General features: G+C 49.8%; 2 protein-coding genes across 2 annotated transcripts; both read right to left on the bottom strand.

The window, feature by feature from the left end:
• Positions 1–20,843: 20,843 nt before the first annotated feature.
• Positions 20,844–36,393, bottom strand: LOC138065801 (uromodulin-like 1). Its single transcript, XM_068931213.1, has 12 exons — positions 35,784–36,393; positions 34,993–35,175; positions 33,928–34,182; positions 32,698–32,810; positions 32,155–32,374; positions 31,818–31,976; positions 31,417–31,515; positions 30,476–30,718; positions 27,692–27,775; positions 27,019–27,131; positions 24,620–24,818; positions 20,844–23,290 (listed from the first exon to the last, which is right to left on the bottom strand). The coding sequence occupies exons 2-12, from the start codon at positions 35,117–35,119 to the stop codon at positions 23,094–23,096; spliced, it is 1,809 nt and encodes a 602-aa protein (XP_068787314.1). The 5' UTR covers positions 35,120–35,175; positions 35,784–36,393; the 3' UTR covers positions 20,844–23,093.
• LOC138060930 (mucin-19-like) lies at positions 35,810–51,492 on the bottom strand. The gene is made up of 2 exons (XM_068907133.1): positions 35,998–51,492; positions 35,810–35,914 (listed from the first exon to the last, which is right to left on the bottom strand). Exons 1-2 carry the CDS (start codon positions 51,490–51,492, stop codon positions 35,810–35,812), a joined length of 15,600 nt encoding a protein of 5,199 aa, XP_068763234.1.
• Between the last annotated feature and the right edge of the window lie 4,319 nt (positions 51,493–55,811).

Here is a 55,811-nt window from a genome sequence, read left to right as displayed (position 1 = left end):
TGAGAGAAAGAGCATAAGATACCCCGATACCGGTGCATGTGCAACACAGACCCAGCACAATGCTTGTTTTCCTCCATATCAACTTCTTTAAGGCTCAGGGAGAAGCAAGCGAAAAAATAAAGGCTGTAACAAAACTGAAATTTACAGTACTGAAATCTGCTGCACAAACAAAAGTTTTAACTCAGTCTATAAGCAGCTTATGGTACTAAGGGCTGAAGTGCACCTTTGATGAAATAGTCCTGCATGGAAAGGTATGCATAGCCTGTCACCTTCAGGGCCCCCGTGTGCTGCCCATCTGGGCTAGCACAGCGTAGCCATGTGGCTCATCTTTGTGCCTCCTCGTTCACAGACCAACAGTATATAACCAGTAGCATTGCACCATGTTTGTGTGATATTATATGCCCTTGATCAAAAAAGCGGTATCTTTCTTACCAGTATCATGGCTAAAGTAAAAGAGAGTGGGCTCAGATCGTGTATTTGCTGCCTTACCTTTAACCGTGTACATGAAAACTACCATTCACTGTTAGAGGTGACACAAGGACACAAACCCTCTTCAGGTTAGGCATAATATGAGGACAGCTGATGGCTTGATCCTGCAGTCTTTCCTCAGGCAGTACTCATGTTAACTTTCACAGGAATTTTGCCTGCGCGTGTTTAGACCCTGAGGATTTGTTTTTTCACTGTGGCTGCAGTATCAGTATCTCACAGAACTTCTTGTAAAAACCACTGAGACATGAAACAGGCTGTGTGAAATCAAATTCTGTTTGGTATCTATTTTGATATCGCACAGGGAAAAAAAATGATTACATAAGATGAAGCATGCTAAAAATAGCAGTCTCCTGCATTTCTACGTTCCCTCATTAACTCTTCCATTAACTTTACAGGTGATCCCCTGGTACCTGCAGACACAAAAGATCAAGAACACAACTCTGGGAAAAAAAAAAAAGAGAGAGAGAAAGAGAGGGGGAGAGAGAGAAAAGCACATTAAAAAAAAATCCAGGCCAAAACAGGGAAGCTACAAATGAAGGTGAAGACAAGCAGGCAGGGACAAAACTCTGATTCCTAAAATAGATGAGGAAATAGTAGTAGCTTCCAGTCTTTACAGCAGGGTAAACATTACAGACAGTAGCTTGGTGCAACCCACAGGACAGAAAAAGGACATCACAAGAAGAAATGAAGAGGGAAGGGCAGGGCAAAGTAGAAATTTACGGAAGGCAGGAGAGGGTAGATTTACAGCACAGTCATGGGAGTAATTTTAGTTTTGCATGGAGACACCAGAGCTATCAATACAAGAACTAGTTCACACATAGGAGCAGTCTAACATAGAGAAGTACAGACCCAACATGAACGTATTTAACTGCTGAGATATAACATGCAGGAAAAGTTCCACTAAGAAGTCTGGAAGAGGCAGATGAGAAAAAGAAAGTATTAAATACAAAAAGCAAAATATTTCAGATGGAATTTCCATTTTAAAAAAAAGCCTTAACTGAAACTATCTGTAACTTGCTGTTAATTTTAACTGGTCTGGGCAGAGTTTAAGGAATTCTGAGATAATGTTTTAAGGAGTCTGAGAAAAATGTCCAGTATTTCTTTTTAACATTTAGCAAAGAAAAATATCTGGGATTTTCATTTCAGAACTATGTCTCTAAATCTACCTAAAAAGTCAAAGAATCTGAGAGCATAAAGAAACATATCCCTCTATGAGATGCTCATGTGATTACTGACCTAAATTAAAACCCAACAGCAACAGTTTTTCTGAAATAAATATCATTTTGCCATTTGAAAATATACATTGTTTTGTATGGTTTCTAAAGTATGTTTTGTCCTTTCCTATCCCCTGTCCCAATTATACTCATAGATCTCGTGAAGTAGGAGAGGGGAGAGTATTGGTAGGTTTGAACAGCCTAAAGGTGAAGTTGAGAGAAAACTTACAGTCTGATCCTGTGAAAGGGTTAAGAGCCTTGATTTGCAGCAACTATTAGCCAACAGGTTTTTTTAAAATAAAAGAGCTTTAATAAAAAAAGCACAGAAGAGGAAAGCAGAATGAAAAAGAATTCAAAGTCTTACTGAAAGAAAGATATGTTAAAAAGATGCTGTTTTCTATTTAAGTGCACATGTGAAAGGACTTGAAAAAACATCAACATACATATTGCTTTCAGGTGCTACATCATCCATCAGTGAACTTTATTTTACTACCAGGAAGTTATTAGGACCTTTGCACCTAGAACTGAACTAAAAAAACCTGTTCCAGTATTTTTTGGCAACAGGCTGGAAATCTGAAGCGGGATCTTACTAAAATACAGTGAAGCCCTGATTTAGAGCAGCATTTTCTTCTCCCACCCTGTTGTTTACCTTTCCTATTTATTGGAACAACAATAAAATTCCCTCTCATTTTTTTGTCATGTCTTTTTGTACGTGACATTAATACTTCCCTACCTATACCGGAAATACCCGCATAATGCCATTTGAGAAGAATGCAATCAGTCAGTTTAAACAGATCCATTTAATATTGAAGAACTTACTCAGTCATTCCTTTCATGTTAGGTATACTCTGTATAATGGGTGGGATTCATCTCTCTAATTTTAGCTGCCTGGAAAATTGGTATCTAAGCTAGTCATGCAGGTTCTCTTACAGTTAGTGGAGAAACATGAGCACACCTAAAGGAAAATTCAGCCTTCGCTTCTTAAACATTTACCCTGAATTGTAGTGAGTTGGCTGCCGGAAGCATCTTGGCTTCCCTATTGACTCTGGAGGGCTCTGGACTCCTAACCTGGAATAGCCATCCGGCTCATAAATGGCCAGTGTCAGAAATGGATACTACCCAAGATGTATTCTTTCTCCACTTTTGTCTTCCAACTAATATTTTCAGGAATAGCATAAGAGGTTTTTTGTATTTATTTTATTTGCTATTTTGTCCCTGTTTTTTCACCTGGTACTCAACAGCCCTCTTCTGAAATTCAACGGCAAGAAATTCAAGAGCAAAACAGCCACTACTTTCTTACCAGTTTTGGTTGCAATTCACTTCTGTGGCTACTGCCTAATGTACTGATGGGAATCAGTAGGGCTTACAGCACTCACTTTGATACAAAGAGGTTATTTGTGTGAGTATTTTGGCTCCAGTAAGCTGACTGAGAGTGATAACTCTGAAACAAAGTAGGTGCAATGTATTGGCTCAGCTCTGCAGAAGATGTTGGTCCATTAGTCCGTGTCTAAGTCTTATTAGTCTGTACCTGAGTAGCCCGCAGTTACCATAGCCAGCTGATCCCAAGGCATGTCAGGAGAAAGAAAACGCATCATCATTCTTCTTGCTCAAAAAAATAGAGTTATTTTGCCACAGACTGAGCATAATTTATATGAACCCACTACTTTCAGTTGGCGGCAACATGGCATACTTGCAGCGAATTTACTTTCCCTGAGTTATCATGAGAGAAGAAATAGCAAAGTTTTCTGTCTCCCATACATCATGCCGGAAGCAGATGAGGGCTGACTATCTCGAGGGAAAAAGTCTCCAGCAGAGGTTATTTCAGACATATCTCGACAGGGCTACAGCATTGCCCGATATGGCCACCCCGCTAAATGGGAGTGGGATAAGAAGGGGGTTATCCAAGCAGCCAGTGTGCTCTTGGTGAGGGCATGAGCTCCAAACTCATACAAAGGAGCAGCTGTAGCCCCTCACATTGCTGGCAACCATCATCTTCCTTTTGGCAAGTTTGGTGCAGTGGACTGTGTCCTGGATCACATTCTCTAAAAAGACCTTCAGGACCCTACATGTTTCCTTGGAAGCTGGACCAAGACAGGTTTCATGCCCTTGTGCTCAGCCAGGAGGCAAAGCAACCTGCCTCCCTGTGGCCTGGATGTTGTCTCAAGAAACCCTCCATGATGCTTAGCACCCCGTTCTCCGAGGCGCATACCCACCCTCATCTTAACAAGACATGCCAACACAGTGCTCAGACCAATAGCCAGAAATCACAACTAAGAATAGGTGGATTTTAGGCATCATGTCTCCTCAGACTGCACCCTCCAAGGTGGGCACCACAGACTGTAGCCTCAGGGTTTGGGCATGAGGGAGTAAGTGATAGTGCTCACACAGTAATGGCCAAGGGCAAAAACGTTAGTAACCCTGTCATGAGCAGATTAGATGAAGAAAATACCCTCACAGTCTGTTGAAAAGGCTGTAGGGTCAATTCACGGGGCAACTTGAGAGGTAGACGTAGTGCCAAGGCTCTCCTGAAACTCTCTTCACCAACTTAAGCCCCCTGCACAATGCCTAAGGAGAGCATTAGGGACTTGGGAAAAGGTTGCACAAAAAGTTAGGCAGAAGGGAATACTGAGGAAAGACTCATGCCTCAGGACTTGGGCTTAGTCTCTGAAAGCTGTTCAGCTGTTTCCAAAGGAGATTCTCAGCAATGACCCAACTCATGTTTTTCTCACAGAAAGCTGCAAAGAGCACTTATCCCATTACTGCTACTGAGCACTCATCTTGGAGCTGAAAAGCAAATTTCAAATTCAATTCCTGCTCAGTTTCAAGAAAGGTCTTGGACATGCCAGTTGGGGCAGAACAGGGTTTGAGTCATGGAAATTAAGTATTCTACAGAACAGGCATTTGGCATCTCTCCCCTTGCAGTTCTACCTTGAAAATGTAATCAGACATTAACTAGGGAAGGGACCTGAACTTGGCCCTGAGACATTGCACCGTGATTTCTGTGTAAAATGGAACAACTCAAGAAGTCAGGAAATTCATCCCAAAATAATACTGCCTTTCTACAAGGGACAGGACACTTGGATTCACAGTCCCTGCTCCAGATTAAGGGCAGCAGCTATTCTACTTGGCAGAAAAGCACTCTAACCATCCACACCCTAAGGAAAAATAGTCCGTTTCCCAGCTCTGTCTGCCTCAGATGGTTTTGTACATGACCGGCAGTAGAAGTTCAGCTGATCTGGGATTTTAGAATCTTTCTGATAGATATGAGACTTTGCAAAAATACTTTGATTATTCCACATGGCCATGCCATCTGGCACATCTTCCAAGATCATTTTAGAAGTGACATAAAGCTCCCTCCATGCTCCATACAGATATATAAATTTATTTCCTGCAGTACTGAAAACCCTGAGAGATAATGAGTGTAACTCCCAGGCAACAAAACTGTCTGCTGGCATCTCAGTCTTATAGAAGAAATTTCACGTTCTGCTTTAACTCGGAAAAAAGCTACTAAAACCCTCAAAAGTGTATAGTTACCAACTATGTGTAGGAAGTTGTCTCACTTGCTCCTTCCATTAACCCACACGAGATTGACAGGGAAACAAAGAACCAACACACTTATATCACCCAGCTAACAGGACCCCAGGCAGAAAGCAGCATAGCAGGAGCTGGTAAACTTAATATATGCTTATTTGCTTGTTACATATGTTTGAGAACACTTTTGTTCAAAATCACATCCAGGAACAAGACGTAAGTGTGACACACTCTGTAAAAGGTGCCTGGTCAGAGGGTAGCCTCACAAAGCAGCAGAACTGTCATTACCTGCAGGGGACCCAAACTGCAGACCCTGAACTACACTTACAGTTGTTATGGTTATCAGAGTGAGCCATACCCTGGAAAGATGAGCTCATCGGAGTCTGCCCTGGCACAGCTAATAGAGGCTTGAGGGAGGTGCACTTGAGACCCACAAATAATCTGGAACTATCACTAACCTCATCTCCATAACATTCAGTAGTGCCTGATTTCCTTGGTCAGTCCAGCTTCCTAGGTATCACTGGCTGATATGAAAGCCTTTCATAATGGGCCTTTCCTAATTCACACTTACTGGCCACAAATAGACTGATAAATGTCAGATTAAGAGGGCAGATCTGCTAGTCTGATACACTGTATATCACAAGTCCTTCAGTCATTCTCAGTTACGCTATGTAGGAGTCAGTACTGTTTGACTCTCTTCTTGACAGGTATTTTGGCTTGATTTGACAATATCACAGGAGAGGGAATGTTGTCTTTGATAGCTTATACCACTGGTTTATCATTCACTGTAAAACACTTTGTAGAGTAATTCGTTGTCTACCTCAGATGCCAACTATTTGTTCACCTATATAATTAATTTAAAAAGCCCTTTACAACTTGGTATGCCTCCCTCCTCCAGTCCCGAAAAGACACTTAGGTAGAATAATCAAATGACATCCCATCTTGTTTTTGGTAAGCTAAGCAGACTGAACTCTTTAGGTCTCTCTGTAAGGCAGTTTCTGCAGCCATCTAATCATTTGTGGCTCTTTCTATACCTGTTCAGCCTCTCCTTAAAGCAGTTGATGCAAAAACTTGATGCAGCATTCCAGCATCAATCCCACTAATGCCATATACAGAGTTAACATCACCTTACTTCTGCCCTGCTTATGCACTGTTAATCCAAGTATCCCATTAACTGTTTTTGGCCACAGCATAACTGTGGGAGCTCATGCTGACTTGCTTATCCTTCTATTGCCAAACCCTTTTCTGAGTCCATTCCTTCCAGGATACAATGTCCTATTCTGTAGGTTTGACCTTCATTCCTTATTCCTAAAAGTGTATCTGTGCAGTCGACTACTTAAATAAACTTCACTTAAGTGGGTCGAGCTTATCAAGAAGTCAGATTTGTTGTGTGCAACAGTTCTAACTTCTTTATTTACCATTCTGCATAAGTCACACATCTTAATCAGTCAAAGAGTTATATTTACTTCCGAATCACTGATGCAAATATTTAATCACTTCATGGCTAAGACTATCACCAGTGGAATCTTAATCAAAACATGCTCATTAGGAGTCTCCCTAGTGCTGACTGTTTTGAAGTAAGTTAGTTAATCAGTTCCTAAACTCTTTAGCTTATGCTATGATATTGCACAGTATTGTACAGAGTCTCATAGGATACTAAGTTAATCCTCACAAGAATGTAACGGTATCACATATAAGCAGGCATATAGTTTAATAAATCAGGTTGGTACCTGCTCACAGAAAGGGGAGCCATGATCTGGAAAAGACAGACTGAGAAAAGGACAATCTTCTCAAAGCATGGTATCACATACCATGTTTGATTACATAATTCATTATTAAAGTCATTTATTATATTGTCTTGGGCTGGCATCAGGCTCCCCAGCCTAATCCAGCCATTGCTGTGGCCTTTTCTGAGTTCTGGTGCAACATTTGCATTAAATTCCCCGAGGTCCCAGCTTTGTTCAAAGTGGTCAGCATTCTCTGTAGAGATCTTTCTAGGAATATGAATGTAAATTATCCGGGCTAGCGACTTAAAAGTTTAGTCCCAGCAAATGCTATGCAGAATCCTCCTCAGTCCTAAGGGCTTGGAAAGTACTTCTTCGTCTTTACTGATCCACTCATGCCATGCAATTCTTTTCCAAATATTGAGTAGAAATATTTATTAACTTAATCTGCTCTTTTCTTTAGTGCTGTCAGCCATTTTGGGTTGGTAGTGGGTCTGTACCATATAAAGAGCGCTGCTGGAACCCTTCTCTTGTTGTCCAGCTTGGATATATCCATATATGGTATATATGATGGCAGACCGTCATCAATGACCCCTCACCAACCACCAGCTTCCACTCCAATGAGACCCAAAATATCAAGTTACCCTATGCTGGGTGCAGTATTTTGCAGTGTTACCAAAAGGATATTTTGTAAAACTCCAGCTATTGTTCACCACTGACTATCACGGAATCCTGCACATCTCCCACATTAAAATCTTTCTACTTTTTTTTCCACCAATGTGCACTCTGTGTATTGTGGAAAAGTAAGCCTCCTTTAAAAAAAAGAAATCAGATCTACTTTGCACATCATCTGTGTGTGCACTGGTGACATCTGGAGTTTCCAGATGTAAAGCAGCCCTTGGTGAGAAGCTCCATGCAACCATGTACGCATACACTCATGGTATCACATACGCACAGTGAAGGCAGCAGGATGTGCCATTAAGAACAGCAAGACCACACACCTGGGCATCTTGAACAAACATAGTAATTCCCTCAAACCCTGCTCAGACAACTTTTCGGAGTAGAAGAGGATGTGCCTGAGGCATGTAATATAAGGTAACCGCACAGCAAGTGGAACTGTTTCAGTGTCTTTTTATTCAAAATATCCTTCTGGTTTTGTAGCACCCGACTAGCTTTTTGATTGGAAAGGGACATGAAGAGGAGTAGAGAGTTGGGGCGAGAAGGCTAAAAAAGAGCCTAGTTCTGTGAAAAACCTTCAGGTAGGTCACAGATGGAAGTTTTCATTTCCTGGCTCCCCACCAGCCTATCTGGCCCAGTGTGCTGCAGGCTAGCCCCTGTAGCCTCCCGAACCAGGGCCTGAACACGTTCACAGCAAAATAAGCAGGTTCCTGCAGACTCATTTGACGTTGGCAATTTTCTCCTGCAGTGGTTTTGGTCTGAAAAGTGACGACCAATTCTACACTTTGAGTCTGTGTCAGAGTAGTTCTAAAACCGAATAGCCATTTCTCTCTCTTTTAAGCCCCTCACCTCCCCCAGCTCTTTTAAGACCTGAGTAGTCAACTGAAAAAAAAAACAAAACTAAAAATGGCATGTGTAATCTTAATGAAAGAATGACTAATTAAAGTCATTATGAAATAATTACAAACTGCATGGTACAATGTAGAGAATGAAAAAGGAGAATGTTCCCAGCTACCATGGAGAAATCATTTAATAAAAGAGAATGAGACAATTGTGATACAAGCTGTAAGACAAAGCAGGAAACCTTCCTCAGATTTAAGATATCAATCATTTCTGACATCGTACAAGCAGAATGAAGTCAGATTACTCTTTACAGTGACCTGAGAGCCTCCTTGGTTAGGCTTTTTGGGCTGTGATAGTCTAGACCATATTTTCCTGTAAGCGAACTGTAAGTATGCCTCGCACACATTCTCACTATCATGTTACAAAAGCCATTAAGGACAACCCAGCAAATATCAAGTTATTTTAGTGCATCAGGTTCCAGTTCCTAGGGTGAGACCAAACAATGCAAAGCAAACGGAGTTTTCAAGCATAGCACAAGCTGGAAATTCTCTCTCACTTCTAACTAAGATTTTCAGCACTTTTTGCTAGAATTAAGGAGATTGCATGTAGACCACACTCATTATAAGCAACAGGCCAACTCCAAGGCCCCATGCCATGCAAAATATAAAAGAAGAGGAGGAGGGTTTTATTCACTTTTCATTACATTGTCAGAGGAGACATCCACTGCTGCCAGCTTGCTTGCCTGAGACAGGCAGGTTGCTAGCAGAGAGAAGCAGAACAGGCATCTGCTGCCAGGCTTGCACAGCAATAACATGTCGCTGCTCCCTCGCTGCTCCGAGAGTCCATGCAGTAGGCACAATGACTTTGCAAGGCTGGGTGGTGATGGGTCCTGAGGGACTGAAGCAGTCACTATTCTCCTTCACTTGCTGCCTTAGCTCCAGCAACATGCATTGACAAATCCTCAAGAGTTAGCATAAAAGGAGTTTTCAGCTTATCCTTGCTTTAATCCTTTCTTTCTCTCCTCCCCGCCCCTGCTACATAATCCTCACACACACGCACCTTTTTTAGGTTCTGCCCAGTCTTGCTGACACATATAATCTGCCTGCAGCTCTGCATGCAGGCTGCACTGGACGGGAAGCAGCAGCACTGTGCTGGAGACAAGCACACTTGCAACAGCACACTGGTGCGGCAGCGCATCCCCTCTGACACATGTGAGATGGGGTGAAGATGCATGCCTGTCCTGACGCGCAAGGTGAGAGGTGTACGGGATGGAAAGATGCAAGGGCTGTGTATCCTACCCTCCACCCCTGTTAGTAAGTCCACCTTCCCAGTTATACTTGAAACCAAGAGGAAAGAAAAGATGCTGGTCATGAACACTACAGTGGTAAGCAAGCCCTGTGAGCCATTAGTGGCCAAGTCCTAGAGAAGAAGAGTAAAATCTTCTTGTACCAGCCATGCCCCTGCAGAACCACAGGCTTTGCAATCAGGTGTTATGGCTGCTGAATGCCCCACGCTTGCATAAATTGCTGCTTTTTCTCCATAATCCACTACAATATCCTGCTTAGGCTTGTAATGCCCCCGACCTGCTGACCCACCATGCCAGGCCTTGCTGTGAGGGACGAGCTGGTACCTTCTCTTGAGGTATGATAGCTGGCAGGATGAGGGGGTCTTCTGATCACATACAGCCATCTTATAATGCAGATGTCTATGAGTTACTGTTGCTCTAGGTTTCCTTCATAGATAAGGGAGAGAAACAGGCATTTCTGGGTGATTTTGTCTCATCTGAAGTAGACATCTAGATAGAGGAGATGAATCATGGCCTGAAGGTGCCGGTTCCTCTCCGCTGACAGCAGAGAACAACTCAAGGCAAGATGAATGCCCTCATGCCTGAACAACTTCATGCAGTAGAAACCGCCGTGTTTCTGGAGCAAGTGAAGCTGTAGTCCCTCAGGAAAGGTGCCCTCCTCCACCACAGCCCTGTTCCTGAGCCCCCCTGGCCCGGGGTCAGCTGCTCCCTGTGAGCTCACTTGCCCTTGCCACCTCCCCCTACACCCTAGCCCCAGTGAGCCCCTCACAGCTTTCCTGTGCCTCCTGCCCGCCAGCATATCACAGGAGACATCACCTCGCTTCATTGTTTTCACCAAACGAGGCAACCCATCCAGCCCACCCCAATGAAACCAGTTGCACCCAGGCGAGAGTGGGGTGGGAGCAAGACAGCGGGGCAGCTTTCATCCCTGTTAAACAAAAGCAAAAGCATACGTGTGGAAAGGCAGAAAAGAGAGCAGAGAGATTATACCATCCATCCCTTTGGCCCTGTGGAACTGTTTCTAGTGCAAGGCTATAGGGTTACAGCATATTACTGTGCTTCCTGGTCATTGGTCTCCCTTTGCCCTATAGGCTCAGCAACACCCCATCGACAAGCCTGAGGCAAACAACCTCATGCCTCATGATGTCTCATATTACCAATTACACATCATTACCTCCCTTGCTTTTTTTGTTCCATGGGTGACTTCAGTGAAACCACCCAAGGATTTAGTTTCTGTTCAGCAGAAGTGAAGGAAGCTAGGTCTTTTCCTCAAATGCTAATTAAGATTTAAAAACTAATGAGCAACATTCTGACTATGCTATTTGTTACTCAAAGAGCAAACTAGCTTGCTGATAGCCTGGCACTCTGCAGCTATCCATTTCCTTAGATAGGAGGAATGATTAAATATATGAAATGACCTTAATGATAGTTAAGTGACACTTGGAATATCAGACTTCTTAATTAGGTGAGAGCTAATACGTAATTACATTTTTGATTTATAGAGTGCTTTTTACACAGATAGCTTGGCCATGCTCTTAAAATTGTATCTTTTTAACAGTAATTTACTTAAAGTTGCTGTTGCAGCGAACCCAGCATAAAAATCACCATGAGAAACAGCAGTAATGATGAAGAGCCCACACAGTTGCACAAGGCTTCTGAGTGTGAGAATGGAAATCAAATTAAGATTTTGAACGTGCACTTGATGTGCAATTAATCTTTTAATCAGAAGAGTAGGATGTTTATTACTGTAATGAGCTGCTATCAATACCAGACCACAGTGACAATGGGTTAGCGATTCTCACTGCCAAAACAGCAGTGGCCAAATCCAACAAGCACATCAGTCCCCTACCTCAGCTGCCAGTGACTGCTCCTTGCTTCCTGACTATTGCACGAGGTTCACATGTTGCAGAAGTGCAGTCCGCTGCTCTCCTCTCACCTTGTGCCAACCCAGAACAAACGAAAGAAAGCAGAAAAAGGAGTGGAAGAAGTAAGTCCAACCCTTTTTCTTTTAATGTTTTCATAGATTTCAGGGCCAAGTTTTAAAATAGTACTTAGGCACTTAAGGAGACAGGTAAGATCACAGTGAGATACCCACGGACACCTTTGTCCATTTCTTCTTCTGACTAATTCCACCAAGGGCTTAGCCACATACATGCGTAACTAGAGAGCTACATGGGTCTCTGTGTCTAGAGTAGACAGACCACAGAGTCTGCTTGCATTGCATGGCCAAGGTGACCTATTGGCAGCAGAGGTACCTACAGCCTTGCCAGCACCTCTTTGCTCTATGTCACCTCTTCAGAGGTGCTGGACCTTACTCGTTTCTCCTGTCTCTCTGGCTCTTGGGGGGAATATCTGAGATAAGGGCAACTGGGTTGCAAAGAGGGACTTTGAGTCACCAGATTGTTCTAACCCCTCTCTCTAATTTAGCTTGTACAGGCAGCTTTACCAGCAATACGCATATCATTTAGAAAAAGGATTTATTGAGATTGCAGGTGGCATCTCTCACTTTGCAGGGAGCAACCAGAGCCTTGCATGCTTTCTCATATGCTGCACTTCCAGCAAGTCTGTGTCTCCTGGGTTTGTGGAGCTCAGCAAAGACAGCCTCCCTCCTCCCCTTTGAGTCACCTGCCTGCCACATCTACGTGTGACTGGCATATGGGAGCAGAGAAAAGACAAGTGCCTGTGTGCACACAAGTGGGCTTAGGGCTTCTGATTCCATCTGCAGGCCATCACCATAGGCAGGCCACCCCTATCCTGTCTTCACACACTGAAAAAGAACACACTTGGATGGCATTAAGACAGGACTCAACCTTGCTTAAGCATTGGAAAGGCCACTTAAAGGGGAGTAAGCTTCCAGCCTGCCCTGTCCCTGAGACTGAAGCAGTAATTCAGGAATTAAAGATTTTAGTACCAACAGGTCCAGGAGCAGCTGATACAGGTACAGTGAGCACCATCTGGTGGACAATAGTGCACAATGCTGTATTTCTTGGTTTGACACTTTCATAAACCTGATGGTTTTCTGTCTGTGTCCAATCAAGGTATTTTTAAGATTTTCAAAAGTGTCAAACTAATCCCGTGTGACCCTAAAAACAAAACCTTTCCTTGCAAAGGAAGTAGTTGAGAATAGGGAATAATTGTTACTGCAATAGCTTTGAAGTTGCCTCCCCCCTTTTTAATTAGCATTGCAGGTTTTTTTACATTGATTGCCTGACAGTGCCTGACTGTGGGATCGTACAGCCGCACTGACTCAGTGCAAGAACATAAATCAAATGGGAAGAGCACAAAATACAGAAAAGTAAGACTGAACTGAGACTGAGTGATCTGAGTGGTCACCCAGCCAATGCCTGGATCCTGTGGCAGCACCAAGTCCACCTGAAAGCACCTTGACTTGCCTAGGATCCTATCTATCTATCTAACCTGTATTAATGTTGCTATCAGCACAGGATCATGGAGTGCTTAGAACAAGGCATTTAAAATACCAGTAATTGAAGCTTTCTTTGAATAAAAACATCCATTTTTGCTATGTTACCTAGCGTGATTTTAAGTATATCTAAAAATGCTAAGATCAGGTCTCCCCAAGACAGCAAGAGGCACTAGGGAAAGATGTGACCCAGGCCATACCCTAGAGAAGAACTTTGGCAGCTCTGGGCAGACTTTTTAACCAGGACCATGAGAAAGCCAGCTGGGTACAAACACAAAATCCTAGTTTCTCTGTGAGCTTGCTACCTACAAACTGAGCACAGCCCTGCAGAAACTGAGCACAACCCTGTACTTCTTGACTGTTTGAAGACAGAGTCCTTAATGAACCAATTAACACTGGAGACAATTGACAGATGGGCATGTTTGTATAGCAAAGGTGTTTTCAGAAGCAGTGCTACTCTGCTCTGCTTCTAGAGTGGAAAGTGAGTTTCTGGTAGGCAGATGCACCAGCTTGATCCAGTCAGTGACAGGTAAACAGATATGTTATTGATTCACGACCCCAGAACGCCATGTCCTGGGATAACTCAGCTCTCGTAAAAATGATGCAAGTTTGGTTGGTTTACCAGTACTAATATTTCTGTTGCTTGATTATTCCATGTTACAAAATCAGCTTGCACTTATTTTTTCAGGGCAAAGGAGCAAATAGCTGTGTGATGACCCTGATATCCAGTGCATGCTTTCTCGCACCAGCTGCCAAGGTCATACCCAGACCCAAATCCTGCAGCTCATGCCATTTTTCCAGGCCATGCTGAGTGCACGCACTAAGGCTCTGCTCTCCTAGGGCCTTAAGCCACTATATACTTAGAGTATCCAGAAGTCCCATAGCATTTTCATGCAGTTTCAGAAGCAAGAAGAAGTAAGCTTTGGTAAGTCAGTAAGGACCACTGAAATCACTGAAGCTAAGCTATTGACTTATACCAGCTGCAGATTTGACCCTTCTAGCCCTGTCTTGTCTAACTTTAAACTGAATACACATCTACTTCATCACATGGCAGAGCCAGCTCTCTGCAGAGGGAAGTGCTGGCCCTGTGGCTTCCCAGTGCTCATCAGCCAGTTCCTTCTGTTCCTCCAGCACCTGGCTCACATGCTGGACAAGAGCAGGAGGGAGATCACATTTCTAGCATTTCCCGACACCCTCTTGTTCAGTATGAGGACGTGTCCTGTTCCCTCATTCCCCTCCCTTAAAGGATGTATAGTCCCCCCTCTCCCTCACCAGTCTACAATGACAAGTGCACTGTGGGAGCTTCTTAACACAGCCCACATATGCCCAGTTCAGCAAAAGATGGTGACAGCACAACCTGTTTATCCACAGCATGGCTACATCCAGCCCTGAGCTGCCGATGCCCATGGGAATGTAATGCAACGTGTGAGATAGACCTTGATTTCTTATCTCTGTCATTGTCATCTCTGTCATCGCACTATCCGAAAATTTATCCATGAAGCTGGGACAGAGTTTTTAAGTTATTAATAGCAACTGAAATAATAAATTATGGAGAAAAGAAATTATTTTAAAACAATTGAAGGCTGGGTCTCATCTCATCAGTTCCAAGGACATCACATGGCATGGCAAAGGCCAGAAGCTGGACACACATTCAATTCTGGAGCAATGAATCTGGCTGGGTCTTGATGTTGCTCCAGGAAGTTAATTGGCAGATTGCTATTAATTTCAATAAGAACAGGAACAGACCCTGTAAATTTGATGCTGAATTTGAAGTAACACAAAAACTGAGGGCCATTCAATAGTGCAAACAGCAATCTCAAAACTCATCAAAGAAAGTTTTTTCACATAGTTCAGCATTAGATGGAAGGACTCATGCCACAGAATTTCATAAGACCTTGGCCTTAGTCACAATATACAAAAAGGGAGAAGAAGTTTAGGTGATGAGCGCTTAGAAGGTATTTAAAAATGTGAACAATCGAGACTAACATCACCCACCATAGGATGAGACCCGCAAAAGAGGCAGATTGGCTTTTATCTACAAGCTGTGGTGTAGGGTAACAGTCCCTCTCAGAGCTGGAATACTGGGTTTGGTGGGCCTCATTTTCTAAGCCAGCATAGCAATTCTTGCATAGCAAACTGAAATATTTTTCTAGATACCAATACTACTGAGACTCGGGGGGAAATATGTCAGGAGCCTTCTTGGAAGCCAGAAGGCTAATGCTGCCATAAAAGGGAACATCTAAAACTCTTAATTGTTGCAAAATGATGTAGAAGTCTGGCAGATGTGATGAACGTTATCAGATACTCTCACGTGAATGTCTGTTCAAGGGTGTCAAGAGGGCAGGTCTTGCAGAGGCTCACATGATTAAAACGTATTATCATTTTCAGAATAATGTATTCCTCTTATATTACAAATACATGCTATATTAAATTATGGTTGGCATGTGCTGGTCAGTGTTCTCCTTTCAGACTAACACACATTTCTTGTTGTCCTACAATATATGCTTTTTAACATTTTTTTAAATTTTCACATAGTACTTAGTTTATCATCTTCCAGGTGTATGCACTGAAACACTTTTTACCTCTAATTTTACTGTTTTGTAGAGAACCCTATTGGCTGGAAATCCTGCCATTCCCACGGAGGAGTTACAGGCGCTACACTTGCCCCAGAACTGCCCTCCCTTCTGCACCCACTATCTGCACCATTTCTTCTGTTTGAAAACACTCTTTTCTCCTCCTTTGTAACAGACCATACAACTAGTGAGAGACTGACCAACTATATTGGAGGGGGCAAACTTTGCTATGCTGAAATGATAAAACAGTTAATAGAGAGGGCTGAGAAATTACGCCAGACTTCAATGAAATGAGAGACAGGAGAGCTCCAGGAGGGCCACTGATTGGGAAACAACAACAGCACCCAAGGGCCTAGCAGCCTGCAATGTCCCAGGAGATGCTGGCCCCAGTAGTCCTTGGTGACTCAATTCCTCCCACAGTCAGGTTGCCCAGCAGGCTGCACAACAGCAGAGCTGCCAGTCGTGTGGGAGACCCCCAGCATGGGAGTTTGGGGGTATTACCTAACTCCAGAATGGATGCTTAGCAGATATTGTTTAGATTTCTAAAGAGATGAAGCTTAAATAACTGGGCTGGCTATCAGTCTTCCAGCCCATGTGACTATTCAGCTGCCTCTGCCTCCCCTCCAAAAAACCTTGCAACTAATGTTGAAACCAAGCAGATGCCACCAAAGGCTCAGAAGTCTCTACTGTAGGGAGGTCCTTGAAGTGTGGAGAAAATCAGAGGCTTATAATACTGCCTGTACAAAAGGAAAGCTCAAGCATTACCGAGGCTACACCACTTCTCACGCAGCCAAGGAGGTCTAGAGGAAGAGAGGGAGGAGGTAAGGCTGGAGGCACCGTAGGGGGGAGGCTGGCACCGTGGAATGACCTATAGGCTGGGGGCAGGGAAGGTCACAGACAACAAGATGGGCAGTTGGGTTATTGCAGTAATGGGGTAGAGAGAATGCAGGAGGCCAGTCCCTAGGAAACCAGACTTGTGTAGTTCTGCTGTTCGCACAAACCAGCTCATCCTTAACTCTTGAACCCAGAGCAGTTCAGGCTGTTCTGGGAAATAACATCAGTCAGTTCTGAGGGAAAAGTGTGAGTCTGAAATCAGCAACGTGCCTTCTCTCACACTTACGGGCCCAGACCCACAAAGGAATGTGGGTTTTTAAATCCTACCAATACCAACAGGAGCCAGATACCTAGATACAGTAACAGTAAGATACTCAAAGGTATCAGCCTGTCAGCCTCACCTCCATCCTGGGAAAGGTGATGGAACAGCTCCTCCTGAAGGTCATCACTAAGCATCTGGAGGACAAGAAGGTGATCAGGAGTAGTCAGCATGGATTCACCAAAGGGAAATCATGCTTGACCAATCTGATAGCCTTCTATGACGGAATGACTGGCTGGGTAGATGAGGGCAGAGCAGTGGATGTTGTCTCCCTGGGCTTCAGCAAGGCTTTGGACACTGTCTCCCATCACATCCTCATAGGTAAACTCAGGAAGTGTGGGCTAGATGAGTGGACAGTGAGGTGGATTGAGAACTGGCTGGATGGCAGAGCTCAGAGGGTTGTGGTGAATGGCGCAGAGTCAAGTTGGAGGCCTGTAGCTAGTGGTGTCCCCCAGGAGTCAGTCCTGGGTCCAGTCTTGTTCAACGTATTCATCAATGACCTGGAGGAAGGGACAGAGTGCACCCTCAGCAAGTTTGCTGATGATACTACAGTGTGGGGGGAGAGGGGGGGGAGTGGCTGACACACCAGAAGGCTGTGCTGCCATTCGGAGGGACCTGGACAGGCTGGAGAGGTGGGCGGAGAGGAACCTCCTGAAGTTCAACAAAGGCAAGTGCAAGGTCCTGCACCTAGGCAGGAATAATCCCATGCACCAGGACAGGATGGGGGTTGACCTGTTGGAAAGCAGCTCTGCAGAGAAGGACCTGGGAGTCCTGGTGGATAACAAGTTAAACATGAGCCAGCAACGTGGCCTTGTGGCCAGAAGGGCCAATGGTATCCTGGGGTGCATTAGGCAGAGTGTTGCCAGCAGGTGGAGGGAGGTGATCCTGCCCCTCTCCTCAGCCCTGGGGAGGCCTCACCTGGAGTTCTGTGTCCAGTTCTGGGCTCCCCAGTACAAGAGAGACATGGCACTCCTGGAGAGAGTCCAGCGGAGGGCTACCAAGATGATTAGAGGGCTGGAGCACCTCTCCTATGAAGAAAGACTGCAAGAGCTGGGCCTGTTCAGCCTGGAGAAGAGGAGATTGAGAGGGGATCTCATCAACGTGTACAAGTATCTGAAGGGGGAGTGTCAAGAAGATGAGGCCAGTCTCTTCTCCGTGGTGCCCAGTGAGAGGACAAGAGGCAATGGGCAGAAACTGAACGACAGGAAGTTCCATCTGAACCTGAGAAAAAACTTCTTCACTGTGAGGGTGACAGAGCATTGGAACAGGTTGCCCAGAGAGATGGTGGAGTCTCCTTCGCTGGAGATATTCAAAACCCGCCTGGATGTGATCCTGGGAAATATGCTCTAGGTGACCCTGCTTGAACAGGGAGGTTGGACTAGATGATCTCCAGAGGTCCCTTCCAACCTAAACGATTCTGTGATTCTGTGATCAGCCATTTCTTTGTCTCACCTGTTGGGCACACATCTCTCCAAGTGGGGTATCACAGAATTACAGAATGGCCAAGTTTGGAAGGGACCTCTGGAGAGCATCTAGTCCAACCTCCCTGCTCAAGCAGGGTCATCTAGAGCACGTTGCACAGGATTGCATCCAGGCAAGTTTTGAATATCTCCAGCAAAGGACACTCCACAACCTCTCTGGGCAACCTGCGCCAGGGCTCACTGTGCTTGACCCTCACAGTCAAGAAGTTTCTCTTCATGTTTAGGTGGAACTTCCTGTGTTTCAGTTGGTGCCCTTTGCCTCTTATCCTGTCACTAGGCACCACTGAGAAGTCTGGCCCCATCCTCTTGACACCCTCCCTTCAGATACTTGTATGCATTTATCCAGTCTCCTCTCAACTTTCTCTTCTGCAGGCTGAACAGGCCCAGCTCTCGCAGCCTTTCCTCACAGGAGAGATGCTCCACTCCCCTCATCATCTTTGCAGCCCTCTGCTGGCCTCTCTCCAGTAGTGCCATGTCTCTCTTGTCCTGGGGAGCCCAGAACTGGACACAGAACTCCAGAGGTGGCCTCCCCAGGGCTGAGGAGAGGGGCAGGATCACCTCCCTCCACCTGCTGGCAACACTCTGCCTAATGCACCCCAGGATACCATTGGCCTTCTTGGCCACAAGGCCACGTTGCTGGCTCATGCTTTACTTGTTATCCACCAGGACTCCCAGGTCCTTCTCTGCAAAGCTTGTCTTCAGCAGGTCAGCCCCCAGCATGCAGTGGTCCGTGGGGTTATTCCTCCCTAGGTGCAGGACCCTGCACTTGCCTTGGTTGAACCTCATGAGGTTCCTCTCTGCCCACCTCTCCAGCCTCTCCAGGTCCCTCTGAATGGCAGCACAGTCTTCTGGTGTGTCAGCCACTCCCCCCAGTTTAGTATCATCAGCAAACTTGCTGAGGGTGCACTCTGTCCCTTCCTCCAGGTCATTGATGAATATATTGAACAAGACTGGACCCAGGACTGACCCCTGGGGGACACCACTAGCTACAGGCCTCCAACTAGACTTTGTGCCACTGACCACAACCCTCTGAGCTCTGCCATCCAGCCAGTTCTCAATCCACCTCACTGTCCACTCGTCTAGCCCACACTTCCTGAATTTACCTATGAGGATGTGATGGGAGACAGTGTCCAAAGCCTTGCTGAAGCCCAGGGAGACAACATCCACTGCTCTGCCCTCATCTACCCAGCCAGTCATTCCGTCATAGAAGGCTATCAGATTGGTCAAGCATGATTTCCCTCTGGTGAATCTGTGCTGACCACTCCTGATCACCTTCTTGTCCTCCACATGCTTGGTGAGGATCTCCAGGAGGAGCTGTTCCATCACCTTTCCAGGGATGGAGGGGAGGCTGACAGGCCTGTAGTGTCCTGGCTCCTCCTCCTTGCTCTTTTTGAAGACTGGCGTGACATTGGCTTTCTTCCAGTCCTCAGGCACCTCTCCTGATCTCCAGGACCTTTCCAAGATGGTGGAGAGTGGCCTAGCTCCCTCAGCACTCGTGGGTGCATCCCATCGGGGCCCATGGATTATGTGGATGTCAAGTTTGGACAAAAGATCTCTAACTCGATCCTCCTCGACCAAGGGGGAGTCTTCCTTTCTCCAGACTTCCTCTCTTGTCTCCAAGGTCTGGAATTCCTGAGGCCTGGCCTTAGCAGTGAAGACTGAAGCAAAGAAGGCATTCAATAACTCTGCCTTCTCTGTATCCTCTGTCACCAGGGCACCCACCCCATTCAGCAGCGGGCCCACATTTTCCCTGGTCTTCCTTTTGGTCTTGATGTCTTGGAAGAAGCCCTTCTTGTTGTCCTTGACATCCCTTGCCAGATTTAATTCCAGATGGGCCTTAGCCTTCCTTGTTGCATTCCTGCACACTCTGACAACGTCCCTGTATTCCTCCCAAGTGGCCTGTCCCCTTTTCCATGTTCTGTGTACTTCCTTCTTCTGTTGGAGTTTTGCCAGGAGTTCCTTGCTCAGCCATGCAGGTCTCCCACCCACTTTGCTGGACTTCTTGCTCAGAGGGATGCACCACTCTTGAGCCTGGAGGAACTGATGCTTGAATATTAACCTGATGCTTGAATATTATGTACCTACTGAAGCCTGACTGAATGGCACTTCGAACTGAGGAAGCAACCCGCTGTGAAAAGGAAAATCGTGGCTATTCCTCGTCCCATTTTCAAAGAGTTCCCAGAGTCTAGACACCACACTATGGCTGTAGAGGGATTTTTTTTTATTGCAATAAGGCAAATAGTAAGGCCATATCTATTAGATCTAGTTTTTCTTGTTTAATCTAGCTCAGAGAGATTGTGCCTCTCTTGAATCACATACTAGACCAAGATTAGCTCTGTCTTTGGTAGCATTGGCCCCCTCCCCTTCCTGCAACTAGAACAGGCTCCAAATTTCATGGTAAAATAAAAACAGTAGATGGCTTAGGAATGTAAAATTGTAAAAATAGAGATTTTATTTGTAAACCTTTTTTGAAAAATCATTGAACTTTTACAGTTTTCTTCAGAGAGTTTAAAGATATCTTGTATAAACAAATCCCAGAATTCTGTAGTACAGCTCTGCTGTACCTGATCTTTAGTTCAACGTTATTTCTAAGGACATCAGAAAAGTTTAATAACAAGGAATTTGCTATTTAAAGCAAACCCCTAAAAAGAAAGTAAGCAACATTAACACGAGCAAGAGCACTCATTCGTATTTTCAACACACAGCTCACCAGAGAACTTATATTTACTGACAGAAGGCATCATCAAATGACTGCTTGCAGAGAATACAGCTCCAAAGCACATTATGTTTAAAACCCAGATAAAACAGTTGTAACAAATATTAATCACACTGAATTTCCTTCAGTGAAGTAGGCCATGACTCCAAACCCCAGACCTGTGCAGAGTGACAGCCAAGCAGATACTGTGCTGAAGGAAAGACAGAGTGAATTGTGCAACAGCCTCCTTTCATTAGTCCCTACAAAAAAATATTCCAGCCAGAGGCATAAATCATCAGCACAACTGTTTGTGCAGAGACGATATAAACATTCACGCAGCCCTCCCTTCTGAACTGGTGTAGCCCTTCAGCCCTGCATGGTAATATCGCTGCTAAGCTGAGGACAGAGGAGCAAGGCTTTGTGCAACCTCCCTCATTATGGTGGTGATACAGCCTGCATCAAATGAGCCTCTGTCCAGTGAGGGGCAACAACTGGACAGATTCACCTTTCAGCTTAACCAGGGTCCTCAGCAGGTTTCCTCCAGAAACTGCACTGTAGTGCAGGAGAGGAGGTATAAAAAAAAAAAATAGCACTGGCCACACCCAGAGGACAGCAGAGCAGTTTGTGCTCCACCACTGCGCTGAGGTCCTTTATCTGCTGATGCCCCACAACATGCCATAGTTCTGGACGCCTCCTTGCTCTAACCCATGCCGACTAAACATAACGTAATCTACAAAGACGAAGGACCCAGGCAGTTCAAGGGGCGTGAGCCAGCGCCTCAGGATATTCAGTACCCCAACATGCAAGCTGGGCACTGACGTACAGATAAAATATGCAGATGCAGGGAGAACTGGTGTGAGGTGAAATACATAATTCCTAATGAAAATATGTGCAGTGATATACTACCATTTATTATTAGTTCAACAATGTGTCCCAAGCAAAAAAGTACACCACAGGAAAAACAGACTGTAACCTCATTGGGATTGCAACTTAGAGTGGTGAAAGCAGATGAAGGCCATTTATTTTTATTCTTGCCAAAAAAAAAAAAAGGCTAGTCCAATACCATTGGATCCTTCACATTGATTTCAGTGGATTCCACATTGGGCTTATCAAGAGGAATGTAAAATGACATTATATGACACACCTTTAAAAGGCAAAAATAGATGAGTAAAACTACTTCATCCCAAATTAATCTTTCATCTCCCTTCCCAGATCTTTCTGTAGCATGCTAAGGCTATGTAATTACTGATTTCTTATTAAATCACATCCATACCTAGACAATATACATTTGTCACCAAAAAAAAGCACATTTGTTTCTTCAGAGCCTAACAACTAACCTTGAATTCTAAAGCCTCCAGATTAATTTCCTGCTCTACCAGAGACTCGGAGAGCAAGCCTCTATAGCCCAAATCCATCCCATTTCCCTTTAGGCTCCTAGCCAACCCACATATGCTAGAAAACTAGTTGCCCTGGGTTCATTCTGTTGTCAGGGGAGAGAAAGAGGCACCCTCAGATGGTGATACAAATCACAGGTGAGGTGAATCACCTTTGGCTAAGTAAATAAAGCTCAATAGAATGAATCTGGGCTCAGATGTTTATTCAGATCATCTGCTATAGATGCTAAGCTCAGTCACTCTGATTGCTGTCATCTGCATTTAAGAGAGCAACCAGTAATTAAAATTTGGCCTTTCTTTATAGTCAATGAATAGAAATCATTGCAACACCTATAGTGGATAAGCTGAACAGAAGTTTCTGCGTCTTTTCTGTTTGTACAATGGGGAAAATCCTCACCCCATACCTGAGAGCAATGTTATAAGGATATTTCATTAGAAGTTGTAGGTATTCAGGAATTCAGTGATGGATGTTGGGAAGGAGAGTGTAGGGTTATCTTAGGTTAACAAAAACAATTAACATAGAATTTTAAAACAGAATTATACTAATTTTTCTTCATACCCTAAACATGTAAGACAGACTGATGGCTTATATTATAAGTGTTTGTAGACAAAATTTCCCAGGAGTCCATTAGGTTCAACCAAGTATTTACCTGAGTTTTTCTTCATATAAAAGTAGGCCAATGTTATTAGAAAAAGTAGCACTAATGCAACTCCAAGTAGAACTCCGAGGACAATCACTGCTACTTTCCAGGCAGGACTTTCTCCAGGGGATGACTGAGCAGACAGTGCTGGAAATTTAAAGCATGGTTTAAAAACGTTAGCTAGAAACAGCTAAAAGCAAAGCAGGCATAAGAAAGCTTGGAGCCCTGCGTGACAGCTGCATTTCACTTTCGGACAGCAGATGCTTTGAAACTTCTAAATAGTGCTTAAAATGTTTTTGTACGTAGTAAAGTTTGTCAGGTAGAAAATTTTATGGCCCTCTCTCTGTCTCTGAATGTCCCTGAGATCTGTGCGTGACATCTGCAGTCAGCAGCTCTGAGAATTTGCTCAGCAGAAAGTTTCTGGAAGAGACGGAGAGGAGAGAGCTCCAAGCTGCACCTCCACAGTCACTCCAAGGTGTGAAAACAAGGGTGCAAAATGAAGCTGTAGATAATTTAACCCTCCCAGTCCCAGTACCTGCAAACGTAATTCTGTAAAATTAATTGTGGCCTAGTCTGCCAGCCACACTCATGCTTACCCAAGAGCAGTTCACTGAAACCAAAATCTCCAGATTAACAGGCCAAATTCCTAATAGGCCAAATTAAGAAAGCTTGCTGGTTGCCAGCTGAAGGCAATCAAAGGCCTGTAGAACCACATGCAAGATTATTTCATCTCTGTGGTAAAGCTGCATGTAATGACGGTGGAAGAGCACACAGACTAAATTATATTTCTAGCCAGTATTTCACAAAGGAAGGTTTTTAACTGGGGCAGAAAGAGCACCTATTTTGCTTGAAAACTCCTCAACTCATAGCCGCTCAAGGCAGCGTGCTACCAGTACTGCAGGCCTGGCAGATATTGTATTTTGCATGGCTATCCTTCTGCACACATTCTGCTTTCCCTCTGGGCCTCTCAGCAGCTCTGCACTACTTTTGCACTGCTAAAGCCATGCTGCCTCTGGCCAGAGAAGCAGGGGCCAAAGGTTTTTGAGGGCTGTCCAACAAAGGAGATGAACTTTCCATCACATCCGTGCCCAGGCAGCAGTACTGCAGATGCCACTACAGAAGACATACGGAGCCTTCCCACTCCCTTCTGCACAAAAAGTTCATCTTAGGATCAGTGTGGATAGTTTAAAGACAACAGACACTGCAAAAAGAAGCTCACCCAGCCCTCCTTCTGGGTGCATAAACTCATCCATTGAGCCTTGGATCCTGGAAGGACACGTGTGGTGGCTCTTTAAAATAGATCAGCAATCTACATGATAGCTGGAATATGCTTTCTGTGAACGTTGTTCAAGAAGCTTATGTGAAAGACTTGAATCTCTTAAAAGGAAAAAGTTGATTTATCAACTGTTGTGCAGAGCAAATTTGACCCTTTGAAACCCTACACCATCACAGAGAAGCTGTTTTAACATGACTTACATTGTATGGTTACTTCAGTTTGGTCGCCAAACTTGCTTTTTAATATATCACTTAAGTATGCCTGCAGAACATTCACATCAATGAGCTCTTGTTTTTGCAGCAGAAAAACAAAATAGGCAATCACACTCCCAGGTCTGAATCCAAGCATCACAATATCGAAGCGGTCATCCTTCAATTTCATGTGCATCTCTCTAACAACCTGTATAAATGGAAAATGATATTTTTCCATTGTGTCAGGTAAAAGGCAGCGCAAGAATTATTGTGTACACACACCAGGACATTCATTTTCTGTACTCATCATTCTTTTCGGGCAATCTCGTCAGAATAACAACTAATTGAATAACAACAGTAATTTTGGTCTGTAGCATAAAAATACTTACTGAAGGAAGATTCTGGGGCAATGTACAGCCTCGGGCTGAAGAAATGAAATCAAAGTTTGACTTCCAAAGCACTAATCTTGTTTAGTTAGCTATCAATGAATAATTCATAGGAATTAGTTATTCTCCACTGTCTATAAAGCTATATAGGACCGCGACTGCACACGATGTGGTATCTCTAAAGTGCGCATAAAATTTCTAACCTTATCTTTGCTGTCCTCGAGTTTTTTAACATGTACAATTAAACTTCCAGCATGGTCGCGCACACACTACCAAGTCAGAACTTGACATTAGAGATTTAGAACAGACAAAATGGTGCTCTTTTCACCAGATTATCAAAGTCATGACATTACAGAAGAACTGTGCAAAGAGATACAAGGGTCTGATTTGTCTCTCAATCATTCTGGAATAAATTAAGTGTAATTCCATTGTGTTGATTGGAATGATTTCAAGTTTACACTGAGGTCTCTGTACGAACAATCTTGCCCAGTGCTTTCATGTAGCTAGAAGACAAGAATAGGCAGTCCTTTCCTTCTAAATAACAGCAGTTGAAACTTTTCTGTCAGGACTGATTTTTATAGAAAATTAGCTAATTGAGTCAAAAAGTATCTTCTTGCTGTGGAAAAAATCTGATATTTTACCAGAAAACAAAAGTCTACAAGATTACTACTTTTCATACGTGATGGTGCTAAGACCCCTGCTCTGAAGCATTGCTCAGCTGTCTACCTTCAGCTTTCTCTATGGGATAATCTCCCAGCCCAAACTACACATCCTATAACGCTCTCTGGCCAGGGACTTCAATAAAGCATTTATTTTCCTCTCCATGATATGGTACTTCATGGGAGAACACATTTTAAGTGGTCCAAATAGGGAACCTGGCATATACAGGTGAAAGCATAACATATCAAAACATCAGCTACATTGTGCTAGTACTGTGGAATGTAAACAAAATGGTTCTATATTCAAAACTGTATAAAAATCCAACATAGAAATAGACTACATTTTCAGTTATATTGGTACAGCTTCCCCTTGGTTTTGCCAGCTTTTAAAGAACAATATTGTAATAGTCACACTGGCACGCTGCACAGGGCATGATTGAAAGTTTATAAAAGGTGGCAAAGAGGTTTCTCCTGCATTCCATCAAGCTTGGAGGAAACCTTTTAAATTCACTGAAGTGAGTTTTTTATCCATAAATGGAAAAATTAACAGTAATAAGACAAGGCTACATCTCAGTTGACACTGTGGGAACAAATTAATTACTACTCATGAAATCCATGGAGATTCTTGGCTAAAAAGTGTGATAATCATGCTAAAAAATGATTTTCTCTTCTGGTTATTTAAAAGCAGTCTACCCCTGTCTTGCAGTAGTTTCACTTTTCCAACTGCCTCAAGCATACCAGGATTCCTGAGAGGTATGTAAATTATTAGTCCTTTTCCTTAACATCCTTTTGAAGGCAGCTGAGCTGCACACTGCTGCTTCTTTCTATCAGCTTTACTAGGCTCTTCACTGTTTCTGAACTTTCATTTTCTGTCCTCAGTTCCTCCCCCATATGGTCACCTTGATACCTCCACAACTGCTGCTACAAAGCAAATTCACAATAACCTGAAGTAACAGTACCCACTTGTAAAGGTCCAATAACTCCAGGTATGTGTTGAAATGTTATTTTAGAGCATTAGTCTTTTCCCTCTCCACTCGCATCTGTTTAGCAAGGAGGGAGAAAATAAACATAATGGGACATTCCCTGTATCTATAAAGAGATTTTTAAAGTATTTCTTGCTAAATACTTTACGTTTGAGGACTGGTTGGGAACATACCCCTCCTCGCTGGTCAATGTGCTTTCGCTCCCTTTGTCACGGCAGTTCTTGTTGAGCAAGTGCTTCATATACTGTTTTATCAAGGAGGTGGTGTATTTTTCTCCTACCTAAATTTTAATTAAACTATAAGACTAAGTGACTGATGTTGCTAATGACAATAATTTCATTAGTCCATCCACGATGGTAAAGAAGATTACAGCAACTTACTTCTGTTTTGATACTCTCAGACATTGTCTTGTAGTCTTCACTATCAGAGTTATAAAGCGTATGATTAAATGTCTGGCTTTTTAACAAAACACTGCAGGCGAATGCTTGGTAATCTGGAAAAAAAAAAGGTGAATCCCAGGATATCACTCCACAAATGCTTTTTGGACTTTTATTATCTCATGCTATTGGTTTATAATGAACTAATCAAATAATAAGAAAGAAGTGTATCACATATGTGGGTCTAATGCACTGGCTTCCTCTTCAAATTTGTCGCCCATCACCATCTTCACAACTTGTTAAACATTCCTATATTATTCAAGGCACATCCTAGTCCTTAATTTGACAGCTGCTCTCCCACTGATTTCAGTAGAAGCAAGATGAGTCTATTAGATCCCGCAAGACATTGAGCACATTTAAATCCTCCTAAGTAGGTGGATAAGCCCTAAGCCAAAAGTACACTTTACATAGAAAAGTCCAGCCTAAAAATAACGCTGGAAGCTGACGCTGAAGTTTGATGGAGGCAATTTCCTCGCCTTATGGCCAAAGAAGTACAGACTTGGAATGCTATCTGAACTGACATAACAAACTGGATGACAAAATACTCATGAAAGACATTGTGAAACGATACCGCATAGTTATGAATAAATACATTTTAAAATGCCAGAAATCTTACTTGAGCATACAGTATGTTTTAAGTCAGTACAGCCATGATTTTGTGGTGAGCAAAACTCACTTCCAGTAAAACAGGAAGCAGGATCTGTAAAATAAATAAAAATCAAGATAATTGCCCCTCTGTGCATTGATGTTTGTTGCAAATAAGAAAATATTAGGGTGAAAAACCTTCTCTGCACTCAATCTAGCGCATCATACCTCTAAACTGAAATAGGTGAAAGGTTTATTCATAATCAAGAAGTCACCTAAACAGCATGCTGTTTCACTCTGTGAGAAATTAGAATTGCAGACTGTAAAAATGGAATACATCAGCAGAAAGGCAGGTGGTTGGTGGGTAGGTGGTATTTGAGCACTTCACTGAGATTATGTTCAGAACTCTGATTTCCTATAGGAGTAAAAGATACAAGTTGCACTCTATGTGCTTGTGCAACTAAGGCAACCTGTAGGTATAGTTTTCAGAAGTAAAAGTCACCTGCAATTTCATTTAAAAAACATATGCATCATGAAGGCTCAAAACATCAGTATGCTTGTCTAGACTAGCTTATGCAAGTTACTTTAAATAGATCAAACTAGTAGTAAAGGGTAGTTCTGGAGTTTTTATATGGTTTGCTCATTCGGTGCAACATCAGCTTCCTTCACAAAATTGAACACAGTATTTAACTCAAAGTGGAATTACTTGATCTTTATCGCTCTTCTCAATTAGTTCACAAACACTTTTCTTGTAGGGCAGACATACTTCAGACTACAAAAGGGAACAAATTTTTAGAAAATAAGGGAACCAATAAATAAAAGCCCCTGAACTGAAGTACTGAAAGATTTGAATAGAAGTGATTATGAGAATTGCTTGACTCTGTGGTCCTAAAGCCTAAGCCAGAGGGAAAGTCCATAAAAAGGTACCCCCAATTTAACTGCTAGAATAATTACCCTAGAAGGGTTTTGAGAATAATCAGACAATCTACTAGGGAACAGAAAAAATGCTTACAACAAAGAGAGTTATGGCTTAGAGGTGAAGAAATGCTGGAAGAAAGTAGCAATTGCCAAAAGTCAAGACAGATAAGTCATTTCAAAGGATATTAAAAGATATCATGAACAGTTCCTCAGCCACTGAGAAAATATGATAAAAGGCAATATAGTTTTATCAAAAGTGTATCATGCCAGATTAACCTAGTACCTTCCTTTGACTGGCTGATTAAGATCTCTTCAGATGATAGAAAAACAGTGTTATACAGTGTCAAGTGGTATTTTTCAGTCGGAAAAGACATGGCTGAAGGAATTGGCTAATGTAGAGATAGCAACAGGTAGCACTGAAAGAAGAAGCCTTACCCTAAAGAAATGTTAAAAGTGGCATTCCCTGAGAATCGCTTTGGGCATAGAACTTGTTCAACATTTCCATTACAGACCCTGCTGCAAAATGTAGGAGTTTTCTCATAACATGTGCTGATGATACAAAGTTGGCAGGTATCATTAGCACAGGAGAGAACTGGGGTATCTTCCAGAAATAACTGAATGAAACTAAAGACTGGAGCAACACCACTGGGGTGACTTTCTTTGGTACAAAATGAAAAAACTTGTGTATTTCAGGATTAATGATAGAAATGCCTTCTCTAACCTAGGAGCATAAGCACCGAAGAGAAAAGGACTTTAGGGCCTGAGCTTACCACAGCTGTGATGCAGCTATGAAAAAAGCTGGTGTCATCCTAAGATGCATTGTTCAATACACTTCCAGTAGAAACGGGAATATTGATTACTTTGTAAAGGTACTAGTATAACCTTGCCTGGAAGGCTGTGTGTAATCCTGGTTGCCCTCATTCAAGGAAGGTGATTCCTAATTGGAAGATATGAAGAGACGAGTGGTAGGAGTTGCCCAGGAAAAAAAAGAATTTATTTTAGAAAAGGAGACTAGAAAAGTATGGCTTGTCTAATCTAGCAAACAAAGGATGATAGCACTGTCTGTAAAAATGTTTAAAATTATGACAGGCAGGGGAGCACAGAAGAAGAGAAAAGGAAGAGAGGAATATTTAATCCAGAGGGCAATGTTGGCACAAAAGCAAACGGACACGCACTGACCGTGGATACTTTTAGGCTGGCAATTAGATAATGTTTTCAGAATGTTTTCAGGGAAACAGACTTCTCAACTAAAAAGGTCCCTTTGAGTGTCCTGGATATTAAAATGTTGGACCCAGATTATATGTGCAGTCCCTAAATGACTTGTAAGGAAGGCAATGTCATCTGGAAGGCCCTGTAGGTCATACAAAAAGTTTAGTGAAAAGAATTAGGCTGAGGGAAAGAATGTAAGCATGCAGGAGTGAATATTTCCCAAAAGATGGTTTCTATGTATATCTGAAATTTTAGAAAAAAAATATAACATATACACATACTTTTTGTGATGTAGTGCAGTGCTATAATTAAAGTTTATCACAATGTCCTAGGATGAAATTAAAAAGACAACGACAATGAAGTACTGCCCGCATTGACAAAATAGCGTACAATCTAAACTTTGCTTTACCAGAATACATAGCGTTATTTTTGTAAGCAAAACATCCTAACCTTTGCATAAAATTATCTAGTTCAACAAGACAATATGGTTAGAAATTTTATAGAAATATTATGGTGCTGCCTCTTGCAAACTCCTGTTTAATCCAAGTAGTCCCTTCTAAGTCAAGGTGATGAGTCAGATAAATAAAGATGACTTACAGGAGTAATAATCTATGAAATCAGGCTCATATCTTACAATAAAAAGACATTATGAGAGTACATTCATTAAAAAGAAATGACAGGGAAATACCTGTTCGGACACTCACTGAAGTCCTGCTAGTCTCACCACAAGATAATACTGCCACAGATATTGTGTATACATGACCAGGAAGCAGATGGTTAAATATAGCTTTTGTCTCATTTGTAGTGGTTTTATTGATCTCCCGGTTTCCATCCATGAGGGAAGCAATGTAGATGCTGCCTCTCCTGCCATCCTCTGGGGTCCAGCCAAATTGTATTGCTTCCCCAGTCACATTCCGAACTTCAATAGAAACTGGCATTGCAAAGAGAGAAAGTTGCTTGAAGCTGAGGAAAGTTAAGTTCACTTCCACAATTCTACTCATTTAACATTGAAGGAAAAAAATACAAAATAAGCAAACACAAATCTTTGTGAGTTTCCTGAGGGCTGATTTCAGCCTTATTCCCCACTCTCCTGCAAAGCAGAAACTCTTTGCTCTATGAAGGCAAATCACACATTAATGTACAGCATCCGAAGGCTCCAAAACAGAAAAGGGTGACATTCTCCTTGCTTCTAGTCTTTCTCACTACAGACAAGGCAGCTGCTCTGGTGAGTATTAGAGGTGGACTGTTTGGCATTTGACTCAGACTGATATCTCAGGAGGATGGATTACTAAAACACAGTCAGGAAACCCCAAGTTCAGAGTAACAGACAGGCATTTTAAAACTGTGCTTCATAATAACTTTAAGAAAAAATCAACTATCACTCTAGTTTGTCCCTGGAGGTAGGCACTTTTGCCCATGTAGGGCTTTTCCAAGGTGTAGAAACTGCTTGACTGAGATTTGTACGATTATACATTTTCAGTGGTTCTCCCAGGCTTCCTGTTCTGAAATTGTATCTGGAGATTTTACTTCATAGATGATATCACTGGTGAACAAGAATATCTGATGTGATTTTAATAATGCATTTTGGATAGTTTTTATTCTAGTATGCAAGTCTAAATATTTACTCACTGCAAGGTCCTGATGCAAATGTGGTAGCTGAAATGGAATTGGCTGTGGATCCTGTAAATCCAACTGTACCACTTTCTCGAGGGACTGCAGTCGTATGTTCTGTAAAAATAGCAATTTTGAGGCAGGGAGTAGAATTACTTTTAAAAGTTTCACCAATTTAATGCTATTTAATCATTTTTTTAAATGTTCATAAATAACTTACAAAAAATGAGTTCAGAAAATATCCTTACATTGCTGGTCTAATTTGTTACCACTGGGCCCATTCTCACATAAAATCCAATCCATCAAAGCCCAGTGTAAGTAATCTTAATAAACTACTACCTCAGGGAAGATCAGGGGAGGGAAAAGACCTTATATGCAAATTTGTAAAGCTTAAGGGAATTATAGTATAAAGCAGTTACGTGAAGGTAGATTCTGCTTCTGTTGACAAGCTCTCCCTGGAACTTGGAGACTGTTATCTGTGAATCCTTCCTTGCATTGACAGGAATAAGTTCCTCCTTCAGCAGTGCAGATGGCATGTTTGGAACAGTCATTTAACCCTGGCTGACAACTATTCCTTGCTACAGCAAAGGTAAACAAAACAGAAAAAGAACAATATTTTAACACGTCATTGGGAAAAGAGTTAGAGAGAATACTGTTTCCAACTGCCTTACCCCACCTAAATCCTATCTCATTCACTGTTCCCATCAGTGACAGGTAAACTAATATTTGGATTCATAAGGAAGCATGAAGTCATACCTTCTATAAAAGTCCTTTTAAGATCAACTTTCAATGTTGTACTTATGTTAAAGGCCTCCATAAAAGCATCTGAAATCTCTCTTTTTGTTATACTTTCGCCTACATCCAACACAATGTTGAAGTCCACAATCACGCTGCCATTCTTGAGGCTATTAATCACAATATGCATTTTTCCTTCCTTTATTAATTTTCGGATCTCCTTTGGCAGCTGTTCCTCAACCTGCAAAGTAAAAAGTTTTTTTTTCTCTCCTTTACCATCAAAATTGTTAGAGCAGTATACCAGCCATAATTTATTTCTAAGCATCTTTCATAGAAGGGGAATCTGTACACCTGCCAGAGAGACTTTCATTTAAACCAGGGCCTCCAAGGACCACAACATAAATGAGAAATAACACCTGAATAATCACTACTTTGGTTCCAATCTTCACCCCTTCTTCCCTAGCCACACTTAAGATTATTCATGCCTGCATCCTTGTGATTATTTACATTAGAAAGAGCTCAACAGAAAAAGGAATTTTATTTTAAAAGTCCTAAGTAAAATACCTCCTTAATGAACTTAGTTTCAAACTCCTTAAATGCTGTACTTGATCTGTTCTGATATTCAGGTATAAAATCTTCATTGAGAATCCTAGTGGTTCCATTGAAGACTTTAGCAGCTGTGGAGATATTGAAGACAGAATAACCAGTCAAAGTATAGGCATTGTTTAAAAATGCTTCCCCTGCTAAGCACCTCTAGGGATAAGAGAAGCTAGAGATGAAGATAGTCAGGTTAACTCCCCACATCACAGCTGGCCAAAACACAACTCATAAATACTCTGTACCACTCACTGACCACTGTATTCCTCACCTTTTAATTGATGTGCCTCTGAGGGCAGAGGACAAGCTGTTACATGATGGGAAAGGGTGGCCCGCCCTGCCCTTGGGATGTGTGCCTCACAGCATAGCAGCTTTGAATACTAGCTCATGCAAAGGCTTGCCCTTGTCCTGCAGTGTATTGACTGTGAGGGCAGTTGAACACCAAAACAGGCTGCCTAGAGATGTTGTGGAGTCTCCATCCTTGGAGATATTCAAAACCCGACTGAACACAGTCCTGAGCAGCCTGCTCTAGTTGATCCTGCTTGAGTAGGGGAGTTGGACCAGATGATCACCAGAAGTCCCCAATTATTTTGCGATTCTGTGACTCTGCTCCTTCCAACTTGTCACTTCCTATACCATGCATAGCTGCTATGCTGGCCCATGGGGGTCACAGAGGAAGACTTCAGATATTTCAGTTATGAACTTAGCAACACTGGTATATCTTCGTGTGAGCATCTGCCATGCTGCAAGTGCTTACTGGAGAGGAAGCTGGGAGTTGCAGTCCATAGTGGGAGCTGCAGGATTCCAGGCTTTCCTAGGGATGTGGCTTGAATCTGATGGCTACCAAGTAACAGGGAACTCAAAAGAGAGTACAACTTATATGTGAAGATGCAGGAGCAGGCCAGGCTTGGGAAGTAAGGAGTATGGAGCTGGGAGAGACTGGCATGTGGAACTGTGGTTCTAGTTCAGCAAGGTATTGAATTTAGCAGGAAGATAAGGGAGGCTATAGATCTCAGCCTCATGAAAAAATTGCAGACTGGCTCCTAGTATCTGAAAGTTTAGCCTCCATTCTCCTATTAATTTCAGGGTATAGCTTATTCATGTCTAAGATGGTGTTCAGTGAAAAGGGGCTTCATCTTCCAGCCATGTACTTATTAACTTTGTAATGGAAAAAAGGAGAGGTTCCCAAGGAAATACCTGTCCGAACTGTCATCGAGGTACTGACATTCTTAGAGCAAGTTAAAACGTCCACGGATATTTGGTATTCATGATCAGGAAGCAGCTTTCGAAATGCAGTACTTGTTTCATTTATGCTTTTCTCCTCTCTCACTCTAGAGCCTCCCCACAGACGCACTGTGTAAGGACTGTCTCTTCCGCCGCCTAGAGGTCTCCAGTTGAATTGTATCATTGTGCTGGTCACGTTCTCCAGGTGTATAGAGAAAGTGATAGGGGCTAAAAAGGAAAAAGGAAACTCCTGTGAATAAGACATGTACTTACAGTCTGTGTGTCTCCGAGAGTAACGTATTAATGTAAAATTGATTGTGTAAGGAACAATTTAAGTCTCTGCAATGCTTCTGGATAAGTGTGAAAGACCAAATTCTACTTTATGCCTGTGCATGTCTCCCATTGAAGCACATGAAAGCGCTGTGCTCCAACTTAGGGTAGGAATAACGCCTTAGCTCTTGCCTTCAAACTAGAAGATTACTATATCGCTCTAAACTATTGTTTTTTCCACCTTAGGAGGCTATTGTTTTTTCCTGCATTACAAAATGAAGAGATGTTCATTACTGCTTTTGAAGTAGAAAGGAAGCCACCTTGCAAACACCATGCATGCACCAGGAAGGAATTATTGGAAAAAATCCAAGAGCTGCCAGAGCTCAAAGACATTTCTGCAGAATTCTCCCAAAGACAGAACTGCCTCTAAAGCAGCAAAGATAATTTCAGAACTGAACTTAACAACAGCAGCTTCATTACCCAGTAACACTGCTTTACCTGTGCAACATTATCTATGCAACTTTTTACATCTGTTGCACACCGCTGTGAACAAATGCAGGATCTGCCACTGCAGATCAAATTTCAGACTGGAGCCGCAGTTTGTGTGAAATATTTGTTGGTGCATTGATCCAGGCTTAAATTCCTATTTTAATTGAGATAATTGTTCACAGTTAAACTGCCCAGTGCAACCAACATAGCAGAACATTCTACAAAATTGTATTATATATTCTTACCTGTACATTCAGGACTAAATATTAAAATACTCACAGCAAGTTTCTGGTAAAGATGCATTTACAGATGTGAACCGAATGGAACTCTTCGTGGAAACTGCAGAGCTTCCTTTAAGGCTAGTTATGTTATTATGTAAATCAGTAATTGGAGAAATCACTATCATAGTGGAGATTCTTGTAGGCAGATTTGGTTTGGAAGTCAAAAGGGAAGCAGTCGTTTCTGCGAATAAATATGTGGAAAACTCATTAGTACTAAAATAGTTGTATATTAATATTTTTCAATACATATATTTCATAAATATCGAAAATAAAATGTATGAATATTAAAAAATATGAACTAATGAAAAAAATAAAAAATGAAAGAATAAATATATAAATAAAATAAAATTAATTAAAAGGCACAAGGATAAAAAGTAAATAATACAGTAAGAAGAAATTGACGAGATAATGAGGAAATAAAGTCAAAGAAATAACTGATTATTAAGAATTGAAATAAAACAGGATATAACTCATTTTGAAATGACAAAAACAATGTCAAGGCACACTGGTAATGAAAATTTTAAAACTCCGCAAAAATCAGAATATAATACTGAGGAGAAAAAATATAGAGAGAGATGTAAAATTAAAAACTTTACTCTACTCTTAAAAGCTGTATTTTAAAATATATCAAGACCTCAGCACAAAAAAAAAAATTATAACAAAAGGGCCTTTCAAAAATATAATACAAAAAGAAGAAAAATCCATTACCAGAAGGAAGAGAGGACAAGGGAAAAACTGAAAAACATACATGCCTAGACACAAGACTGCTAAAAGAAATAAAGTTAAAACCTGAGAGGCGGGAGGTGGCTGTTAAACTAAAGGACACGAATGCCGGGGGCTGATGGGATGCGGTGGCCAAGCCCCGGCTGGTGCTGCCGCTGGTGCTGCTTGGCTGCCTGCTGGCAAGCGCCCTTGAGGAGCTGCGAAGAGAGGTGGAAGAGACGCTCCCTGCCGCAGAGCTGGGGTCCAGGGACACGGAGCCAGCCCGCCCGCTCGCTCTCACCACGCCTGGCGCAGTAGACTCAGGCCTCCGGCTTGCGAAGGAGGCACTCGGGGCCTCGCTCCCGGCAGATGCTCCGAGTGAGCTCGCCGTCGTAGCTGCAAAGCGCCCGCCTAAGGCGGCCGGCGCAGGCTCCGTCCTCGCTCTGCCGCTCTCCGCCTCTACCGCGGATGCGGTCAGCGGTGACGTGGCGGGAAGGGGAAGGGACGTCTTGGCGCCCAGGCCAGCCGTGGCGTCGCTCGCTTGGCTCGTGGTGGCACTTCCACCTCGGCCCGGAGGAGGCGTGGTAGCGCTAGGAGCGGAGGCGGTAGCCGTGGCAGGCAACGGGCTCCCCGCGGACAACGAGGTGGCCCCAACCTCCGTGGCGGCCTTTCCCTGGCGGAGGGAGCTCAAGGTGACGGCTGCTGCCTGCGGGTCTGCACTGCGAGCCAGCACGGAGGAAAGGCTTGCCTCTGCCGTGTCTGAGGTCGTGGAGGTGCCGGGCACCACGGAAGCAGGCGCCTTTGAGCTGGGTGAGGTCTCAGCCGGGCCGTGCGTCGCCCCCTCTGCCGTCAGCGCACCTGAGCTAGCGTGCGTCGTGCCAGGACTGGAGGAAGGACCCGAGGAGGCGAATGCCGGGGGCTGATGGGATGCGGTGGCCAAGCCCCGGCTGGTGCTGCCGCTGGTGCTGCTTGGCTGCCTGCTGGCAAGCGCCCTTGAGGAGCTGCGAAGAGAGGTGGAAGAGACGCTCCCTGCCGCAGAGCTGGGGTCCAGGGACACGGAGCCAGCCCGCCCGCTCGCTCTCACCACGCCTGGCGCAGTAGACTCAGGCCTCCGGCTTGCGAAGGAGGCACTCGGGGCCTCGCTCCCGGCAGATGCTCCGAGTGAGCTCGCCGTCGTAGCTGCAAAGCGCCCGCCTAAGGCGGCCGGCGCAGGCTCCGTCCTCGCTCTGCCGCTCTCCGCCTCTACCGCGGATGCGGTCAGCGGTGACGTGGCGGGAAGGGGAAGGGACGTCTTGGCGCCCAGGCCAGCCGTGGCGTCGCTCGCTTGGCTCGTGGTGGCACTTCCACCTCGGCCCGGAGGAGGCGTGGTAGCGCTAGGAGCGGAGGCGGTAGCCGTGGCAGGCAACGGGCTCCCCGCGGACAACGAGGTGGCCCCAACCTCCGTGGCGGCCTTTCCCTGGCGGAGGGAGCTCAAGGTGACGGCTGCTGCCTGCGGGTCCGCACTGCGAGCCAGCACGGAGGAAAGGCTTGCCTCTGCCGTGTCTGAGGTCGTGGAGGTGCCGGGCACCACGGAAGCAGGCGCCTTTGAGCTGGGTGAGGTCTCAGCCGGGCCGTGCGTCGCCCCCTCTGCCGTCAGCGCACCTGAGCTAGCGTGCGTCGTGCCAGGACTGGAGGAAGGACCCGAGGAGGCGAATGCCGGGGGCTGATGGGATGCGGTGGCCAAGCCCCGGCTGGTGCTGCCGCTGGTGCTGCTTGGCTGCCTGCTGGCAAGCGCCCTTGAGGAGCTGCGAAGAGAGGTGGAAGAGACGCTCCCTGCCGCAGAGCTGGGGTCCAGGGACACGGAGCCAGCCCGCCCGCTCGCTCTCACCACGCCTGGCGCAGTAGACTCAGGCCTCCGGCTTGCGAAGGAGGCACTCGGGGCCTCGCTCCCGGCAGATGCTCCGAGTGAGCTCGCCGTCGTAGCTGCAAAGCGCCCGCCTAAGGCGGCCGGCGCAGGCTCCGTCCTCGCTCTGCCGCTCTCCGCCTCTACCGCGGATGCGGTCAGCGGTGACGTGGCGGGAAGGGGAAGGGACGTCTTGGCGCCCAGGCCAGCCGTGGCGTCGCTCGCTTGGCTCGTGGTGGCACTTCCACCTCGGCCCGGAGGAGGCGTGGTAGCGCTAGGAGCGGAGGCGGTAGCCGTGGCAGGCAACGGGCTCCCCGCGGACAACGAGGTGGCCCCAACCTCCGTGGCGGCCTTTCCCTGGCGGAGGGAGCTCAAGGTGACGGCTGCTGCCTGCGGGTCCGCACTGCGAGCCAGCACGGAGGAAAGGCTTGCCTCTGCCGTGTCTGAGGTCGTGGAGGTGCCGGGCACCACCGAAGCAGGCGCCTTTGAGCTGGGTGAGGTCTCAGCCGGGCCGTGCGTCGCCCCCTCTGCCGTCAGCGCACCTGAGCTAGCGTGCGTCGTGCCAGGACTGGAGGAAGGACCCGAGGAGGCGAATGCCGGGGGCTGATGGGATGCGGTGGCCAAGCCCCGGCTGGTGCTGCCGCTGGTGCTGCTTGGCTGCCTGCTGGCAAGCGCCCTTGAGGAGCTGCGAAGAGAGGTGGAAGAGACGCTCCCTGCCGCAGAGCTGGGGTCCAGGGACACGGAGCCAGCCCGCCCGCTCGCTCTCACCACGCCTGGCGCAGTAGACTCAGGCCTCCGGCTTGCGAAGGAGGCACTCGGGGCCTCGCTCCCGGCAGATGCTCCGAGTGAGCTCGCCGTCGTAGCTGCAAAGCGCCCGCCTAAGGCGGCCGGCGCAGGCTCCGTCCTCGCTCTGCCGCTCTCCGCCTCTACCGCGGATGCGGTCAGCGGTGACGTGGCGGGAAGGGGAAGGGACGTCTTGGCGCCCAGGTCAGCCGTGGCGTCGCTCGCTTGGCTCGTGGTGGCACTTCCACCTCGGCCCGGAGGAGGCGTGGTAGCGCTAGGAGCGGAGGCGGTAGCCGTGGCAGGCAACGGGCTCCCCGCGGACAACGAGGTGGCCCCAACCTCCGTGGCGGCCTTTCCCTGGCGGAGGGAGCTCAAGGTGACGGCTGCTGCCTGCGGGTCCGCACTGCGAGCCAGCACGGAGGAAAGGCTTGCCTCTGCCGTGTCTGAGGTCGTGGAGGTGCCGGGCACCACCGAAGCAGGCGCCTTTGAGCTGGGTGAGGTCTCAGCCGGGCCGTGCGTCGCCCCCTCTGCCGTCAGCGCACCTGAGCTAGCGTGCGTCGTGCCAGGACTGGAGGAAGGACCCGAGGAGGCGAATGCCGGGGGCTGATGGGATGCGGTGGCCAAGCCCCGGCTGGTGCTGCCGCTGGTGCTGCTTGGCTGCCTGCTGGCAAGCGCCCTTGAGGAGCTGCGAAGAGAGGTGGAAGAGACGCTCCCTGCCGCAGAGCTGGGGTCCAGGGACACGGAGCCAGCCCGCCCGCTCGCTCTCACCACGCCTGGCGCAGTAGACTCAGGCCTCCGGCTTGCGAAGGAGGCACTCGGGGCCTCGCTCCCGGCAGATGCTCCGAGTGAGCTCGCCGTCGTAGCTGCAAAGCGCCCGCCTAAGGCGGCCGGCGCAGGCTCCGTCCTCGCTCTGCCGCTCTCCGCCTCTACCGCGGATGCGGTCAGCGGTGACGTGGCGGGAAGGGGAAGGGACGTCTTGGCGCCCAGGTCAGCCGTGGCGTCGCTCGCTTGGCTCGTGGTGGCACTTCCACCTCGGCCCGGAGGAGGCGTGGTAGCGCTAGGAGCGGAGGCGGTAGCCGTGGCAGGCAACGGGCTCCCCGCGGACAACGAGGTGGCCCCAACCTCCGTGGCGGCCTTTCCCTGGCGGAGGGAGCTCAAGGTGACGGCTGCTGCCTGCGGGTCCGCACTGCGAGCCAGCACGGAGGAAAGGCTTGCCTCTGCCGTGTCTGAGGTCGTGGAGGTGCCGGGCACCACGGAAGCAGGCGCCTTTGAGCTGGGTGAGGTCTCAGCCGGGCCGTGCGTCGCCCCCTCTGCCGTCAGCGCACCTGAGCTAGCGTGCGTCGTGCCAGGACTGGAGGAAGGACCCGAGGAGGCGAATGCCGGGGGCTGATGGGATGCGGTGGCCAAGCCCCGGCTGGTGCTGCCGCTGGTGCTGCTTGGCTGCCTGCTGGCAAGCGCCCTTGAGGAGCTGCGAAGAGAGGTGGAAGAGACGCTCCCTGCCGCAGAGCTGGGGTCCAGGGACACGGAGCCAGCCCGCCCGCTCGCTCTCACCACGCCTGGCGCAGTAGACTCAGGCCTCCGGCTTGCGAAGGAGGCACTCGGGGCCTCGCTCCCGGCAGATGCTCCGAGTGAGCTCGCCGTCGTAGCTGCAAAGCGCCCGCCTAAGGCGGCCGGCGCAGGCTCCGTCCTCGCTCTGCCGCTCTCCGCCTCTACCGCGGATGCGGTCAGCGGTGACGTGGCGGGAAGGGGAAGGGACGTCTTGGCGCCCAGGCCAGCCGTGGCGTCGCTCGCTTGGCTCGTGGTGGCACTTCCACCTCGGCCCGGAGGAGGCGTGGTAGCGCTAGGAGCGGAGGCGGTAGCCGTGGCAGGCAACGGGCTCCCCGCGGACAACGAGGTGGCCCCAACCTCCGTGGCGGCCTTTCCCTGGCGGAGGGAGCTCAAGGTGACGGCTGCTGCCTGCGGGTCCGCACTGCGAGCCAGCACGGAGGAAAGGCTTGCCTCTGCCGTGTCTGAGGTCGTGGAGGTGCCGGGCACCACGGAAGCAGGCGCCTTTGAGCTGGGTGAGGTCTCAGCCGGGCCGTGCGTCGCCCCCTCTGCCGTCAGCGCACCTGAGCTAGCGTGCGTCGTGCCAGGACTGGAGGAAGGACCCGAGGAGGCGAATGCCGGGGGCTGATGGGATGCGGTGGCCAAGCCCCGGCTGGTGCTGCCGCTGGTGCTGCTTGGCTGCCTGCTGGCAAGCGCCCTTGAGGAGCTGCGAAGAGAGGTGGAAGAGACGCTCCCTGCCGCAGAGCTGGGGTCCAGGGACACGGAGCCAGCCCGCCCGCTCGCTCTCACCACGCCTGGCGCAGTAGACTCAGGCCTCCGGCTTGCGAAGGAGGCACTCGGGGCCTCGCTCCCGGCAGATGCTCCGAGTGAGCTCGCCGTCGTAGCTGCAAAGCGCCCGCCTAAGGCGGCCGGCGCAGGCTCCGTCCTCGCTCTGCCGCTCTCCGCCTCTACCGCGGATGCGGTCAGCGGTGACGTGGCGGGAAGGGGAAGGGACGTCTTGGCGCCCAGGCCAGCCGTGGCGTCGCTCGCTTGGCTCGTGGTGGCACTTCCACCTCGGCCCGGAGGAGGCGTGGTAGCGCTAGGAGCGGAGGCGGTAGCCGTGGCAGGCAACGGGCTCCCCGCGGACAACGAGGTGGCCCCAACCTCCGTGGCGGCCTTTCCCTGGCGGAGGGAGCTCAAGGTGACGGCTGCTGCCTGCGGGTCCGCACTGCGAGCCAGCACGGAGGAAAGGCTTGCCTCTGCCGTGTCTGAGGTCGTGGAGGTGCCGGGCACCACGGAAGCAGGCGCCTTTGAGCTGGGTGAGGTCTCAGCCGGGCCGTGCGTCGCCCCCTCTGCCGTCAGCGCACCTGAGCTAGCGTGCGTCGTGCCAGGACTGGAGGAAGGACCCGAGGAGGCGAATGCCGGGGGCTGATGGGATGCGGTGGCCAAGCCCCGGCTGGTGCTGCCGCTGGTGCTGCTTGGCTGCCTGCTGGCAAGCGCCCTTGAGGAGCTGCGAAGAGAGGTGGAAGAGACGCTCCCTGCCGCAGAGCTGGGGTCCAGGGACACGGAGCCAGCCCGCCCGCTCGCTCTCACCACGCCTGGCGCAGTAGACTCAGGCCTCCGGCTTGCGAAGGAGGCACTCGGGGCCTCGCTCCCGGCAGATGCTCCGAGTGAGCTCGCCGTCGTAGCTGCAAAGCGCCCGCCTAAGGCGGCCGGCGCAGGCTCCGTCCTCGCTCTGCCGCTCTCCGCCTCTACCGCGGATGCGGTCAGCGGTGACGTGGCGGGAAGGGGAAGGGACGTCTTGGCGCCCAGGCCAGCCGTGGCGTCGCTCGCTTGGCTCGTGGTGGCACTTCCACCTCGGCCCGGAGGAGGCGTGGTAGCGCTAGGAGCGGAGGCGGTAGCCGTGGCAGGCAACGGGCTCCCCGCGGACAACGAGGTGGCCCCAACCTCCGTGGCGGCCTTTCCCTGGCGGAGGGAGCTCAAGGTGACGGCTGCTGCCTGCGGGTCCGCACTGCGAGCCAGCACGGAGGAAAGGCTTGCCTCTGCCGTGTCTGAGGTCGTGGAGGTGCCGGGCACCACGGAAGCAGGCGCCTTTGAGCTGGGTGAGGTCTCAGCCGGGCCGTGCGTCGCCCCCTCTGCCGTCAGCGCACCTGAGCTAGCGTGCGTCGTGCCAGGACTGGAGGAAGGACCCGAGGAGGCGAATGCCGGGGGCTGATGGGATGCGGTGGCCAAGCCCCGGCTGGTGCTGCCGCTGGTGCTGCTTGGCTGCCTGCTGGCAAGCGCCCTTGAGGAGCTGCGAAGAGAGGTGGAAGAGACGCTCCCTGCCGCAGAGCTGGGGTCCAGGGACACGGAGCCAGCCCGCCCGCTCGCTCTCACCACGCCTGGCGCAGTAGACTCAGGCCTCCGGCTTGCGAAGGAGGCACTCGGGGCCTCGCTCCCGGCAGATGCTCCGAGTGAGCTCGCCGTCGTAGCTGCAAAGCGCCCGCCTAAGGCGGCCGGCGCAGGCTCCGTCCTCGCTCTGCCGCTCTCCGCCTCTACCGCGGATGCGGTCAGCGGTGACGTGGCGGGAAGGGGAAGGGACGTCTTGGCGCCCAGGCCAGCCGTGGCGTCGCTCGCTTGGCTCGTGGTGGCACTTCCACCTCGGCCCGGAGGAGGCGTGGTAGCGCTAGGAGCGGAGGCGGTAGCCGTGGCAGGCAACGGGCTCCCCGCGGACAACGAGGTGGCCCCAACCTCCGTGGCGGCCTTTCCCTGGCGGAGGGAGCTCAAGGTGACGGCTGCTGCCTGCGGGTCTGCACTGCGAGCCAGCACGGAGGAAAGGCTTGCCTCTGCCGTGTCTGAGGTCGTGGAGGTGCCGGGCACCACGGAAGCAGGCGCCTTTGAGCTGGGTGAGGTCTCAGCCGGGCCGTGCGTCGCCCCCTCTGCCGTCAGCGCACCTGAGCTAGCGTGCGTCGTGCCAGGACTGGAGGAAGGACCCGAGGAGGCGAATGCCGGGGGCTGATGGGATGCGGTGGCCAAGCCCCGGCTGGTGCTGCCGCTGGTGCTGCTTGGCTGCCTGCTGGCAAGCGCCCTTGAGGAGCTGCGAAGAGAGGTGGAAGAGACGCTCCCTGCCGCAGAGCTGGGGTCCAGGGACACGGAGCCAGCCCGCCCGCTCGCTCTCACCACGCCTGGCGCAGTAGACTCAGGCCTCCGGCTTGCGAAGGAGGCACTCGGGGCCTCGCTCCCGGCAGATGCTCCGAGTGAGCTCGCCGTCGTAGCTGCAAAGCGCCCGCCTAAGGCGGCCGGCGCAGGCTCCGTCCTCGCTCTGCCGCTCTCCGCCTCTACCGCGGATGCGGTCAGCGGTGACGTGGCGGGAAGGGGAAGGGACGTCTTGGCGCCCAGGCCAGCCGTGGCGTCGCTCGCTTGGCTCGTGGTGGCACTTCCACCTCGGCCCGGAGGAGGCGTGGTAGCGCTAGGAGCGGAGGCGGTAGCCGTGGCAGGCAACGGGCTCCCCGCGGACAACGAGGTGGCCCCAACCTCCGTGGCGGCCTTTCCCTGGCGGAGGGAGCTCAAGGTGACGGCTGCTGCCTGCGGGTCCGCACTGCGAGCCAGCACGGAGGAAAGGCTTGCCTCTGCCGTGTCTGAGGTCGTGGAGGTGCCGGGCACCACGGAAGCAGGCGCCTTTGAGCTGGGTGAGGTCTCAGCCGGGCCGTGCGTCGCCCCCTCTGCCGTCAGCGCACCTGAGCTAGCGTGCGTCGTGCCAGGACTGGAGGAAGGACCCGAGGAGGCGAATGCCGGGGGCTGATGGGATGCGGTGGCCAAGCCCCGGCTGGTGCTGCCGCTGGTGCTGCTTGGCTGCCTGCTGGCAAGCGCCCTTGAGGAGCTGCGAAGAGAGGTGGAAGAGACGCTCCCTGCCGCAGAGCTGGGGTCCAGGGACACGGAGCCAGCCCGCCCGCTCGCTCTCACCACGCCTGGCGCAGTAGACTCAGGCCTCCGGCTTGCGAAGGAGGCACTCGGGGCCTCGCTCCCGGCAGATGCTCCGAGTGAGCTCGCCGTCGTAGCTGCAAAGCGCCCGCCTAAGGCGGCCGGCGCAGGCTCCGTCCTCGCTCTGCCGCTCTCCGCCTCTACCGCGGATGCGGTCAGCGGTGACGTGGCGGGAAGGGGAAGGGACGTCTTGGCGCCCAGGCCAGCCGTGGCGTCGCTCGCTTGGCTCGTGGTGGCACTTCCACCTCGGCCCGGAGGAGGCGTGGTAGCGCTAGGAGCGGAGGCGGTAGCCGTGGCAGGCAACGGGCTCCCCGCGGACAACGAGGTGGCCCCAACCTCCGTGGCGGCCTTTCCCTGGCGGAGGGAGCTCAAGGTGACGGCTGCTGCCTGCGGGTCCGCACTGCGAGCCAGCACGGAGGAAAGGCTTGCCTCTGCCGTGTCTGAGGTCGTGGAGGTGCCGGGCACCACGGAAGCAGGCGCCTTTGAGCTGGGTGAGGTCTCAGCCGGGCCGTGCGTCGCCCCCTCTGCCGTCAGCGCACCTGAGCTAGCGTGCGTCGTGCCAGGACTGGAGGAAGGACCCGAGGAGGCGAATGCCGGGGGCTGATGGGATGCGGTGGCCAAGCCCCGGCTGGTGCTGCCGCTGGTGCTGCTTGGCTGCCTGCTGGCAAGCGCCCTTGAGGAGCTGCGAAGAGAGGTGGAAGAGACGCTCCCTGCCGCAGAGCTGGGGTCCAGGGACACGGAGCCAGCCCGCCCGCTCGCTCTCACCACGCCTGGCGCAGTAGACTCAGGCCTCCGGCTTGCGAAGGAGGCACTCGGGGCCTCGCTCCCGGCAGATGCTCCGAGTGAGCTCGCCGTCGTAGCTGCAAAGCGCCCGCCTAAGGCGGCCGGCGCAGGCTCCGTCCTCGCTCTGCCGCTCTCCGCCTCTACCGCGGATGCGGTCAGCGGTGACGTGGCGGGAAGGGGAAGGGACGTCTTGGCGCCCAGGCCAGCCGTGGCGTCGCTCGCTTGGCTCGTGGTGGCACTTCCACCTCGGCCCGGAGGAGGCGTGGTAGCGCTAGGAGCGGAGGCGGTAGCCGTGGCAGGCAACGGGCTCCCCGCGGACAACGAGGTGGCCCCAACCTCCGTGGCGGCCTTTCCCTGGCGGAGGGAGCTCAAGGTGACGGCTGCTGCCTGCGGGTCCGCACTGCGAGCCAGCACGGAGGAAAGGCTTGCCTCTGCCGTGTCTGAGGTCGTGGAGGTGCCGGGCACCACGGAAGCAGGCGCCTTTGAGCTGGGTGAGGTCTCAGCCGGGCCGTGCGTCGCCCCCTCTGCCGTCAGCGCACCTGAGCTAGCGTGCGTCGTGCCAGGACTGGAGGAAGGACCCGAGGAGGCGAATGCCGGGGGCTGATGGGATGCGGTGGCCAAGCCCCGGCTGGTGCTGCCGCTGGTGCTGCTTGGCTGCCTGCTGGCAAGCGCCCTTGAGGAGCTGCGAAGAGAGGTGGAAGAGACGCTCCCTGCCGCAGAGCTGGGGTCCAGGGACACGGAGCCAGCCCGCCCGCTCGCTCTCACCACGCCTGGCGCAGTAGACTCAGGCCTCCGGCTTGCGAAGGAGGCACTCGGGGCCTCGCTCCCGGCAGATGCTCCGAGTGAGCTCGCCGTCGTAGCTGCAAAGCGCCCGCCTAAGGCGGCCGGCGCAGGCTCCGTCCTCGCTCTGCCGCTCTCCGCCTCTACCGCGGATGCGGTCAGCGGTGACGTGGCGGGAAGGGGAAGGGACGTCTTGGCGCCCAGGCCAGCCGTGGCGTCGCTCGCTTGGCTCGTGGTGGCACTTCCACCTCGGCCCGGAGGAGGCGTGGTAGCGCTAGGAGCGGAGGCGGTAGCCGTGGCAGGCAACGGGCTCCCCGCGGACAACGAGGTGGCCCCAACCTCCGTGGCGGCCTTTCCCTGGCGGAGGGAGCTCAAGGTGACGGCTGCTGCCTGCGGGTCCGCACTGCGAGCCAGCACGGAGGAAAGGCTTGCCTCTGCCGTGTCTGAGGTCGTGGAGGTGCCGGGCACCACGGAAGCAGGCGCCTTTGAGCTGGGTGAGGTCTCAGCCGGGCCGTGCGTCGCCCCCTCTGCCGTCAGCGCACCTGAGCTAGCGTGCGTCGTGCCAGGACTGGAGGAAGGACCCGAGGAGGCGAATGCCGGGGGCTGATGGGATGCGGTGGCCAAGCCCCGGCTGGTGCTGCCGCTGGTGCTGCTTGGCTGCCTGCTGGCAAGCGCCCTTGAGGAGCTGCGAAGAGAGGTGGAAGAGACGCTCCCTGCCGCAGAGCTGGGGTCCAGGGACACGGAGCCAGCCCGCCCGCTCGCTCTCACCACGCCTGGCGCAGTAGACTCAGGCCTCCGGCTTGCGAAGGAGGCACTCGGGGCCTCGCTCCCGGCAGATGCTCCGAGTGAGCTCGCCGTCGTAGCTGCAAAGCGCCCGCCTAAGGCGGCCGGCGCAGGCTCCGTCCTCGCTCTGCCGCTCTCCGCCTCTACCGCGGATGCGGTCAGCGGTGACGTGGCGGGAAGGGGAAGGGACGTCTTGGCGCCCAGGTCAGCCGTGGCGTCGCTCGCTTGGCTCGTGGTGGCACTTCCACCTCGGCCCGGAGGAGGCGTGGTAGCGCTAGGAGCGGAGGCGGTAGCCGTGGCAGGCAACGGGCTCCCCGCGGACAACGAGGTGGCCCCAACCTCCGTGGCGGCCTTTCCCTGGCGGAGGGAGCTCAAGGTGACGGCTGCTGCCTGCGGGTCCGCACTGCGAGCCAGCACGGAGGAAAGGCTTGCCTCTGCCGTGTCTGAGGTCGTGGAGGTGCCGGGCACCACGGAAGCAGGCGCCTTTGAGCTGGGTGAGGTCTCAGCCGGGCCGTGCGTCGCCCCCTCTGCCGTCAGCGCACCTGAGCTAGCGTGCGTCGTGCCAGGACTGGAGGAAGGACCCGAGGAGGCGAATGCCGGGGGCTGATGGGATGCGGTGGCCAAGCCCCGGCTGGTGCTGCCGCTGGTGCTGCTTGGCTGCCTGCTGGCAAGCGCCCTTGAGGAGCTGCGAAGAGAGGTGGAAGAGACGCTCCCTGCCGCAGAGCTGGGGTCCAGGGACACGGAGCCAGCCCGCCCGCTCGCTCTCACCACGCCTGGCGCAGTAGACTCAGGCCTCCGGCTTGCGAAGGAGGCACTCGGGGCCTCGCTCCCGGCAGATGCTCCGAGTGAGCTCGCCGTCGTAGCTGCAAAGCGCCCGCCTAAGGCGGCCGGCGCAGGCTCCGTCCTCGCTCTGCCGCTCTCCGCCTCTACCGCGGATGCGGTCAGCGGTGACGTGGCGGGAAGGGGAAGGGACGTCTTGGCGCCCAGGCCAGCCGTGGCGTCGCTCGCTTGGCTCGTGGTGGCACTTCCACCTCGGCCCGGAGGAGGCGTGGTAGCGCTAGGAGCGGAGGCGGTAGCCGTGGCAGGCAACGGGCTCCCCGCGGACAACGAGGTGGCCCCAACCTCCGTGGCGGCCTTTCCCTGGCGGAGGGAGCTCAAGGTGACGGCTGCTGCCTGCGGGTCCGCACTGCGAGCCAGCACGGAGGAAAGGCTTGCCTCTGCCGTGTCTGAGGTCGTGGAGGTGCCGGGCACCACGGAAGCAGGCGCCTTTGAGCTGGGTGAGGTCTCAGCCGGGCCGTGCGTCGCCCCCTCTGCCGTCAGCGCACCTGAGCTAGCGTGCGTCGTGCCAGGACTGGAGGAAGGACCCGAGGAGGCGAATGCCGGGGGCTGATGGGATGCGGTGGCCAAGCCCCGGCTGGTGCTGCCGCTGGTGCTGCTTGGCTGCCTGCTGGCAAGCGCCCTTGAGGAGCTGCGAAGAGAGGTGGAAGAGACGCTCCCTGCCGCAGAGCTGGGGTCCAGGGACACGGAGCCAGCCCGCCCGCTCGCTCTCACCACGCCTGGCGCAGTAGACTCAGGCCTCCGGCTTGCGAAGGAGGCACTCGGGGCCTCGCTCCCGGCAGATGCTCCGAGTGAGCTCGCCGTCGTAGCTGCAAAGCGCCCGCCTAAGGCGGCCGGCGCAGGCTCCGTCCTCGCTCTGCCGCTCTCCGCCTCTACCGCGGATGCGGTCAGCGGTGACGTGGCGGGAAGGGGAAGGGACGTCTTGGCGCCCAGGCCAGCCGTGGCGTCGCTCGCTTGGCTCGTGGTGGCACTTCCACCTCGGCCCGGAGGAGGCGTGGTAGCGCTAGGAGCGGAGGCGGTAGCCGTGGCAGGCAACGGGCTCCCCGCGGACAACGAGGTGGCCCCAACCTCCGTGGCGGCCTTTCCCTGGCGGAGGGAGCTCAAGGTGACGGCTGCTGCCTGCGGGTCCGCACTGCGAGCCAGCACGGAGGAAAGGCTTGCCTCTGCCGTGTCTGAGGTCGTGGAGGTGCCGGGCACCACGGAAGCAGGCGCCTTTGAGCTGGGTGAGGTCTCAGCCGGGCCGTGCGTCGCCCCCTCTGCCGTCAGCGCACCTGAGCTAGCGTGCGTCGTGCCAGGACTGGAGGAAGGACCCGAGGAGGCGAATGCCGGGGGCTGATGGGATGCGGTGGCCAAGCCCCGGCTGGTGCTGCCGCTGGTGCTGCTTGGCTGCCTGCTGGCAAGCGCCCTTGAGGAGCTGCGAAGAGAGGTGGAAGAGACGCTCCCTGCCGCAGAGCTGGGGTCCAGGGACACGGAGCCAGCCCGCCCGCTCGCTCTCACCACGCCTGGCGCAGTAGACTCAGGCCTCCGGCTTGCGAAGGAGGCACTCGGGGCCTCGCTCCCGGCAGATGCTCCGAGTGAGCTCGCCGTCGTAGCTGCAAAGCGCCCGCCTAAGGCGGCCGGCGCAGGCTCCGTCCTCGCTCTGCCGCTCTCCGCCTCTACCGCGGATGCGGTCAGCGGTGACGTGGCGGGAAGGGGAAGGGACGTCTTGGCGCCCAGGCCAGCCGTGGCGTCGCTCGCTTGGCTCGTGGTGGCACTTCCACCTCGGCCCGGAGGAGGCGTGGTAGCGCTAGGAGCGGAGGCGGTAGCCGTGGCAGGCAACGGGCTCCCCGCGGACAACGAGGTGGCCCCAACCTCCGTGGCGGCCTTTCCCTGGCGGAGGGAGCTCAAGGTGACGGCTGCTGCCTGCGGGTCCGCACTGCGAGCCAGCACGGAGGAAAGGCTTGCCTCTGCCGTGTCTGAGGTCGTGGAGGTGCCGGGCACCACGGAAGCAGGCGCCTTTGAGCTGGGTGAGGTCTCAGCCGGGCCGTGCGTCGCCCCCTCTGCCGTCAGCGCACCTGAGCTAGCGTGCGTCGTGCCAGGACTGGAGGAAGGACCCGAGGAGGCGAATGCCGGGGGCTGATGGGATGCGGTGGCCAAGCCCCGGCTGGTGCTGCCGCTGGTGCTGCTTGGCTGCCTGCTGGCAAGCGCCCTTGAGGAGCTGCGAAGAGAGGTGGAAGAGACGCTCCCTGCCGCAGAGCTGGGGTCCAGGGACACGGAGCCAGCCCGCCCGCTCGCTCTCACCACGCCTGGCGCAGTAGACTCAGGCCTCCGGCTTGCGAAGGAGGCACTCGGGGCCTCGCTCCCGGCAGATGCTCCGAGTGAGCTCGCCGTCGTAGCTGCAAAGCGCCCGCCTAAGGCGGCCGGCGCAGGCTCCGTCCTCGCTCTGCCGCTCTCCGCCTCTACCGCGGATGCGGTCAGCGGTGACGTGGCGGGAAGGGGAAGGGACGTCTTGGCGCCCAGGCCAGCCGTGGCGTCGCTCGCTTGGCTCGTGGTGGCACTTCCACCTCGGCCCGGAGGAGGCGTGGTAGCGCTAGGAGCGGAGGCGGTAGCCGTGGCAGGCAACGGGCTCCCCGCGGACAACGAGGTGGCCCCAACCTCCGTGGCGGCCTTTCCCTGGCGGAGGGAGCTCAAGGTGACGGCTGCTGCCTGCGGGTCCGCACTGCGAGCCAGCACGGAGGAAAGGCTTGCCTCTGCCGTGTCTGAGGTCGTGGAGGTGCCGGGCACCACGGAAGCAGGCGCCTTTGAGCTGGGTGAGGTCTCAGCCGGGCCGTGCGTCGCCCCCTCTGCCGTCAGCGCACCTGAGCTAGCGTGCGTCGTGCCAGGACTGGAGGAAGGACCCGAGGAGGCGAATGCCGGGGGCTGATGGGATGCGGTGGCCAAGCCCCGGCTGGTGCTGCCGCTGGTGCTGCTTGGCTGCCTGCTGGCAAGCGCCCTTGAGGAGCTGCGAAGAGAGGTGGAAGAGACGCTCCCTGCCGCAGAGCTGGGGTCCAGGGACACGGAGCCAGCCCGCCCGCTCGCTCTCACCACGCCTGGCGCAGTAGACTCAGGCCTCCGGCTTGCGAAGGAGGCACTCGGGGCCTCGCTCCCGGCAGATGCTCCGAGTGAGCTCGCCGTCGTAGCTGCAAAGCGCCCGCCTAAGGCGGCCGGCGCAGGCTCCGTCCTCGCTCTGCCGCTCTCCGCCTCTACCGCGGATGCGGTCAGCGGTGACGTGGCGGGAAGGGGAAGGGACGTCTTGGCGCCCAGGCCAGCCGTGGCGTCGCTCGCTTGGCTCGTGGTGGCACTTCCACCTCGGCCCGGAGGAGGCGTGGTAGCGCTAGGAGCGGAGGCGGTAGCCGTGGCAGGCAACGGGCTCCCCGCGGACAACGAGGTGGCCCCAACCTCCGTGGCGGCCTTTCCCTGGCGGAGGGAGCTCAAGGTGACGGCTGCTGCCTGCGGGTCCGCACTGCGAGCCAGCACGGAGGAAAGGCTTGCCTCTGCCGTGTCTGAGGTCGTGGAGGTGCCGGGCACCACGGAAGCAGGCGCCTTTGAGCTGGGTGAGGTCTCAGCCGGGCCGTGCGTCGCCCCCTCTGCCGTCAGCGCACCTGAGCTAGCGTGCGTCGTGCCAGGACTGGAGGAAGGACCCGAGGAGGCGAATGCCGGGGGCTGATGGGATGCGGTGGCCAAGCCCCGGCTGGTGCTGCCGCTGGTGCTGCTTGGCTGCCTGCTGGCAAGCGCCCTTGAGGAGCTGCGAAGAGAGGTGGAAGAGACGCTCCCTGCCGCAGAGCTGGGGTCCAGGGACACGGAGCCAGCCCGCCCGCTCGCTCTCACCACGCCTGGCGCAGTAGACTCAGGCCTCCGGCTTGCGAAGGAGGCACTCGGGGCCTCGCTCCCGGCAGATGCTCCGAGTGAGCTCGCCGTCGTAGCTGCAAAGCGCCCGCCTAAGGCGGCCGGCGCAGGCTCCGTCCTCGCTCTGCCGCTCTCCGCCTCTACCGCGGATGCGGTCAGCGGTGACGTGGCGGGAAGGGGAAGGGACGTCTTGGCGCCCAGGCCAGCCGTGGCGTCGCTCGCTTGGCTCGTGGTGGCACTTCCACCTCGGCCCGGAGGAGGCGTGGTAGCGCTAGGAGCGGAGGCGGTAGCCGTGGCAGGCAACGGGCTCCCCGCGGACAACGAGGTGGCCCCAACCTCCGTGGCGGCCTTTCCCTGGCGGAGGGAGCTCAAGGTGACGGCTGCTGCCTGCGGGTCCGCACTGCGAGCCAGCACGGAGGAAAGGCTTGCCTCTGCCGTGTCTGAGCTTTGGCCAGCGCTAGTATTTGTGATATTTTGAGCCATATGTGTTATTGTTATGCAGGAGTTTGGAAGGGCCGAGTTAGAGGTGGTCACTTCCTTATTGCTTTTCCCAGGGTTTTCTGACTTATCACTGAATGTATTTTTCATGTCTTCTGTCATTGGAGTAGTATGGCTTATGCAGTTTTGCCCTGTAATTATTTAATTAGTTAAACAGTCTTCGTAAATGCACATTTTTTGGTCTCAAGTTTCACTCAGCTGGACTCCATATTCCCTTTTTTTTTTTCTGGCTTTTTAAGCTCTGAGCTTTCTTCGCAATAATGTATCTATCATATATTAGGATTTTTTTCCTGTTTTTTTGTCCCAGTATATTAGGAGCTGTGTGCGTTATCCACTTTTGGATCATCAGTTTGGTATTCTGCATAATTTTAGTTCCTACTATATCTGAGCTATAAGCATTTATTTTTGTACTTCATGTATTTTCCATTATTTTTGTTCTTTCATCTCTCCAAATATTATTTCTAGTATAACCTTCTACATTTTAATTTTTAGAGATATTACCAAAAAAATTAATAATGACAAGAATGGAATTTTTTATTTTTTTTTTCTACAGTTCCTGTACATCCCATTATTTCAATTTCTCTAGTTTGGAAGGCATATACATCTTTATTATTTACTGATTTTCAGACAGGATACAGAGTTTTTCTGTGTACATATTTTTATTCTGATACCTTAACTCATAAATAACAATGGGAGAAAGTTCACTGCTTTCCTGTGTTTACCTATATTACTAAGAATGAATAAATATTAACTAGTGTAGTTTGCAAGAATGAAGAAGATTATCACTTTTCTTATGCTCCTCACATTTATTTAAGGAGACAATCAAATAGTGTTTCTGTTGTGATGAAGTATGCAAGCTAATTCAAAGTCATTTCACTTACTTACCTCACTAATTTTACTTCAATTCTGAGATGTGTTTTTGCATCTACTAAGAACATGCACACAGTGTGCTGTCTCATGTTAATGTTATGCCTTAGCATCACTAGGTTAATATCCTACTTCTTTGCTTTTGCCTATTTAAAACTTGAAGGATTCTCAGCCAGGGTATACCAGAGTAATGCTACTGAATTCATAAGAGCTACATTAATTAACTTCTTGGGACTCTACGTACCTGTAAAAGCAGAGTAGAATTTATCATACCATGAGGGAAATATATAACTTAACAACAAATACTTTGCAAACTTCTTCCTACAGACTAATATATTTTCTAATCCTCCATACAGCTTTAAGTATATGACCCTGCGGTTATACCCCTTAGATCCTTAATAGCAAGTACTGAATTCCAAAGACTCTAACCCTAATGCTGGATTGAATGACATGAAACAAGACAATACAAATCGAATAATATAGCACTCTAAATTTCTAGATGTTATTTTAAACAGTTCTTGCATTACAGTGAGAATACAGCATAATTAATGTAACATAGTTTATGATTTCTTACCAGTCTTTTACTAAAGAGCATGTCAGGGGAGAAAGACTGGCAAAACAGATATGTGATTCATAGGTCTCATATCTAAGAAAGTTAAGACTTAAGGCTAAAAAAATTCATAAAACCTAGGCAGACACTGCATGTCTCACCTTTTAGATGAGAGATTTGCACATACTTTGCTCTCATTCTTTGGTCTACTTAACAAAACTACAGATTTATCTCCCCGCTGAAATACTTAATGAAACACTTAACTCAAAAATCAACTGTAAATATTGAGGTATTTATTTATATTGATTTTAGCCCAAAAACCATGAAATTATTATTTAAAATCTGCCTCAGAACCTCTTAAAAATATACAACAAAGGTACATAGTCAAACAGATTTTAACTTACACAGAAAACAACAGAAAATGAAATGCTGAAAGTCCTTCCAAGACCCCATGACGAGTTTTCACCTCCTTGCAGTACTCTTTCCATTTGTGAAAGTGACATTTTGGATTGAAGGCTTCAGTATTTTAAACAGGGTGAGGCTGCATTGTTACGTCTCAGGCTCAGCTAACCCCTCACGCAAGAAGGATCACAGCCAATCTAATGAAATTCTCACACCTGACCTTACTATAATAAGTTCCAAAGTTTTCTGCAGAAGTAAGCTTGTTTGTCTTTAATAGAACAAAGTCAGGGCCTGATCCAAAGTCTACTGGGTCGAAAGAAGAGACTTTACTGAATTCAGTGGGCACTGCATCACATCTGAACACCTCTGAATATTTGATAAGCAGAATATTTTAATAAACTTGTGCATGATCAGTGCATGACTAAGAGAACTGAGGAGTCTTGAGTCCTGAACTCTTGCCTTAATCTGGAGATAAAACTTTCTTTCCCACATTTCCCAGTACTTTAAATTATTTAGGGGCAGATGTTGAAGTATTCAATCCTAACTTGTACTTTCATTGGAATAGAATGCCAATTTGCTAGGAATCCACCAAATAGACCTCAGCCTTTGGTCCTCCAGTCCTGTAAGGAGGCTGGAGCAGTTGTAAATCTCTACTACTTCACCTCTTTGGACCATATGGAAGGAAAATAAGATAATCAGGCCTCCCACGCTGAGTTTGTGCACATTTTCTTTAACAGGTCCCCTCCTCCTATTTATAGACAGTTGGTACTGATACATAATACCAGTCACTTGTTTTGAATCATATCCTCACCCCACTAATGCCATACCCACCTTTCTTCACTTCAGTGACCAATAAATGCTGCTCCAGTGTTGTGTGTGCCTGGGGGTTCATTGATGACCTGAATATTTATATGATGCCATATTTTTAAGAACATTTCCTGCCTCATGTTTATGCTGATAAGAGCCTTGATTAAAATTTTCTTATTTTCAGTGAGATTTTTTTTCAGCCACACAATGCACAGAAGAATGCTTCTAACCAGATAGAGCACTTTTGATCCTTTACAGGATCAAAACAGGAAAGGGTTCCCTCTTACTCTGTAGCACAGAGGGAGTTCAAACTGCCTCTCCGGGGAGCACTACCAGTCCTGGCACAAGTGCTGTGACTCTGCTTACATTTCCTGCAGGGAAGGGGAAGGGAATGCAGAGGGAAGGTTCTTGTATGTTATATTCATATTAGTGTAGTCTTTAAATCACAACTTCATGTGCCTCGTTATAAAAAAATATATAATTCTGTCTCATTTGTCTCTCTAGATGGCTTTCACTCTGTTTCATCACTTTGCTTCTTAGAACAATATTGGTCCTGTTTTCTTAGTCACATGGATTAGGGCACTAACTCTCCAGTTTTCTCACCATTCATTGGGAAAGAATGAGGAACTGAAGGATACAAATGAGAACAGAAAAATTTGTTTCACAGTTAGTGGGAGATTTACTCTGGCTTTCTACTAAGAATACCCTGTGTGATGTGGTTAGGCGTACAGACCTAAAGAAGGAAGACTATTATCTATCTAAGCATTTTTCAAATTTTCAAGACCTGGTATATCTATAGCTACCTAAATCCTAGATTTTGCTCTGGCAGGTATGTTTTCTAAAAACAATTTCATTTTAGTTTCGTTTTGACAGGCAAGTGAGATTAAGGCAAATAACACTTCCAATGAATCCAGCAAAGGGTATTGTTGTTGTTTGGTGTGAGCTAGCAGATTACTGCTTTGTGCCTTGTTTGATGTAGGAACTTGTGACACAGAGTCAGGATGTTTTCTTCACAATCATTTGTTTACACTCATACACTCCAGCTTTAACTGAAATGTTTAAAGAATGCAAACAAGCTACTTCCTCGCGCAGAAATCATTGGAAATCCCATCCTTCATTTAACCAGGAGTCTGATGCCTTTGAACTTCTGTCTCTCTTGAACTCTCATTAGTCTAACACTCATCTTCAACTCATAGTCAGCTTGGGCACTTATCGTTGAATTATTCTACGTGCGAGGGGAATGTTTGGACCTTAGCCCCTCCCACGGCCTCTACAGGTCCACCTCCTCTGCAAACAGTGTATAAGACTCAGTTTTCTTTTAAAATAGAGCTCTCTGTCCCTATCAAGGAAAGGGCAAAATTTGTTCCTCATTCCTTCTCTTAGCCAGTATTATCATGTGTGACACACGATAGAAGAATTAGCTGCAAAATATTAAGTCAAGATTTTAACTACCTTATAAGAACCACCACCTTTCTCTAGTGTACAGTGACACTTAACTTTTATGAAAGGGGAAGTTTTTTATGTACCAAAAGGGCAAACCAAGTTCAGAATTTAGCAATATGAGTCTATTTTTACTGACATACAGCAAAAGGCATATTATCTTAAGCAAAAAAAAACTTCTCTTTTTTTCGGAGAGATAGATACAGTGGGCTAGCTGGTTGTTTTGTCACAACCTGTCACCGGAGCTAAGATTCGACTAAACCTCTCTGTTAGACAGCCTGGATTCCACAATCTCTCTTTTTTCACTGGGGCCAATTTATGTCCCAAGAAGCAAACTAACCTCTAAGTCATCTTG

The sequence above is a fragment of the Struthio camelus genome, chromosome 1 (genome assembly GCF_040807025.1).
Source record: "Struthio camelus isolate bStrCam1 chromosome 1, bStrCam1.hap1, whole genome shotgun sequence".
Taxonomy (NCBI): domain Eukaryota; kingdom Metazoa; phylum Chordata; class Aves; order Struthioniformes; family Struthionidae; genus Struthio; species Struthio camelus.
The sequence above is the reverse complement of the archived record's forward strand: the minus strand, read 5'-3'. Positions and strand labels throughout refer to the sequence as shown.

Bases quoted from the DNA above. Each gene is read 5' to 3' on its own strand.
- LOC138060930 (XM_068907133.1), bottom strand. From the start codon at position 51,492: ATGACAGAAGACATGAAAAATACATTCAGTGATAAGTCAGAAAACCCT. The intron at 35,915-35,997 runs GTGAGAGCGAGC...CTCTCTTCGCAG, and splicing joins AGTCTACTGCGCCAGGCGTG to CTCCTCAAGGGCGCTTGCCA.
- LOC138065801 (XM_068931213.1), bottom strand. From the start codon at position 35,119: ATGATAGTGATTTCTCCAATTACTGATTTACATAATAACATAACTAGC. The intron at 31,516-31,817 runs GTAACTGCTTTA...CTATTTTTACAG, and splicing joins GAAGCAGAATCTACCTTCAC to AACATACGACTGCAGTCCCT. The intron at 23,291-24,619 runs GTAAGTCATGTT...TTAAATTTCCAG, and splicing joins AACTGAAGTAACCATACAAT to CACTGTCTGCTCAGTCATCC.